Source organism: Gossypium hirsutum, chromosome A04, assembly GCF_007990345.1.
Source record: "Gossypium hirsutum isolate 1008001.06 chromosome A04, Gossypium_hirsutum_v2.1, whole genome shotgun sequence".
Classification (NCBI taxonomy): domain Eukaryota; kingdom Viridiplantae; phylum Streptophyta; class Magnoliopsida; order Malvales; family Malvaceae; genus Gossypium; species Gossypium hirsutum.
Genome location: NC_053427.1, coordinates 22,269,416 through 22,341,504, shown reverse-complemented (window position 1 = coordinate 22,341,504; position 72,089 = coordinate 22,269,416). Strand labels below are relative to the sequence as shown.

The following is a 72,089-nucleotide window of genomic DNA, read 5'->3' as shown; positions in this document are numbered from 1 at the left end:
AATTATCCGCTCGGATTGACCATCGGTTTGGGGATGAAAAGCGGTGCTAAAATGCAACTTGGTACCCAAAGCTTCTTGCAATTTCTTCCAAAATCGCGAGGTGAATCTCGGATCTCTATCCGACACAATAGAAATGGGTACCCCGTGTAATCTCACAATCTGAGAAACATACAATTCAGCTAGTTTATCCAGTGAATAATCCGTACATACGGGAATAAAATGAGCCGACTTAGTCAGTCTATCAACAACAACCCAAATCGCATCTTTCTTACTTGTCGACAATGGCAACCCAGACACAAAATCCATCGTGACTCGATCCCATTTTCATTCAGGTATCATGATCGGCTGGAGTAAACCTGTAGGCACTTGATGTTCCGCTTTCACTTGTTGGTATATTAAACACTTCGAAACAAAATCAGAAATGTCTCGTCTCATACCATGCCACCAAAACTGACGTCTCAGATCATTGTACATTTTCATGCTCCCTGGGTGAATTGACATTCGGCTACTATAAGCTTCGTTCAGAATCATCGAAATAAGTTCTGAATTTCTTGGAACACACAAATGACTTCTGAACCTCAAACAATCATCGTCATCAATTTGAAACTTTGACTCCCTATCCGAAACACATTCAGCCCGTTTTGCAACCAATTCATCATCGACTTTCTGAGCTTCACGAATTCGATGAATCAACAATGGTCTAGCCTTTAATTCTACTACTAACACATTGTCGGATAGAACAGACAAGTGTACATTCATCGCTCGTAAAGCAAACAGTGATTTACGACTCAAAGCATCCGCAACCACATTAGCCTTTCCCGGGTGATAGTCAATGACAAGCTCATAATCTTTTAACAACTCAAGCCAACGTCTTTGTCGCAAATTCAAGTCTCTTTGAGTCATCAAATATTTGAGACTTTTGTGATCCGAATATACATGGCACTTCTCACCAAATAAGTAATGTCGCCATATTTTCAAAGCGAATACGATGGCAGCCAGTTCGAGATCATGGGTTGGATAATTTTTCTCATGTGGCTTCAGTTGCCTCGACGCATAAGCTACAACTCGACCTTCTTGCATCAATAACAACCCAACCCAAGTAAGGATGCATCACTGTAAATGACGAACTCCATGCCTAATTCGGGCTGCACTAGTACTGGAGCTTCTGTCAAATGAGTTTTCAATTGATCGAAACTTTTCTGACACTTTTCTGTCCATTCAAACTTAACATCTTTCTGAAGTAGTTTCATCATTGGTGTGGCTACCATCGAGAAACCTTTTACAAACCGTCGGTAGTAACCGGCAAGTCCCAAAAAGCTCTGAACCTCAGTAATATTTCTCGGAGGCTTCCAGTTAAGTATGGCTAAAATTTTGCTCGGATCAACTCGAATACCCGATGCAGATACCACATGACCCAAGAAGCTCACCTCTCTTAACCAGAACTCACACTTACTGAACTTAGCATATAACTGCTTATCTCGTAAAATCTGCAACACTAATCTCAGGTGCTCAGCATGCTTGGTTTCATCTCTTGAGTAGACCAAGATGTCATCAATAAACACAACTACAATCCGGTCCAGATACTGTCTGAAGACCCGATTCATCAGATCCATAAATACTGCAAGGACATTAGTGAGCCCAAACGGCATCACTAAGAACTCGTAGTGATCGTATCTCGTTCTGAAAGCTGTTTTGGGTATATCCGAATCTCGAATTCGCAACTGATAATAACCCAATCTCAAATCTATCTTTGAAAACACTGAGGCTCCCTTTAGCTAATCAAACAAATCGTCAATGCACGGTATCGGATATTTATTCTTTATTGTCACCTTATTCAGCTGACGATAGTCGATGCACAACCTCATGGTTCCGTCCTTCTTTTTCACAAACAATACTGGTGCACCCCAAGGTGAGAAACTTGGTCGAGCGAAACCTCTATCCGTCAACTCTTGCAACTGAGCTTTCAATTCCTTTAATTCTTTTGGTGCCATACGATACGGAGCTATCGAAATAGGTGTAGTCCCAAGTACAAGCTCAATACCAAACTCTACCTCCCGAACGGGTGGTAAACCTGGTAAATCTTCGGGGAAAACATCCGGGTATTCACAAACCACTGGCACAGATTCAGACTTCTTTTCTAACTCTTTGTCATCAAGTACATACGCAAGGTATGCTTCACACCCCTTTCTTACATATTTCTGAGCCAACATCGATGATATTACAGCTGGCAACCTATTCAAGTCAGTAGACTCAACTCGAATTACCTCGTTATTTACACACCTTAAATCGATGGTTTTTCTTTTGCAATTTACAATTGCATCATCTACGGTCAACCAATCCATACCGAGGATAACATCAAATTCGCCAAACGGTAAAAGCATCAAATCGGCCGGAAAACAGGAACCTCGAATTACTAGGGGACATTTCTTGCACATTTTGTCGACAAGCACGTAACGACCCAAAGGATTTGACACCCGAATTGCAAACTTAGTAGACTCAACGGTAGAGTCTTACTGGATGCTAAGGTTTCACATATATAAGAATGAGTAGAACCAGGGTCAATCAAAGCAATCACATTAGTATCAAAGAGAGTAAAAGTACCGGTAATAACATCTGGCAAGGAAGCATCCTCGCGTGTGCGTATAGCGTAACCTCTAGCAGGAGCACGAGCCTCAGATCTGGTTGTAGCATCTCTAGATCCTCTCTGACTGCCACTAGTATTGCCCGTATTTCTAGATGGTCTACCCCGAGCAGTAGTAGCACCAGGTTTCCCACTCTGATTTACGTTCTGTTCAGACAATCTCGGGCAATCTTTAATAAAGTGGTCAGCTGGTCCGCACTTGTAACAGGAGTGATCATGGAATCTACAACTCCCCGAATGCCATTTACCACAATATTGACACTCTGTTCTGTCTCGACGATCATTTCCAACACTGGCGACCGAAGTGACTCGTGCACTCACAAGGGGGTCGATCGCGATCTCGTCTAGAAAAACCCGAAGTGTCTCTAGACCGACCTAAGTCATCTCTAAATTTCTTCGATGACTATTAGAAGGGCTTCCCCGAAGACCTCTTATGAAACTCCTTTGCTCCCACCTCAGCTTTTCTTTTCTCCATACTGAGCTCCTCGGCTTTGCAAGCTCGCTCGACAAGTACCACAAATTCTCAGATTTCCAAAATGCCAACATACAGCTTTATATCATCATTCAGCCCATCCTCGAAACGTTTACACATCACGGCTTCTGAAGAAATACATTCTCGAGCGTACCGGCTAAGCCTTACAAACTTTCGTTCATAGTCGGTAACCGATATGGAACCTTGTTTAAGTTCAAGAAATTCCTTCCGTTTTTGATCCATGAATCTCTGACTGATATACTTTTTCCGAAACTCGGTTTGGAAAAACTCCCAAGTTACTTGCTCTCTAGGCACAACAGAAGTCAACGTATTCCACCAATAGTAGGCAGAATCACTAGCAAGGAGATAGTACACTTTAGGCACTCATCGGGTATGCAAGATAGCTCATCGAGTACCCGAATAGTGTTGTCCAACCAAAATTCAGCTTGCTCGGCATCATCGCTGTCCGTAGCTTTAAATTCAGTAGCCTCGTGTTTTCAGATTCTGTCAACTGGGGGCTTATTTGACCTTATTTGGTCAGTTGCCAGAGGTATTGTAGGTGCGGCGGTGGTATTAGTCGGGAATGGAGGTTGTGGAACAGCCGTATTAGTTCGAATGTATTGGTTGAACCAATCATTCATCATGCTATAAAAAGCTTGTCTAGCTTCATCGTTCAGATTACTAGCAATAGGTTGAGAGTCCGTCGGCGCTGTCCCTTGCGCGAGAGCAGGTGCTACACTCTCAAGATCATCAGATACCGCTCGGTTGGGATCGGGATCCATTACTATAAATAAACACATTTTCAATTGTCAGAAATCACCACACAATCAAATAATCGCATACTAGCATGTATAGCTAGACCCAAACGTATTACGGTAGTCCTAGAATCGACTAAACCGTAGCTCTGATACCAATAAAATTGTAACACCCAGTACCCGAGACCGTTGTCGGAGTCGAACACGAGGTATTTACGGACTTATTTCATTTATTTTCACAGTCCATTTTAAAAATTCCCAGACAAGCTGGCTAACAGCGTCACTGTTACCTTAAAAATCATATCTTGAGTTCCAAAACTTGAAAACTAGTTTCCTAAATTTTACCTGAAACAAGACTCATATATCCATCTACAATTTTTTTTCTAGAATTTTTGGTCGAGCCAATTAGTACAGTTTATTAGTTAAAGTCTCCCCTGTTTCAGGGTTTGATTGCTCTGACCTTCATGCATTACGACTTATATCTTCCTGTGCAGGGCTTCATTACTTATGCCGTTTGTTTCTAACGAAACTAGACTCAAAAAGGAATCTATAAATATATGGCATGACCTCTAATTATCTCTGGTTAATTTATAGTGAATTTCCAAAGTCAGATCAGGGGGTCCAGAAATCGCTCTGGCCCTCTTCCACAAAAACTTAAATATCTCCTAAACTATGACTCATACGATTGTTTTGTTTCTTCCATATGAAAGTAGATTCATCAAGGTTCGATTACATAATTTATTCACTATTTAATTCCATTCCTACTATTTTTAGTGATTTTTCAAATCCACACCACTGCTGCTGTCAGCATCTGCTTTGAAGGTAAACTTTACCTATTTCATGGTTTTCCATGAATCAACTAGAATTTGTCATACAAAGCACCAAAATGATCATGATTAACCATTCCAATGGCTAATCGTTACCAAACATTTCCACACCTCTCAACGAACAACATACAAAACGATTATAATGCTATGCCAAAGTATATATAAGCCATTTTCGCATGGCTATCCAAGTTTATACAAAACCAAAGGGTACATGACCAACAACAAAAAGGGTAGTCCTATACATGCCATTTTCAGAGTTCAACCAAAAGTGTACTAAAAGGGCTTTGATAGTGTGGACGACTTCGACTTCGACAATCCCGAGTCCGATAGCTGACGAACCAAAATCTATAAAACAGATAATTAAAGAAACGGAGTAAGCATTTAATGCTTAGTAAGTTTGAGCAATGAAATTAGGCACAATTGAAGTATAGCATTCATATGACTAAACGGATAATTTCATATACACACATTCTCAAAATCATACCTACTTCACATTACCAACCCTTATACTCATACATAAGAGATCAACTTAACCAGAAGCCGGAAGCTCATTAATCGACTGAGCGAATACTATTTAAAAGGAATCAACTAATCCAATGCATATACGAAACATACCTCATCGTTGGGATTTTAGGAGCATATTAATTGAAATTATTACAGCAAGATCGCTCATTCCCAAACCAAGTACCTTCGAGATTTAACCGGATATAGCTACTCGCTCAAATGCCTTCGGGACTTAGCCCGGATATAGTAGTTCGCACAAATGCCTTCGGGACTTAGCCCGGATATAGTAACTCGCACAAATGCCTTCGGTACTTAGCCCGGATATAGTAACTCGCACAAATGCCTTCGGGAATTAGCCCCGTTATCATCTGAATATTCATGCACATATCAGTAAATCATGACACATCTTTATTTCATTTTCATAACTAGAAGTCAAACACAAGTCAATTATTAAGCATTCCCATTTTCGGCTCAATAGCCACATACAAACAGCATGATTTGGTTTGCTTTGTGACATGATCTCTATGCACATACGGCTACCCATCATACGTATAGACTAATTAACTCAACATATAATTCAAGTAGAATCATTATATCACTGTATATTTGTTATGATTATACGTCATGACTTAATCAAATCGTAAACTAATTTTCATTACTCGAAAACTTACCTTGGATGTTGTCGAACGATTTCGACGGCTATTCGATCACTTTTTCCTTCCCTTTTTCGGATTTAGTTCCCCTTTGCTCTTGAGCTTAATTTAACAAATAAATTGATTTAATCATTTCAACATCAAAAAGAGAAACTCAAGGTACTTAACCCATATATACATTAGACATTAGAGTCACATATATATGAAACCATGAATCAACTCAACATATTAGCCCACACTCTCTTTTAGCCGATTATCTAAGCCAAGATAAAAGCATCAATATGCTTGCCTTTAACCGAATACATGCAACACCAATCTACCTCATGTGGCCGAATATGCATGTCTATGTTGAGGCCGATTATATGCTTAATACTTCCTACAAATATGGTTACTTGTATTGACTACATACCATTTTGTTTCAAGTTCAAAACTCGGCTAATACACATATATACACTAGTAATCAAATACTAACATTTGCACTTCACCTTACTACCAATTCTCATCTACTTCCTACCATGGCCGAATGCATCAAGACACCATACCATTTCAATTTTGGTCATGGGTTAAACAAAGAACTTAATGTCTAACTCAAACATGCTAAAAAGAAAATCCAAGAGTCATCAATCACCATCACATGTATCATTACAAAGCTTCACACTTAGCATGCAAATAACATCAACACAAGTCCACCTTAGCCGAAACTTAGCTCATCTTCATGCCTCATCACCACAACATCAAACACCAACCAAGAAGGCAACACCCATGGCCGAATATCATCTCCATCTCATAGCAAAGATTTAAACCATGGGCTAGGTAGAACTCAAGCTAACAACTAAAAATATGCATGAATCTCATGGAACAACATCAACATACCTTAGTCTAGTGAACCACCATAGCCGATTTTCTCCAAGCTCTTTCCCTTCTTTTTCTTTCTTCTATTCGGCCAAGTTCAACAACATGAGAACTTTTTTCTTTTTTTTTCTTCATCATTTTCCTTTTCATTATTTTATTACCATGCTCCTTATTTTATCATTTCTAACATAAAGCATTAACACAACATGTTTATGACATGTTTTACCCATCACATTTTGTCCACCCACATTGTCATGGCCGGCCACTACTAATTAAGTGGGGAAATTGACATGCAAGTCCACCCTTTTGATTACATGCACTAATAGATCCTTATACATTAACCTATCACATTTCAAAAGTGTCACACATAAGTCCTATTAACTAATTTCACATGCAATTAACTAAATCGAAGCTTAAAACTTTCACACATTCATATTCAAATATTTTAGACAATAATTATCATATTCAAATAATTTGGTAACTCGGTTTAGCGGTCCCGAAACCGCTTTCCGACTAGGGTCACTTTAGGGCTGTCACAGGAAATGTGAGTGGTAGTCAAAGAGGGACAAAAGACACTACTGCTAGATTCGAGGCTCGTGTACCTGCCAGAGCCTATGCCATTTGACCTCGTGAGGAGGCTTCGTCTCCAGATGTGATTACGGGTACTTTTACTCTTTACGATACTTCTATGATTGCTTTGATAGATCCTGGATCAATACATTCTTATATATGCATGAATTTAGTGAATAGTACAACTTTGATGTTTGCTGGAAAATATATCAAACTCATCAAAGGGTAATAACATCAAATCGGCTGGAAAATAAATGTCTCGAAACATTAACGGACAATTCTTGCAAACTTTGAGTTTGTTGCGATTGTGTTCGCTTTGAAAATTTGGCACCATTATTTGTTCAGTGAGAAATGTCACGTATATTTTGATCATAATAGTTTGAAATATCGGATGACTCAGAAAGATTTGAATCTGCGACAAAAAAGGTCGTTAGAATTGCTAAAAGACTATGCGCTTGTGATTGATTATCATCTGGGAAAGAAAATGTTTTTCCTGATGCTTTTAGTCGAGAATCACTATTTGCTCTGTGTGCGATGAATGCTCATTTGGTTGTCTCTGATAACGGTTAGGTTTTTGCCGAATTAAAATCAAGTCCTTTATTCATTCAACAAATTATTGATGCTCAGAAACTTGATAATGAGTTAATAGCAAAACAAGCTTTGTGTGATTTAGATTTTGATTCAGAATTCAGAGTTAATAAAAATGATTGTCTAAGATTCCGAGATCGAATTTGTGTTCCTAGAAATCTAGAGTTAATTTAGATGATTTTGAATGAACCTCACAATAGTCGTTTATCTGTTCATCTCGGTGGTACGAAAATGTATAATGATCTGAAACAGCTTTATTGGTGGCTTGGCATGTAGCATGATATTCCTGAGTTTGTTGCGAAATGCTTAATTTGTCAGCAAGTTAAAGTAAACATCAAGTACCTTCGGTTTGTTACAACCAATTATGATTCCAGAATGGAAATGGGATAGAGTGACGATGGACTTTGTTTCGGGTTTGCCCCTGCCTTCTAGAAAGAAAGATGTTATCTGGGTCATGGTAGACTGATTGATGAAATCAACTCATTTTATTCTGGTATGATCCGATTACTCACTTGATAAGTTAGCTGTGTTATACATTTCTGATATTGTGAGATTCCATGGTGTGTCATCACCTATTGTGTCAGACAGAGATCCGAGGTTCACATTGCGATTTTGGAAGAAATTGCAAGGTGTTTTGGGTACAAAATTGCACTCCAGTATAGCTTTTCATCAGCAAACGGATGGTCAATCTGAGCGGATTATTCAGATATCGAGGATATGTTGAGATGTTGCATTCTTGAGTTTGAAGGTACATGAGAGAAGTTTTTGCCTCTGATTGAATTCGTTTATAATAATAATTTTCAATTGAGCATTAAAATGGCACCATACGAAGCCTTATATGGTCGTAAATGCCGTACACCTCTGCATTGGACTGAGCTCAGCGAGAATAAGATTCACGGGGTCCATTTGATAAAAGAGACTGAACAAAAAGTAAAAGTGATTCGAGATAGTTTGAAAGTAGCATCTGATTGTCAGAAATCTTATGTAAAATGAAAACCAAAAGACATTGAATTTGAGATCGGAGACAAAGTGTTTCTGAAAGTATCCCCGCGGAAGACAGTACTCCTATTTGGCAAAAAAGGCAAATTGAGTCCAAGATTCATCGGGCTGTATGAGATTACCGAGCGTATCGGGCCGGTTGTATATAGATTATTGTTGCCTTCTGAGCTAGAAAAGATTCATAATGTGTTTTACGTATCGATGATTCGATAGTACAGATCTAATCCCTCGCATGTAATTCCTCTATTTGAGATTGAGATTCAGTCTGATATGACCTATGAATAAGAACCGATCCGTATCTTAGCTCGTGAGATTAAAGAATTGAGAAATAAGTAAATTTTGTTAGTAAAAGTAATGTGGCATCGACACGGTGCTGAAGAGGCTACGTGGGAGCCTGAAGATATTATGAGACAGCAATATCCAAATCTATTTAACGGTAAGATTTTCGGGGACGAAAATCCCTAAGAGGGAAAATTGTAATAGTTCGGTTTAGACCCTAGTCAGAATAGTAGTTTCAAGACCACAAATCCAAGTCAAAAAATATTTTAATATTATTTTCTGTGCTTATGATATGTGAATTAGCATGTGTGGTAGTTTCGTATGAAAATTTAATCGTTTGTGTGCTTAATTTGATAAAAGGACCTAATCAAGTAAAATGTAAAAGTGGCTTGCTAATTGTTAAGTGTGCCTATTTGTTATGTCTTTGTAAATGAGATGTCCTTATGTTGTGAATAGACCATTTGAATAATTGATGGACAGAAATGCCTATAGTAAATGGAATTTTAAACTTATTTCATTAAGGGCAAAATGGTAAAAGGTGAATTAATGTTAATTAAATGAAACAAACATGAAAATAAAGCCATTTTATGCTTAGCTTTGCCGAAAATACAAAGGAAAAGAAAAGAAAAATTCAAGCTAGGGTTCGGCTAAGAGAATTTGTGATTATTAGTTGATAGAAAATGAAAGATATATGTTTGGTTATCATGTTTTGTCTTTGATTTTTTTATGAATTTTAGTAATTTGGACTAAATTGAGAAATTTGTAAATTTAGGGATTAAAATGTGAAATAAATGAAACATATGGACTTGTATGAGCTATATGAAAATTTGGCTAGACATGTGTATAAATAAATTATGTGTATTTTGTGATTTTGCGAAATAGGGACTAAAGTGTCAAAATGTGAAAATGTGAGGGCTAGTTTGTAAAGTGTCCTAAAAATGTGTTTTTGGATTGATTTTAATGAATGTGAAAGTGAATAAGTTAAATTTGAATTGATATAGATCAAGAACCAAAGAAAACAAAATTAGATCGGGGAAAGTCGAAAGTCATCAAGTAGCCGATTCTGTTTAAACGAATCCGTACGAGGTAAGTCGATATACAAATAAATGTGTTTGAATTGATTTATTCATGTATATATATCATTGTATTGTGATGAATGATAATATGAGAGCTGAATATGAGAGTATCGACAAAGTTCTGACGTCGGAGAAGCCCCGTACGAACCTTAGGCATAGTTAGGATACATATGTCATGACATAGGATCCGATATGTGTTATCGTGTAAGACCACATCTGGGACGTTGGAATCAACTTATGATTTATGTGTAAGACAATGTCTGGGACATTGGCATCGTATTTGATTTTGTGTATGACCTTGCCTAGGACAGTGGCATCGATATTTGATTACATGTAAGACCTCGTCTAGGACGTTGGCATTGTACGAGCTTTCTGAGTTATCCACATATCCTTATGATTCTGAACGGTTCAACGGGCATTCCAAGAAATGAATGAATACATGAAATGTGTATCCGATTCAGGTATGTTTGAAATATATATCATATTTGATGTTGAAAGCTAAGTATATGTACCTTACTGAACAAGTGATGATATGTGAAAAATGTATGAGGAAATATGCTATATGTTCTAAAGAATTTCGAATATATGAAATGTATATGAACATTGAGGTTTGTGATAGTATTTGGCTATGAATTATATGCAAATTGATGATGAATATATAATTTAAATGATAAGTTTATTTGTATATGGCTTATTAAGCTTTTGAAAGCTTACTTTGTGTGTATTTGCATTGTTTTATAGATATCGTAGCTTTGGGAGCTCGGGGATCATCGAGGATTGTCACCACACTATCAAACTTTAATTTGGTACCTTTTGAAATTGTATATATTAAAGTACGACATGTATAGGCTAGAAGTACTTTGAGGTATGTTTTGAGATGTATATATTTAGCCATGTGATATGGCTTGGTTTAGTTGATCTTATGTTTGATTTTGGTATATGATATGTGATTTGCTTATGAATGACCAAATGAAATGGTCAAAATTGGTAAGTTTTGATATATATTTATTTGATAAAATGGTAAGTTTGATTATGAGATTGTATGATGTAAATTTGAAGTATTGAAACACATGCTTTGGTATGATATTGGTTTAGATTTGGTATGATTTGTTTGATGAATTAAGAATGAAATTTTTTGATAATGTATTGGTTTAAATGGTATATGTTTTGGTTATGAAATGGTTGGAATTTGATGTGCAATTTGAGCCTATTTGATGATTGTAGGAAGGACCCTTAATGGGTGGCAAGTTAGCCTTGTAAATGGCCTCAATTAATGGGTGGCAAGTTAGCCTTGTAAATGGCCTATTTTTGGCCACACGGGTAGGGACACGGGCATGTGTCTCAGCTGTGTTACTCGAGGGCCATTTCGAAATGAGCCTAGGCAGTCCACAAGGTCACACACACGGATGTGTGCTATGCTGTGTGGCCAAGTCAGTTTCAACCACGGGCTAGACACACGGGCGTGTGATTAGCCATGTGACGCAAGTCAGTGGCCTCCTTAATTTTCACACACCCTGGGACAAGGGTGTGCCTTGTTGCCATGTGGACAAGTTAGTATGTATGCCCTATTTTGACACGGCCTAGACACACGGGTGTGTAACACCCCGAACCCGAGGCCGTCGCCGGAGTCGAACACGAGGTGTTAACAGACTTCAAACCACTTAAAAAAAATTTCCCAGACAAGCTGCCAATCTGCATACTAGTCGCTTTAAAAATCATATTTTGAGTTCTGAAACTCGAAATCCAGTTCTGTAAATTTTCCCTGAAACTAGACTCATATGCCCATCTACATATTTTTTTCTAGAATTTTTGGTTGGGCCAATTAGTACAGTTTATTAGTCAAAGTCTCCCATGCTACAGGGATCGACTACACTGACCTTTGCGCATTACGACTTAGATATCTCCCTGTACAGGGCTTCATTACTGATGTCGTTTGTTTCTATAGAAACTAGACTCGAAGGGGAATCTATGAACATATGGCATGACTTCTAATTATCTCTGGTTAATTTATAATGAATTTCCAAAGTCGGAACAGGGAATCCAGAAATCGCTCTGCCCCTGTTTCACAAGAGTTTAATTATCTCCTAACATAAAGCTCATATGGTCATTTCGTTTCTTCTATATGAAAATAGACTCGTCGAGCTTCAATTACATAATTTATTCATTAATTAATTCCACTCCTACTATTTTTAGTGATTTTTCAATATCACGTCACTGCTGCTGCCAGCATCTGTTAGTAAAGCAACTATGCCTATTTCGTGATTTCTCCTTGATCTAACTAGTAATTCATCATACATATCACAAATTATGATCATGACTAGCCATGCCAAGGGCTAATCATTGTCAAACATCTCCCTACTACACTATTTCCATATCATGAATTTTGACACCAAAAATAATCAACCATGACATATGGCATAAAAATCGAATTTCCATGACTTACGACCTAACATTATAGAACCAAATCCAACCGAACATTTATGCCTTTTTCGCATGGCTAAAAGTTTACATACCAAATTTCAACAAAACATATTAGCCTATACATGCCGAAATGTTCTCCTAGACCGACTAAAAAGAAGATACCAAAAGTTGCTAGCCGGTGTGATGACTTCGATGACGGCCCGATCACGCAAAAAGAGACGAGTCCAAGAAACCTAAAATAGGTGACAAGGAAACACCGAGTGAGTATATAACTCAGTAAGTCATAAGCAATGCACTACCATCCATTAATAACATTATCACAAGAGGAAATAAAATGGAACGAGGCTAGTTACTCCATCCATACCGAACCATACCATAGTTCCTTAGACCTATCGGTTCAATCTCATACCAAGTCATGCATTCACATTCCATATACTAATCAATAGGATATTTGAGGCATTTTCATACATCATTGTATTTTCGTTACAATCATACAACTAAACGGCCTTTCACCTATTCCATGATAAATCTTATGTACGTGACTTCAATTATAATTGTCACATAGGTTCAAACTTACCAAGCTCAACTCCAAATATAAACATAGCGCCTATTAGCCATGAACTCAAGGTACTTACCCGATCCGCTGTCCGTGATCAACTCAATAATGTCGCACACTTAGTGTCCATAGTGATTCAAAAGTATATATTAAGTCCGCACACTCAGTGCTATATAATCAACTCGCACACTTAGTGCTATATAATCAAACTCGCACACTTAGTGCTGTACAATTTAAACCCGCACACTTAGTGCCAATCTCATGATCATAAATGTTTATACCCGCACACTTAGTGCCGAGATCAACAACTCAATACATCTCACCTATTTTCTTTTCATTCAACACTTTCATCACCACATGCATACATGTATATATATATATATTTATCCTTCCATTCAGCATCATTACATAGACGTTATGACCATTTAAATTAATACAAACTATATGCTTAATGACTTACTTTGTGTTGGGTAAGACGGTTCCAACTCGGCTACTCGATGATCTTTTCTTTGCCTTTGCTTGATTCTCCTCCTTTAACTCCTTGAGCTTAATCAATAAATCAACTAGTTTAACCATCATGCTAAACATTCATAATTCAATTACACATGCATATGTATGTCTGTATATTCGGCAACCATCCTCACTAATTACCCATTTAGTCGATTATACACATAATTAAAGGTAACATCACGAATGGGCATACTTATGTATATATATATGTATATATATACTTCGGAATGGGCATCACAATTAGATTTAACACCACCTTCATACTCAATTAGATGGCCGAATGCATGTATATATGCACAATGTCAACTATAACATCATTTAAACACCTAATTTCATCTCATGAACACTCGACCCATTTTTACCCCATATGGCCGAATGTGTAAGATTACATTCAACACCACCGATGTACTTAATTAGGTGGCCAAATATACCAAGTTAGACTTGACATTATACGTCACAAGAACTCTAATTTAATTTGTCAATTGCTTGGCCAAGAACTCACAAGTGCCTTATCTACAACCTATTCGGCCTTACTACTTAAACTTAGCCTTTCATACACTTATCTCTATTGTTTTAGAAGGCCGAATCCTTATGTGTTCCAACATCTAGCTTACTCAATTCAACACATCAAAACGACATTTAGGCCGATTTTGCTAGCACACAAGCCTTTGACCGAATGTCCTTGACCTCTAGTCACCTAAATTTTTATTCTTTAAAACTCATCCAACTCATATTTTTCATTGACAACCTCCTTAACTTCAATTTATTCACATCTTTAATCATGCTACATTCGACCATTATTTAACAATAATTCATGTATCCTTTTTATTAAACACTCAAAATCAACCATCTTCATACCTCATCGCCAAAGACATCAAAATACCAACCAAGAATGTAACATTCATGGCCGAATATCATTTCCATCAATTAACAAAATTTGAACCATGGCTAGGTAGATTTCAAACTTACAACTTAAAATATACATGAATCTCAAAGAATAATATCAAACATACCTCAATCTAGTTACATGCATGGCCAAACTTCTTAGAAACTTTTCCCCTAGGCACCGAATATTCAAGAGCTTCTTAATCAGCTTAAAGGTGACCAAATGCCTTAACTTCAATTTCTTCTTTTTCTTTCTTTAGGTACGGCAATTGTAATAAGGAAAAGGATGAACACTCCTTCTTCCTCCCTTATTTTATTCATCTTTTTCCTTTTTAATTCCTTTCTTTTATTTATTCTAATTTACTTACCAATATTAAATAATAAACAACATAAACTTGGAGGAATGGAACCATGCTTGGCCGGCCACTTATCAAGAATTGGGCACTTTGACATGCAAACCCAAACTTTCCTATTTTAATACTATTTGGTCCTTACTTATTTACCTATCATAATTTTCTAAGTCTCTCAACTAGATCCTTTCAAGCAAAATTCACATTCCTAATATAAAATTAAAACATCAAATTTTTATACAAGTACTATCACACATATAAGATATGCAAATAAAATTTTAACTAAATTTTATGACTCGGTTTTGTGGTCCCGAAACCACATTCCGACTAGGGTCGAATTAGGGCTGTCACAACTCTCCCCCACATAAGGAATTTTCGTCCCCGAAAATCTTACCAGTGAAAAATTTAGGATATCGATCTTTCATAGAGTCCTCAAGTTCCCAAGTGGCTTCTTCGATTCCGTGTTTATGCCACAACACCTTCACTAATGGGATTTTCTTATTTCGCAACTCTTTTACTTCACGCATCAAAATGCGAACTGGCTCTTCTTCATAACTCAAGTTAGGCTGAATCTCGATCTCAGATGGAGTGATTACGTGCGACGGGTCGGACCTATATCGTCGAAGCATCGAGACATGGAAAACGTTGTGAATCTTTTCAAGCTCAGGGGGTAAAATTAATCGGTATGCAACTGGTCCAACTCGTTCGGATACCTCATACGGACCGATGAACCTCGGACTGAGTTTGCCCTTACGACCAAATCTAAGCACCTTCTTCCAGGGTGAAACTTTGAGAAATACTTTGTCTCCAACCTGATATTCAATGTCTTTTCTTTTCAAATCCGCATACGACTTTTGACGATCCGAAGCGGCTTTCAAACTTTCGCGAATTACTCAGACTTTCTGCTCGGCATCCTTAATCAAATCAACCCCAAAGATCTTACTTTCACTAAGTTCAGTCCAAAATAATGGGGTACGACATTTACGACCGTATAAAGCCTCGTAAGGTGCCATCCTAATGCTTGACTGAAAACTATTGTTGTAAGCGAATTCGATCAAAGGCATATATCTTTCCCATGAACCACAAAACTCTAAAACACAACATCTCAACATATCCTCGAGTATTTGAATTATCCGCTTAGATTGGCCATCGGTCTGAGGATGGAATGCGGTGCTAAAGTGCATCTTGGTACCCAATGCTTCTTGTAATTTCTTCCAAAATCGCGAGGTAAATCTTGGGTCTCTATCCGACACGATGGAAATAGGTACCCCATGCAACCGAACTATTTGGGAGACATATAATTCTGCCAATTTATCGAGCGAAAAATCCGTACGGACGGGGATAAAATGAGCAGACTTGGTCAATCTATCAACAATGACCCAGATTGCATCTTTCTTGCTTGATGACAATGGCAATCCAGATACAAAATCCATCGTTACCCGATCCCACTTCCATTCCGGTATCATGATCGGCTGAAGTAATCCCGACGGCACTTGATGTTCCGCTTTTACTTGTTGACATATCAGACACCTTGAAACAAATTCAGAAATGTCTCGTTTCATACCGGGCCATCAAAATTGGTGTTTCAGGTCATTGTACATTTTAGTACTACCCGGGTGCACTGACATTCCATATACTAATCAATAGGATATTTGAGGCATTTTCATACATCATTGTATTTTCGTTACAATCATACAACTAAACGACCTTTCACCTATTCCATGATAAATCTTATGTACGTGACTTCAATTATAATTGTCACATAGGTTCAAACTTACCAAGCTCAACTCCAAATATAAACATAGCGCCTATTAGCCATGAACTCAAGGTACTTACCCGATCCGCTGTCCGTGATCAACTCAATAATGTCGAACACTTAGTGTCCATAGTGATTCAAAAGTATATATTAAGTCCGCACACTCAGTGCCATATAATCAACTCGCACACTTAGTGCTATATAATCAAACTCGCACACTTAGTGCTGTACAATTTAAACCCGCACACTTAGTGCCAATCTCATGATCATAAATGTTTATACCCGCACACTTAGTGCCGAGATCAACAACTCAATACATCTCACCTCTTTTCTTTTCATTCAACACTTTCATCACCACATGCATACATGTATATATATATATTTATCCTTCCATTCAGCATCATTACATAGACGTTATGACCATTTAAATTAATACAAACTATATGCTTAATGACTTACTTTGTGTTGGGTAAGACGATTCCAACTCGGCTACTCGATGATCTTTTCTTTGCCTTTGCTTGATTCTCCTCCTTTAACTCCTTGAGCTTAATCAATAAATCAACTAGTTTAACCATCATGCTAAACATTCATAATTCAATTACACATGCATATGTATGTCTGTATATTCGGCAACCATCCTCACTAATTACCCATTTAGTCGATTATACACATAATTAAAGGTAACATCACGAATGGGCATACTTATGTATATATATATGTATATATATATATACTTCGGAATGGGCATCACAATTAGATTTAACACCACCTTCATACTCAATTAGATGGCCGAATGCATGTATATATGCACAATGTCAACTATAACATCATTTAAACACCTAATTTCATCTCATGAACACTCGACCCATTTTTACCCCATATGGCCGAATGTGTAAGATTACATTCAACACCACCGATGTACTTAATTAGGTGGCCAAATATACCAAGTTAGACTTGACATTATACGTCACAAGAACTCTAATTTAATTTGTCAAATGCTTGGCCAAGAACTCACAAGTGCCTTATCTACAACCTATTCGGCCTTACTACTTAAACTTAGCCTTTCATACACTTATCTCTATTGTTTTAGAAGGCCGAATCCTTATGTGTTCCAACATCTAGCTTACTCAATTCAACACATCAAAACGACATTTAGGCCGATTTTGCTAGCACACAAGCCTTTGACCGAATGTCCTTGACCTCTAGTCACCTAAATTTTTATTCTTTAAAACTCATCCAACTCATATTTTTCATTGACAACCTCCTTAACTTCAATTTATTCACATCTTTAATCATGCTACATTCGATCATTATTTAACAATAATTCATGTATCCTTTTTATTAAACACTCAAAATCAACCATCTTCATACCTCATCGCCAAAGACATCAAAATACCAACCAAGAATGTAACATTCATGGCCGAATATCATCTCCATCAATTAACAAAATTTGAACCATGGCTAGGTAGATTTCAAACTTACAACTTAAAATATACATGAATCTCAAAGAATAATATCAAACATACCTCAATCTAGTTACATGCATGGCCAAACTTCTTAGAAACTTTTCCCCTAGGCACCGAATATTCAAGAGCTTCTTAATCAGCTTAAAGGTGACCAAATGCCTTAACTTCAATTTCTTCTTTTTCTTTCTTTAGGTACGGCAATTGTAATAAGGAAAAGGATGAACACTCCTTCTTCCTCCCTTATTTTATTCATCTTTTTCCTTTTTAATTCCTTTCTTTTATTTATTCTAATTTACTTACCAATATTAAATAATAAACAACATAAACTTGGAGGAATGGAACCATGCTTGGCCGGCCACTTATCAAGAATTGGGCACTTTGACATGCAAACCCAAACTTTCCTATTTTAATACTATTTGGTCCTTACTTATTTACCTATCATAATTTTCTAAGTCTCTCAACTAGATCCTTTCAAGCAAAATTCACATTCCTAATATAAAATTAAAACATCAAATTTTTATACAAGTACTATCACACATATAAGATATGCAAATAAAATTTTAACTAAATTTTATGACTCGGTTTTGTGGTCCCGAAACCACATTCCGACTAGGGTCGAATTAGGGCTGTCACAACCCTCCCCCACATAAGGAATTTTCGTCCCCGAAAATCTTACCAGTGAAAAATTTAGGATATCGATCTTTCATAGAGTCCTCAAGTTCCCAAGTGGATTCTTCGATTCCGTGTTTATGCCACAACACCTTCACTAATGGGATTTTCTTATTTCGCAACTCTTTTACTTCACGCATCAAAATGTGAACTGGCTCTTCTTCATAACTCAAGTTTAGGCTGAATCTCGATCTCAGATGGAGTGATTACGTGCGACGGGTCGGACCTATATCGTCGAAGCATCGGGACATGGAAAACGTTGTGAATCTTTTCAAGCTCAGGGGGTAAAATTAATCGGTATGCAACTGGTCCAACTCGTTCGGATACCTCATACGGACCGATGAACCTCGGACTTAGTTTGCCCTTACGACCAAATCTAAGCACCTTCTTCCAGGGTGAAACTTTGAGAAATACTTTGTCTCCGACCTGATATTCAATGTCTTTTCTTTTCAAATCCGCATACGACTTTTGACGATCCGAAGGGGCTTTCAAACTTTCGCGAATTACTCAGACTTTCTGCTCGGCATCCTTAATCAAATCAACCCCAAAGATCTTACTTTCACTAAGTTCAGTCCAAAATAATGGGGTACGACATTTACGACCGTATAAAGCCTCGTAAGGTGCCATCCTAATGCTTGACTGAAAACTATTATTGTAAGCGAATTCGATCAAAGGCAGATATCTTTCCCATGAACCACAAAACTCTAAAACACAACATCTCAACATATCCTCGAGTATTTGAATTATCCGCTTAGATTGGCCATCGGTCTGAGGATGGAATGCGGTGCTAAAGTGCATCTTGGTACCCAATGCTTCTTGTAATTTCTTCCAAAATCGCGAGGTAAATCTTGGGTCTCTATCCGACACGATGGAAATAGGTACCCCATGCAACCGAACTATTTGGGAGACATATAATTCTGCCAATTTATCGAGCGAAAAATCCGTACGGACGGGGATAAAATGAGCAGACTTGGTCAATCTATCAACAATGACCCAGATTGCATCTTTCTTGCTTGATGACAATGGCAATCCAGATACAAAATCCATCGTTACCCGATCCCACTTCCATTCGGGTATCATGATCGGCTGAAGTAATCCCGACGGCACTTGATGTTCCGCTTTTACTTGTTGACATATCAGACACCTTGAAACAAATTCAGAAATGTCTCGTTTCATACCGGGCCACCAAAATTGGTGTTTCAGGTCATTGTACATTTTAGTACTACCCGGGTGGACTGACATTCGACTACTATGAGCCTCGTTCAAAATCATCGAAATAAGTTCTGAATTTCTTGGAACACATAATTGACCTCTGAACATCAAGCAATCATTGTCGTCAATCCGGAACTCCGATTCCTTATTCGAAGCACATTCAGTTCGTTTGGTGACCAATTCAGCATCGACTTTCTGGGATTCAAGTATTTGACGAATCAATAATGGTTTGGCCTCTAATTCAGCAACTAACACCCCATCGGGTGGGATGGATAAGTGAGCATTCACCGCTCTCAAAGCAAACAGTGCTTTCCGACTTAAAGCATCGGCAACCACGTTAGCCTTTCCCGGGTGATAATCAATAGCAAGTTCATAGTCTTTCAACAACTCAAGCCAACATCTTTGTCGCAGATTTAGATCTCTTTGAGTCATCAAATATTTAAGACTTTTGTGGTCCGAATAAATATGACACCTTTCCCCAAACAAGTAATGCCGCCATATTTTCAGGGCGAACACTATGGCAGCCAATTCAAGATCATGGGTCGGATAGTTTCTCTCATTCGGCTTTAATTGTCTCGACGCGTAAGCCACAACTAGACCTTCTTGCATCAACACACAACCTAGCCCAAGTAAGGATGCATCACTATAAATGACAAACTCTTTGCCGGACTCCGGTTGTACTAGCACTGGAGCTTCGGTTAAACAGGTCTTTAGTCGATCGACTCTTCTGACAGTTCTCTGTCCACTCAAACTCAACATCTTTTTGGAGTTGTTTCGTCAACGGTGCAGCTATCATCGAGAAACCTTTTACAAATCGTCGGTAATAACCGGCGAGCCCCAGGAAGCTCCGAACTTCGGTAATATTTCTTGGAGGCTTCCAGTTAAGTATGGCTGAAATTTTGCTCGGGTCAACTCGAATACCCGATGCGGATACCACATGACCCAAGAAGGTAACCTCTCTTAACCAGAACTCACACTTACTGAACTTAGCATATAACTTCTTATCCCACAAAATTTGCAACACTAATATCAGGTGCTCAGCATGTTCGGTCTCATCTCCTGAATAGACTAAGATGTCATCAATGAACACAACTACGAACCGGTCCAAATACTGTCTGAAGATCCGATTCATCAAATCCATAAATACCGCAGGGGCATTAGTGAGCCCGAACGGCATCACTAAGAACTCGTAGTGACCGTACCTCGTTCTGAAAGCAGTTTTGGGTACGTCTGAATCTCGAATCCGCAACTGATAATAACCCGATCTCAAATCTATCTTTGAAAACACTGAGGCTCCCTTTAGTTGATCAAACAAATCATCAATACGCGGTAATGGATATTTATTCTTTATCGTCACTTTATTCAGTTGACGATAGTCAATGCACAACCTCATGGTTCCGTCCTTCTTTTTCACGAACAATACTGGTGCACCCCAAGGTGAGAAACTTGGTCGAGCGAAACCTCTATCCGTCAACTCTTGCAATTGAGCTTTCAATTCCTTTAACTCGGTTGGTGCCATACGATACGGAGCTATCGAAATTGGCGTAGTTCCAGGTACAAGCTCAATACCAAACTCTACCTCCCGAACAGATGGTAAACCCGGTAATTCTTCAGGAAAAACATCCGGGTATTCACAAACCACCGGTACAGATTCGGGTTTCTTTTCTAATTCTTTGTCATCAAGTACATACGAAAGGTATGCTTCGCACCCTTTTCTTACATATTTCTGGGCCAACATTGCTGATATTACAGCTGGCAACCCCCTTAAATCCGTAGACTCAACTCGGATTATCTCGTTATTTGCGCACCTCAAATCGATGGTTTTTCTTTTGCAGTTCACCACTGCATCATGTACGGTCAACCAATCCATACCAAGAATAACATCAAATTCGTCAAACGGCAAAAGCATCAAATCGGTCGGAAAACAAGATTCTCGAATTATTAGAGGGCATCTCTTACACACTTTATCAATAAGTACGTATTGACCCAAAGGGTTTGACACTCGAATTACGAACTCAGTAGACTCAACAGGTAGAGTCTTACTGGATGCTAAGGTTTCACATACATATGAATGAGTAGAGCCAGGGTCAATCAATGCAATCACATTAGTATCAAAGAGAGTGAAGGTACCAGTGATGACGTCAGGGGAGGATGCCTCCTCTCATGCGCGAATGGCATATGCTCTAGCAGGAGTACGGTTCTCGGCTCGAACAGCCGTATCAGAGGCCCCTCTCTGACTACCACCCCTACCTCCTAAAATTCTCGGTGGTCTACCTCTAGTTGTCACTCCACTAGGTCTTGCACCTTGAATCTTATTCTTCTCATCAAGCTCCGTGCAATCTCTAATGAAGTGGTCCTTCGAACCGCATCCGTAACAGGCCCTGTTAGTAGACGTACCCCAACATTCACCCAGGTGTCGTCTTCCGCATTGGGGACATTCAGGTTTCTCTTGACGATTATTGCCCACACTAGCTACCGAAGTAGCTCGGGAGTCCGTCGGTGGTCGTGCTCTGATGGAAATTCCCGCAGTCGTCCTCGACTTATTAGTGTCCTCCCTGAACTTCTTTACAGCTGAGAATGGAGCTTTACCTGTCGATCTTTTACGATAGTCTCTAGCTTCAAATTCAGCCTTCTTCTTCTCCTTTCCAAGTTCTTCCGCCTTGCAGGCTCGTTCGACTAGTGTCACGAATTCTTTTATCTCCAAAATACCCACTAGTAGCTTTAAATCTTCATTCAACCCTTCTTCGAATCTTTTGCACATAGCAACCTCATCAGCTACACACTCCCAGGCATACCTACTGAGTCTTACGAATTCATGTTCGTATTCAGATACTGTTATACGGCCTTGCTTGAGTTCCAAGAATTCCTTACGCTTTTGGTCAATGAACTGTTGACTAATATATTTCTTTCGAAATTCCGTTTGAAAGAAGTCCCAAGTAACTCGTTCGTTTGGGACTATGGAAATCAGGGTCCTCCACCAATAGTAGGCTGAGTCCTGCAACAAGGATATAGCACACTTTAGACATTCATCGGGCGTGCATGACAGTTCATCAAACACCCGAATGGTGTTATCAAGCCAGAACTCGGCCCTTTCAGCATCATCAGTAACTATGGCCCTGAACTCCTCAGCCCCGCGCTTCCTAATCAAGTCTACAGGTGGCTTACTCAGCCTCACAGGATCAGTAACTGATGGCATTACGGGCTCTTGGGGTGGATTATTCAAATTAGGGAATTGTTGGACAGCCGGATTGGTTCGGGCATATTGCGTGACCCACTCATTCATCATGGTAAAGAAGGCTTGTTTAGCCCCCTCACCTTGATTATTCGCAGATGACTGAGGTTCAACAGGCGGCGTCCCTTGTGCAGGAGCAGCCGCTACACTTTCAACGTCATCCGCCAAGGTTCTCTCTACACCGGGATCCATTTACTAATCAAAACAAAAATTTTAACCGTCAGAAGTCATCACACATTTAAACATTAACATTAAGGCATGTACAGCTAGGCTCATACGTGCTATGGTAGTCCTAGAACCGAATAAACCATAGCTCTGATACCAATCAAATGTAACACCGCGAACCCGAGGCCGTCGCCGGAGTCGAACACGAGGTGTTAACAGACTTCAAACCACTTAAAAAAATTTCCCAGACAAGCTGCCAATCTGCGTACTAGTCGCTTTAAAAATCATATCTTGAGTTCTGAAACTCGAAATCCAGTTCCGTAAATTTTCCCTGAAACTAGACTCATATGCCCATCTACATATTTCTTTCTAGAATTTTTGGTTGGGCCAATTAGTACAGTTTATTAGTCAAAGTCTCCCATGTTACAGGGATCGACTACACTGACCTTTGCGCATTACGACTTGGATATCTCCCTGTACAGGGCTTCATTACTAATGTCGTTTGTTTCTATAGAAACTAGACTCGAAGGGGAATCTATGCACATATGGCATGACTTCTAATTATCTCTGGTTAATTTATAATGAATTTCCAAAGTCGGAACAGGGAATCCCGAAATCGCTCTGGTCCGGTTTCACAAGAGTTTAATCATCTCCTAACATACAGCTCATATAGTCATTTCGTTTCTTCTATATGAAAATAGAATCGTCGAGCTTCGATTACATAATTTATTCATTAATTAATTCCACTCCTACTATTTTTAGTGATTTTTCAATATCACGTCACTGCTGCTGCCAGCATCTGTTACTAAAGCAACTATGCCTATTTCGTGATTTCTCCTTGATCTAACTAGTAATTCATCATACATATCACAAATTATGATCAGGACTAGCCATGCCAAGGGCTAATCATTGTCAAACATCTCCCTACTACACTATTGCCATATCATGAATTTTGACACCAAAAATAATCAACCATGACATATGGCATAAAAATCGAATTTCCAAGACTTACGACCTAACATTATAGAACCAAATCCAACCGAACATTTATGCCTTTTTCGCATGGCTAAAAGTTTACATACCAAATTTCAACAAAACATATTAGCCTATACATGCCGAAATGTTCTCCTAGACCGAGTAAAAAGAAGATACCAAAAGTTGCTAGCCGATGTGATGACTTCGATGACGGCCCGATCACGCAAAAAGAGACGAGTCCAAGAAACCTAAAATAGGTGACAAGGAAACACCGAGTGAGTATATAACTCAGTAAGTCATAAGCAATGCACTACCATCCATTAATAACATTATCACAAGAGGAAATAAAATGGAACGAGGCTAGTTACTCCATCCATACCGAACCATACCATAGTTCCTTAGACCTATCGGTTCAATCTCATACCAAGTCATGCATTCACATTCCATATACTAATCAATAGGATATTTGAGGCATTTTCATACATCATTGTATTTTCGTTACAATCATACAACTAAACGACCTTTCACCTATTCCATGATAAATCTTATGTACGTGACTTCAATTATAATTGTCACATAGGTTCAAACTTACCAAGCTCAACTCCAAATATAAACATAGCGCCTATTAGCCATGAACTCAAGGTACTTACCCGATCCGCTGTCCGTGATCAACTTAATAATGTCGCACACTTAGTGTCCATAGTGATTCAAAAGTATATATTAAGTCCGCACACTCAGTGCCATATAATCAACTCGCACACTTAGTGCTATATAATCAAACTCGCACACTTAGTGCTGTACAATTTAAACCCGCACACTTAGTGCCAATCTCATGATCATAAATGTTTATACCCGCACACTTAGTGCCGAGATCAACAACTCAATACATCTCACCTCTTTTCTTTTCATTCAACACTTTCATCACCACATGCATACATGTATATATATATATTTATCCTTCCATTCAGCATCATTACATAGACGTTATGACCATTTAAATTAATACAAACTATATGCTTAATGACTTACTTTGTGTTGGGTAAGACGGTTCCAACTCGGCTACTCGATGATCTTTTCTTTGCCTTTGCTTGATTCTCCTCCTTTAACTCCTTGAGCTTAATCAATAAATCAACTAGTTTAACCATCATGCTAAACATTCATAATTCAATTACACATGCATATGTATGTCTGTATATTCGGCAACCATCCTCACTAATTACCCATTTAGTCGATTATACACATAATTAAAGGTAACATCACGAATGGGCATACTTATGTATATATATATGTATATATATATACTTCGGAATGGGCATCACAATTAGATTTAACACCACCTTCATACTCAATTAGATGGCCGAATGCATGTATATATGCACAATGTCAACTATAACATCATTTAAACACCTAATTTCATCTCATGAACACTCGACCCATTTTTACCCCATATGGCCGAATGTGTAAGATTACATTCAACACCACCGATGTACTTAATTAGGTGGCCAAATATACCAAGTTAGACTTGACATTATACGTCACAAGAACTCTAATTTAATTTGTCAATTGCTTGGCCAAGAACTCACAAGTGCCTTATCTACAACCTATTCGGCCTTACTACTTAAACTTAGCCTTTCATACACTTATCTCTATTGTTTTAGAAGGCCGAATCCTTATGTGTTCCAACATCTAGCTTACTCAATTCAACACATCAAAACGACATTTAGGCCGATTTTGCTAGCACACAAGCCTTTGACCGAATGTCCTTGACCTCTAGTCACCTAAATTTTTATTCTTTAAAACTCATCCAACTCATATTTTTCATTGACAACCTCCTTAACTTCAATTTATTCACATCTTTAATCATGCTACATTCGACCATTATTTAACAATAATTCATGTATCCTTTTTATTAAACACTCAAAATCAACCATCTTCATACCTCATCGCCAAAGACATCAAAATACCAACCAAGAATGTAACATTCATGGCCGAATATCATCTCCATCAATTAACAAAATTTGAACCATGGCTAGGTAGATTTCAAACTTACAACTTAAAATATACATGAATCTCAAAGAATAATATCAAACATACCTCAATCTAGTTACATGCATGGCCAAACTTCTTAGAAACTTTTCCCCTAGGCACCGAATATTCAAGAGCTTCTTAATCAGCTTAAAGGTGACCAAATGCCTTAACTTCAATTTCTTCTTTTTCTTTCTTTAGGTACGGCAATTGTAATAAGGAAAAGGATGAACACTCCTTCTTCCTCCCTTATTTTATTCATCTTTTTCCTTTTTAATTCCTTTCTTTTATTTATTCTAATTTACTTACCAATATTAAATAATAAACAACATAAACTTGGAGGAATGGAACCATGCTTGGCCGGCCACTTATCAAGAATTGGGCACTTTGACATGCAAACCCAAACTTTCCTATTTTAATACTATTTGGTCCTTACTTATTTACCTATCATAATTTTCTAAGTCTCTCAACTAGATCCTTTCAAGCAAAATTCACATTCCTAATATAAAATTAAAACATCAAATTTTTATACAAGTACTATCACACATATAAGATATGCAAATAAAATTTTAACTAAATTTTATGACTCGGTTTTGTGATCCCGAAACCACATTCCGACTAGGGTCGAATTAGGGCTGTCACAGGGTGTGTCTAAAGCCGTGTGAGGCACATGGCTTGTTCACACGGGCATGTGGATTGTACAACTTTGAAAAATGTTTTAGTTTCGACAAATTTTGTATGTGCTCGGTTTAGTCCCGACCCCTTTTCTAATACATGTTTAAGGTCTCAATGACCTATATAAGGGACATTATGATCATGTTTGGTTATGATGGTGGATAATATATGTGAATTGTTTGTAAATTGTTTCCGATTGTCCGGTAATGCCTCTAACCCTAGTCCAGCGATGGATACGGGTTATGGGTGTTACAATCAAACTTTCACATGGGAATGCATTCATATCATAGACCTCATATGAATCATATAATTATTATTTCTATCTCGGATTTGTGGTCTCGAAACCATTGTTCCGACTAGGCCCTAATTAAGGATGTTACAACTCTCCCCCCTTTCGGGATTTTCGTTCCCGAAAATCTTACCGTTAAAAAGGTTTGGGTATTGTTTCCTCATAGCCTCCTCGGGCTCCCATGTAGCTTCTTCAACCCCATGTATTTGCCATAAAACTTTCAAAAGAGCAACATTTTTGTTTCTCAATTGCTTGACTTCCCAAGCCAAGATCTTAATAGGTTCCTCACCATAAGTCATATCTGGTCTGATTTCAACCTGTGTCGGTACAATCACATGTGAGAGATTCAATCTATATCATCGCGACATGGACATATGAAACACATCGTGAATCTTTTCTAACTTAGTTGGCAAATCCAGTCGATAAGCAACAGGCCCTATCTTTTCAGTAATCTCATACGGTCTTATAAAACGAGGACTCAACTTGTCTTTTCTACCGAATCTCAAAACCTTCTTCCATGGAGATACTTTCAAGAATACTTTATCACCGATTTGATACTCAATCTCTTTCCTTTTTAAATCTGTATACGACTTTTGTCTATCCGATGTCACTTTCAAACAATCACGAATTACTTTCACATTTTCTTCGTTCCTTAACTAAATCGATTCCATGAATCTTATTCTCCTTAAGCTCAGTCCAATACAACGGTGTACTACATTTACGTCCATACAATGCCTTATAAGAGACCATTTTCAAGCTCGACTGATAACTATTGTTGTAGGCAAATTCAACCAAAGGTAAGTACTTTTCCCAACTACCTTGGAATTCAAGAACACAGCATCTGAGCATATCTTCAAGTGCCTGTATTACTCTCTCGAATTGTCCATCAGTCTGTGGATGAAAAGCGGTACTAAAATTCAGCTTTGTACCCAAAGCTTCTTGTAATTTCTTCCAAAGCTGCGAAGTGAACCTCGGATCTCTATCTAAAATAATCGATAAAGGTACTCTATAAAGTCTCACAATCTCGAAAATATACAATTCGGCTAACTTATCAAGTGAATAATCAACGCGTACTAATATAAAATGAGCCAATTTAGTCAATCTATCAATCACAACCCATATGGCATCTTTTTTTCTTGGTGTCAACGGCAAGCCTGTCACAAAGTCCACAGTAATTCTGTCCTATTTCCATTCGAGAACTAAAATAGGCTGAAGTAAACTTGAAGGTACTTGGTGTTCGTCCTTTACTTGCTGACAAATCAAGCACCTCGATGCAATCTCAAACATATCTCTTTTCGTGCCATTCCACCAATACATTTTCTATAAATCATTGTACATTTTTGTGCTACCTGGGTGAATTGACATACCTCCGTTATGAGCCTCATGCAAAATATTCCGAATCAACTCAGCATTTTTTGGGACACAAATCCTTCCACGGAACCTCAGACAACCATCAGAATCTATATGGAAATCCGATTCACTACCCAACTCACACTGAGCTTTCTTAGCTTGTAACTCTTTATCAGCTTCCTGAGCATCACAAATCTGTTGAAGAAAAGTCAGTCTAGCTCTTAACTCTACTGGAATTGCACCATCATGAGATAGGGTTAGCTGTGCCTTCATAGCCCTCAAAGCAAATAAAGACTTTCTGTTCAAGGCATCGACAACCACGTTTGCCTTACCGGGGTGATAATCAATCACAAGTTCATAGTCTATTAACAATTCCAACCATCTTTGTTTCCTCAAATTCAAGTCTTTTTGGGTCATCAGATATTTAAGACTTTTATGGTCTGAATAGATACGACATTTCTCCCCGAATAGTTAACGTCGCAAAATATTCAAAGCAAATACAATGGCGGCAAATTCTAGATCGTGTGTAGGATAGTTTTTCTCATGGGGCTTTAGTTGCCTCGAAGCATAAGCTACTACCTTTCCTTCTTGCATAAGCACACAACCTAGTCCACTCAAGGACGCATCACTGTATATCACAAACTCTTTCCCTCATTTCGGTTGCACTAACACTGGTGCCTCGGTCAATAACATTTTCAACTTCTCAAACCTCTGCTGACATTTTTCTGACCATTCAAACTTGACATATTTTTTAAGTAATCTCGTCATAGGAGTGGCTATCATGGAGGATCCTTTCACAAACCATCTGTAGTATCCTAACAAACCCAAAAAGCTCCTAACTTCAGTTACATTCCTTGTCGGCTTCCACTCAACAATAGTAGAAATCTTACAGGGATCAACTCATATACCATCCCCTAAAATAATGTGGCCTAAAAATCTGACCTCTCAAAACCAAAACTCACTTTTACTAAACTTGGCATATAACTGTTTATCCTTCAAAGTCTGTAACACTGTTCTCAAGTGCTCGACATGTTCTGCCTCATCTTTAGAATAAATCAGAATGTCATCGATGAACACCACAATGAACTTATCCAAATATGGTCGAAAGATTCGGTTCATTAAATCCATAAACACGGAAGGAGCATTCATTAACCTAAATGGCATAACAAGAAACTCGTAGTGGTCATACCTTGTTCTAAAGGCAGTCTTAGGCACATCTAACTCCTTAACTCTTAATTGGTAATATCCGGATCTCAAATCTATCTTAGAGAACCATGTCGCTCCTTTTAGCTAATCAAACAAGTCATCAATCCTTGGTAGAGGATACTTATTTTTTATTGTCACCATATTAAGTTGCCAGTAGTTAATGCATAATCTCATGGAACCATCCTTCTTTTTCACGAATAATACGGGAGCAACCCATGGCGAAAAGCTTGGTCTAGCAAAACCTTTGTCAGTCAACTCTTCTAACTGTGACTTCAATTCTTTTAGCTCAGTTATGGCCATCCTATACGGAGCAATTAAGATAGGTGTTGTCCCTGGCATTAGCTCAATACCGAATTCAACTTCTCTAATTGGAGGCAAACCTAGCAATTCCTCCTAAAATACATCTGCATACTCGTATACAACTGGCACTGATTCAATTTTCAATTTGGATATCAGTTACTTATGCACAACTTTTAAGTTGTTTCCTCCATGCAGACCACTCTTTAATCTCTCTCTCTTCCAACCAAACCAGTGAAGAAGATGGAGAAAGAACAAAAAAAAAGAACCACATTAGAGAATAACGTCTCTCCATTAAATAATACTCCTGCACTTCCTTCATCGATCTCAATTAAACAGCCAAGTGTAGATGTCCCTAATCATCATGTCTCCAACTAAGATATTTCTAGTTCAAATGTAATAGAACTAGGGGTGAGTATTTGATCGAATCGAGTCGAATCGAGTCAAAATATTTTGAGTTAGTCGAATTGACGAATCTTATTTTAGCAATCGAACTCAATTTGAATTTTTTTAGTCGAATTGAGTCAAAAAATTTTGAGTCGAGTTGAGTTAAAAAATCCTATTTTTCATACTTAATGTTTCTTTTACATGGACCGATTATTTAACTAGTAGATGAAGTACAAAATTATTTAACTACAAAAAAATATAATGGTTTTGCCTTTTAACTTAATGGGTAAACATTTATCAAAACGAGTAGTTTTGCCATTTAACTTAATGGTTTTGACTTTTAACTTTAGAAAAGGTCAACATGTCCCAAAACGACATAGTTTTGCCTTTTCTTATTCGGATTTTTGGATAACTTGAATTGTGTAATTCATAGTCAAGTTAAACCGAAAATTTTGATTTTTATTCGAGTTGATCCGAATAACTCGATTAACTCAAATAACTTAAACTATTTAATTCAAAATTTGAATTTTTTTATCGAATTTTTTAAATTGAATCAGATTTCACTCACCCCTAAACAAAACCAAGGTGGAAATCCAATCTTTTCACAAGCAATCCACAACTCCCTCATTTTTGTGTTAGAGTTCGTTCAATTTGTACCCAAAGTCACTATTCCAACTTAAACTTAACCTTTTGAAGTGTGACAATTTTAATCATTAGTAAAACAATTAATAGATATGGAATGACTCTTTTTTAGAAGCTAAAAGCTTTGGTTTGGAAGTTTGAAGATCAAATTAATAGAATTTGTAAATGTGAATGGTTAAATTTATTGAATTATTTAAAATTAGGATCAAATTGATAGAATAAGTATTGAGGACTAAATGTGTTATTATACCAATTAGAAAAAAGGCTTTCTGTTATCAATTTAACAGTAGGTGACCAAAATAGGAACGAATTCAAATGTTAGTGCCTAAATTAAAAGTTTTTAAAGTTGGGTGACCGTTTGTATGGTTTACCCTTATTTTTATCCTACTAATAATTTTTATAGTAATTAATATTTTTTAAATATAAATTATTTAATTATGTAATTACAATTTGTACTGCCAAACATGACATAAGAGATTACAATGTAATTACACTCTATCAACCAAACTTGTATAAGAAATTACAATTCTTTGTAATTACAAGAGAGTGTAACTACTACCCTAGTAATTACACTTTCATTCAATCACTTTATATTGTCCAAAGAAACCTTAAATGAATATAATTGTTTACCATGGTGCTGTCATCAATCCTGAGTTGGTGTCTAATTTATGACATTAACTGAATCAACAACATTATTAATACTAGATTTTATCGTGGGTGAACGAAAATATTTTATATTAAACAACTATATATATTAAAATATGTTAACAAATTACTATTAGTGCAATAGTAAGGGTGTTTAATATGAATTTGTTGGTCTTGTGTTTGATTCCCAAATAATATTTTTCAATTGTCTTATTTGAAGATTATATAAAAGTGTGACAAGATGAAAATACATTATAATGATATCAATTAACATTTAAAGTAAGAGTATTTTAGTAATTTTACAGTTGAGTTGGTATCTAGTTGACTCGTGACACCATCTCAGTCAACCACTTTATATAGATATACAAATATATAACAAATATGCTTATTAAAGTTTCATATAAAAATGTAGGGGTGTGCAGTCGGTTAACCGACCCGAAATAACATTAACCAAATTAACCGACCCTTCAAAATTTTTAATGATTAACCGAACCGAAATTTTTTCAAAAAATTAACCAAACTGAATTTTTTTAAGAAAATTAACCAAACCGAATTTTTTCGATTAATTCTTTCGGTTAACCAAATTAACTGAAAATTATATATTTTTTATTTTTTGGTTAAAATAAGTATAAAATTAACCGAATTACCTGAATTACCCGAATTAATCAAATTAACCGAATTAACTGGATTAACCGAATTATTTGTATAAAATTATATGTTTTTTATTTTTATTTTTAGTATTAGATTTTTATTTTTATTTATTAAATTATTTGTAATTTTTATGATTGGGTTGGGTTGGGTACTTGGGTTAATATATATTAGATTGGGTATTTGGGTTTCTGTTGGATTAGGTTTAAGTGAATAGTAGGCTGTTTATATATTATAATTTTATTTGTTAATTTTTTTGGTTAAACCGAAAAATTCGGTTAACTGACCGGTTTCGAACCAAATTAACCATTAACTTAAAACTCAAAAAATTATTAACCGACCCCAATGGAATTAATTCGGTTAATCGACCAATTAACCGAATTCGGTCGGTCAACAAAATTTTTTCGGTTTTACCCGAATTTTGCACTCCCCTATAAATATGCCGATTGAGTATTAGCTTGATTGGTATGGGCATTATTGTCAATGCAGGAGGACATGTGTTCGAGTGCGCTGAAGCGTATTATCCTCCTATTTATATGTTGGGGAAGGGCTATAGGTAATTCTAGATATTGGATCATAAAAGTAGATATGGCCAAAACTTATAATAAGATATTTTCATAATTTTTATAATTGAATTAGTGTCATGAGTCAATCAGGCTATTTTGGTAATTTTTCTAATTGAATTAGTGTCACAAGCTAATCGAGCATAAACTCGATTTAAAAAATTACAAAAATGTTATTCAATTAGAAAAATGTCCTTCTCTAATTAAAATAATTATATTTTTCAAGTATATTTTAATTTTTATTTTAAAAACTAATAAAATATTTATATACTAAATTGATATTTAATTAACTCGTAATACTAACTTAATTATGAGACTTAAATAATAATATACATGCTTAAATTAGTACGTAAAAAAAAGGTAATAGCAGCTATATATGTAGGCAGAGGAGATGATTAGAATTATGTTATCCATAAATCTGGTTAACGTTTTATTATTGTATGTAGAGGACCCTTTGTCTTTATTAACTTTCGCAGCTATAAAGGAATCAATTAACACCAACTAATAGCATGGATGGTCAACCCTGCAGCTTTGGTCCTAGAGAGATATTGTGCTTTGTAAAAGCCCATGCCTCAGTGCCCCTTCCTCCCCCGCTTTCTCTCTCTATTTACCATCACAAAGCCAAGCAAATGAACCACAAAACCAGAAAGGGAAAAAATTAAATCAAGAAAAGAGGGAAAGAATGTGGTGTTTACATATTTTTCATTACTTATTTTATTTTTACGAATTTAACATTATTTTTAAAGAGTTTGCATAAAAAAATTACTTTTAAAGGGGTCCTTTTTGAGATGATTATATAATATTTACTTTTCAAAAAATTATTATTGGATTTTTTTATACAAATTAAAAAGAATTTAAACTATTTAAATGAAAGTATTGCTAATATTCAACCAATGTTCAAATTTTAATCTTTAATTGTTGAGGGGAATCGGCTCTCTTATTGGGAGAAGTCTTTGAAATGCCATTCTCTAAGCAATCGATTTAGAACTCAAATAGTTGGGTATTGTTCTTAAGGTGTCTATGTTCGATTTTTAGCCTCAAGTTTATCTCCCAACTCCAAGAGTCCAAAGGGTTTCATAGTATTTAACGAGAGTGCTTATGTCCACCAAGAAAATGTTTTATCATTTTGGCCTCGGTGGGGTTCAAACCCAAGACCTTAAAGGTCTTAAAGGGTAAAAACTATACCAGTTGGCTCTCACCAGGTACGCTAAGGTAAGCATATAAGGCCTTGGTTGATGGTTCGATTCCCCGCAAGCGCACTTTTCATAATTAATTTCTAACAATACTGGCATCTCTTCTGTAAGATTGTAGGCCATACCTACATCAATCGAGGTACTCCTTAAGGGACACAAAGCCTCCGAGTGGAACAATACCTTCCGTTGAAGGTTCAAGACCCAATTCCCCTGAACACTGATAAATAATATAGTTTATCTTATTTATATTGTTATTTAAATCATTAATGTAGTATTACAAGTCAACTCAACATCAATTATGCAGAACAATTATTAAAAATTATATTTTAAAATAATTAATAAATATTATTATAAGGATATTATTATAGATGTTTTTGTCTTGCTATACTTTTATAAACGGGTAAACTACAAAAATGGTCACTAAACTTTGGTGAAATTTATTTTTTTATCACTTAACTATGAAAGTTATATTTTGGTCACTAAAGTTACCGACTTATAACATTTTGGTCACTCGTCCATTAATGGTTGTTACAATCTTAACGGAAAAGGTGGCACATAATTCAAGGATTAATATCTAATTTGATTCCTAAACTATAGCTAAAACATTCAAAATTTGGTACTTTACAACATTTTTAACAATACTTTTTAAAAATTATTAAAATTTTCTAAAAATATAAAAAATTTTGAAAGTTCGGTATTTATTTTTTGAAATTATAAAATTATTTTTTTAAAATTTTAATTATGTGAAAATTTAAAATATTGAGAAAAATTATAAAAAATATATATAATAAACTAACAGCTTTGAAGTATGATTTATTTTCAAACATGTATATATTTTTTTAAAAATCTTCTGGTTTCTACTTCTCAATTGTTGAAAGAGAAGAAAGTTGTTGGCATGGAGACATCAATTATAAACTCATTCGACTATTGTTAAGTTTTGTTTGCTTCAAAACATTCTTGCAAAATGAAAATTTTCTTAGACTTTTCCTAGAGTTTCCCAGTTCTTAGTGTGTTATCCACCACAGTCCATCTCTTTATTTGTTTATTTGTGAATTGTTGGGAATTTCGATCTCTTTAGTGTTTTTTTTCTTTTCTTTTCTTTTTTTCCTTTTTTTGATAACAACTGGTTAGTATATAGTTTTACATAAATTATTGAGTTCTTTTTTATTTCTGTAACAGGGCACAGGTGGTAAGACGACCACCAATCAGATCATTCAGGAAGAACGGCATGGCATTTAATTTGGAATGGTGATTAATAGATAGATTATGATTTAAAATCCACACATGTTTGCAATGGTGATTATAAAATAAATAATCGTTTGAAATGTTTATATGTTCGTCCTACTAGATTTGTTGCATTCCCCGAAGTGAATGTAAACATGAAGAAAATAAAGATATACTCATGGACCTCTAAAAGTGGGAACATAGTAATAAATAAGATAACAATAAGAGTTCTCAAGATAACTCTTCAAAAGGGTAAAGATAACTTATGTTATCAATGTGATATGAAATATTGTTGGCCACATATGATATTTTGTTTTTGTTAATATTCTTTGAGTAAGGATATGAGAATGTAGTAATAAATTCTATCATTATAGATAGAAAGTATTTATCTTATTTGGTACTAAAACAAATAAATATTATTTCAATATTTGATAGTACAAAATTAGTCGAAAGCTCTATAAGAGCTAATATATTAATATCTTGTGATGGTTAATCCATTGGTTTTTAATAAACCATAATTTATACATATTTTTACCCCATGCGTAGTACATTTTTGGATGATTTATCCTTAGATTTGGTGAATTCGATGCTCCTAATCCTTTAATTTCATGTTTTATACTTAGATGAGCATAGGAGAATAAAAAGAGCGAGAAACGGGCCGAAAATGGAGAAAATGGGCCAACGTGGGAAATCAACACGGCCTGGACTTCCTCACACGGGTAGGCCACACGCCCGAGTCTATTTAACAACCGTGAACACGGATTGGAGAAATCGCTCACGGGCGTGTCACACGGGCGTGTCCCTGTCGAGCCCAAGTTTAGTCCCATTCAGAAATGGCCACTCTTGAAGGCTTTTAGGCATTCTAAAGCCTATTTAAACACACTAGAGGAGGCTGAAAGGACACACACGGAGTATGAGGCAAGGAATTACTCGAGGAAAGCCGATTGATCCATCTCAGAAGCCGGATTCACCTTCAAAACTGAAGATCTCCCTTCAATTCCCTTCAAGAGTTCTTGGGTTTTCTTTATGTTTTGTTATCATTATTTTTTTAGAGATGTTTTCTTTCATAAATATGAACTAAACCCCCTAAATACCTAAGGGGAATGAAACCTAAGACGGATCTTGTTATTATTATCTGAATTATATGATAAATATTTGACTTGTTCTTAATTATAAGTTCTTAATTCTGGCTTTAATATTCCAGGGTATTGATTCAAGTGTTGATGTGCTTATTCAGAGGAGCAAAAGTCACTGTCTAAGAGTAGATCTAACATAATTAAGCGGAGTTGATTGCACGCCTAGAGATAGGGTGACATAATTTTGCCGGGGTTGTAACTCTGGGGGTTTTTATTAGAAAGAGATTTAAATTATTCAACCTAGGGTTAGATGTAACACTGGGGGTTTTAATTAGAAAGAGATTTCAATTATTCAACCTAGGGTTAGATGTTGTTAGTCTCGAGAGAGATAATAACATAACTTAGGGATTTCTACGGATCAAGTCAAGTAAATAAATCGTCTGATTCAGAGTCAATAACAAGTGAAGTCTAGGTGGATTTTTCCCTTAGGTAGTGTCCAAATCATTTAGTTTTCCTAAAATTTATTTCCCCAATTTACTTCCTGTGCATTCTTAGTTTAGTAATTAGTTTAGATAAAACAAACCCCTTTTATTTTTAGGCTAGATAATAAAAAGAAAGTTAATACTAGTACTTTTAGTTCCTTTGGGTTCGACATCCCGGCCTTGCCATAAGCTATACTACTGTTCGATAAGGTGCGCTTGCCTTTTTCGTGATAATAGTTAGTTTTTGAGAACCGACATTCATAAATTATAAAGCTTATCGCGATTCATATCACATCAAGTTTTTGGCACCGTTGCCGGGGAACTAAGATATTAGGAACACTCGATTTTTATTACTTTAGCCATTTTACTTTTATTCCAATTTAAATTTTTATTTTCTTTTCTAATTTTTCGTTTATTCGCATCTGCTAGGTTTTTATAGTGTATGACTAGAAGAAACCTGTCAGGACCACTACTTTTTGGCAGTGAGATCGATTGCACAGCTCGCAAAAACCGAACAGAAATAAGGCGAAGCCTAAGATACACAGAGGAAGAACAAGAGGACGATATTTCCACCACAACTGAGGAGATGGCTGAAAATCAGGAAAACCCGCTACCTCCTGCGATAGCTGCTAATCCAGTAAATCAGAATCCTGCTCCATGCACTATGTATGATTATGCTAAACTTACTTTAATAGGAACTGAGTCAAGTATAGTTAGGCCTGCTGTTGCTGCAAATAATTTTGAACTGAAACCTAACACAATTCAAATGATACAACAGTTTGTTCATTTTGATGGTTTCCAGGACGAGGACCCAAACGCTCATTTGGTGAATTTCCTAGAGTTTTGTGACACTTTTAAAATCAATGGTGTTTCTGATGATGCCATTCGCCTTCGGTTGTTTCCCTTTTCATTGAGGAATAAAGCTAAACAGTGGTTGAACTCGTTACCACGAGGGTCAATCACTACTTGGGAATAAATGACCGAAAATTTTTTACTTAAATATTTTCTGCCGGCTAAAACGGCTAAATTGAGGAATGATATCTCTTCTTTTGTACAGATGGATCTAGAGACACTCTGTGATGCATGGGAGAGATACAATGACCTATTGAAAAGGTGCCCACACCATGGGTTACCTTTACGGTTGCAGGAAACGTTTTACAACGGCGTGAACCCCTCAACAAGTGTAACACCCCAAACCCAACCCAGACGTTATGGCCAGATCTGACGTGTCACATGAACTTACGACTTAGTATGCATTCGCTGGTTTTAGTGATTGGGATGGTCTTTGTAAAAACAACGGTTGAATGAAAAGTCGGTTTATCAATCTTTAGGCTATCCATTTGTTGTGCTTGTTCAGTCTTGAAAACGTTCATTAATTTTGAAAACCCGCGCAGCCTAACACTAGCAGTTTCGTCATAGTATAAATATAATTAGAAAATAAAACCATTGCGGAAAGAAGAAATTTAAATAGCGGCCTTATTACAACTTAAAACCCAAAATTAAATCAGAATATAAAAATAATAAAAATAAACTAACTTAGAAAAACCAACTTTGCAGATGATGTGGCCACTCCGAATCCCTCACAGCTCCAAGCACTATGTTTGGGGATTTCCTGCAGAGGTGAAAATAAAGGGTGAGTTCGGTAAACTCACTGTGTAACATAACCCAACTATAGCCCAAAACAGATCAAACCTTAGAGTAAGACTTATCTGGGCCATGGCCCAGTACAGAAATCAGAATGAAACCCATAGGCCCATAGAAGATACAGAACAAATAAATCATGAATGCAGAAATCCCAACCCAGAGCCATCCATAACACCCCCGTACCAGCCTTACACCATGTGGGGAGACTACTCGACCCACTCAACCGCTACACACCACAGAAATTGCAACGAAGCTACCAGATATTGTGAAGAAGTCACCAGATATAGATATTGTGGCTAGGCCACCAGAACAGATATATATATGTGGCGAAGCCACCAGATTGCAGCGAGGCTGCCAGATATTGTGACGAAGTCACCAGAACAGATATATATGGCGAGGCCACCAGATTGTAGCGAGGTTGCCAGAACGCTTCCTTCATCAATATAAACCCATGTCCCATGCAACAGAAATAAGATGTCATGGCATACGTATACAGAAACAGAACATCATGCATTTCAGAAAAAAAAATAACCGTAGGGGTAAAATCATAATTTTGCATGCATAAGGGTATTTCAGTAATTAATACCTATTGCCAAGGTTTCATGCTTATTCTAACGTTTACCAAGTAATTAGAAGTACTTACCTCGTCTTTTTACCAAAGTGGGCCCGTTGGCCCATTGGCCCGTTTTCGGCCCATTAAGCCCAAAAATACCGTTGTGCACGAAAATGCACACTCTAAACTCTAATCATCCAAATGCACCATATTCATTAACAACTATCTCACTAGTGCTCGCACGCTCGCGAGTTCACAAAATACCAACGTTTCGGTATTTCGGCTTTTACCGATTCAGTCTAAGGGAGGGTGTCGTTTACATACCTGGTTGATGATGATTGATGACGATATCTCCCACGCGATAATCCTACAATCGATCACTAACACATTAGACTTACGAATTAACGATAACTAACATAAATCCACGTTAACTAACCCAATCATCACATAAGTTAGTCATTTACGCACGAGTAACTAACCCAATCATCACATAAGTTAGTCATTTACGCACGAGGGGCAAAATAGTCATTTTACCCTCTAGTGGTAAATCGGTAGTCCTACCCTATTAGGGTATTTCGGTAATTCTACCTTACAAGGGTATTTCAGTAATTTTGTAAATCGAGGGTACTTTGGTAATTTTACAAGTCGAGGGTATTTCAGTAATTTTACAAACCAGGGGTATTTTGGTAATTTTATAAACCAAGGGTATTTTAGTAATTCTACAACTTATCCACTTGGGCCTACAGACCCATTGGGACCACATGGCCCATTTCAGCCTATCACGGCCCGAAATAGCCATCCTACTGCTAGAGTAATGAGAAATACACACCTGCTAGGAGACTGCAGTTAATCCGCGCTCCAAACACTCTTAGCTGACGCCCAACCCAAACGAGCACGTCAAAAAGGGAAAGGGATTAGCCAAGAAGGGTATGCCTACTCTCCTCATAGTTTGCTCTATTTAATTGCTCTATTTAAAACCAGCTCTCCATCTACTATTATGTTAGCTTCCCGATGTGGGATCCCTCCATCACCATAGTTTAAAACCAGCACCAACTCTTGCCATCCCAACATAGCAAAATAATCAACCTTTGCATGCCAAGGGAATAGAACCAAAGTCCTCTCACATGCCAACTCACGCCACCACCACTAGGCCATCAACTTATTTGTGTCATAAATCCAACACATTAAACTTTAAAGCGCACCTGCTTGCTTCCAGATTTATTGAAAAGAAAAACCAAAATATATTGCAGGAGCCAAGACTTGAACCTTGGACCCCTTGCTTCCTCTATGGCGTCACTTCCTTATCCCCTAAGTGGCGCTACCTTGCCACTACACCACACTCCTTTTTGTGTCATCTTTTACCCTTTTACTCTTAAAAGCCCAAACGCCAATTGCATTACCTGTTCATAAAATTAAAATTTCGAAGACTTCCACGGATTTAACTTAAGTTTAGGCCTTCCAAAGGCCAACTAACCTACTAAAATATATATTTTAACCAACCAGAACACACACAAATTTTAAAAATCACAGAAACACAGAAAACCTGAAAATTGGGGCGTTACAACTCTAACCTCCTTAAAGAAATTTTGTCCTTGAAATTTTACCTGAATCAAACAGATGAGGATATTGTTGGCGCATCGCCACTTTTGGCTCCCAAGTAGCTTCCTTTCTGCCATGATTAGGCCACAGCACCTTTACTAGCGGAACTGATTTCCTCCTCAAAATCTTAACATCTCGATCCAAAATCTGCATAGGCTCTTCCTCAAAAGTCAAGTCTGTTTGGACCTCGATCTCTGCAATCGGCACAACATGAGTAGGGTCAAAACGATACCGCCTTAACATGGAGACGTGAAAGACATCATGAATCCTATCCAACTCTGAGGTAGCTCCAACTGATAAGCCACTGGACCCGCTCGCTTAAGAATCCGATAAGGCCCAATGAATCGCGGACTTAACTTGCCTTTCCTCCCAAACCTTAATATTTTCTTCCAAGGCGAAACCTTCAAGAAGACCATATCACCCACAGAGTACTCTATTTCCTTGCACTTCAAATCTGCATATGACTTCTTTCTATTAGATGCTTCCTTCAACCGGTCTCTAATCAACTTGACTTTATCCTCAGTATCTGCCCCCAACTCAGGTCCAAGAACCTATCGTTCACCTAACTCGGTCCAACAACTAGGTGTACGACATCTTCGCCCATACAGTGCCTCATAAGGAGCCATTCGAATACTTTCCGGATAACTGTTGTTATATGCAAACTCTGCCAACGGTAAGTAATCCTCCTAACTGCCTCAAAAGTCGATAACGTATCCCCTCAACATGTCTTCCAGAATCTGAATAACCCTTTCCGACTAACCATCAGTCTGAGGATGAAAGGCTGTCCTAAAGTGCAACCGCGTACCCAACACCTCATGCAACTTTTTCCAAAACTGAGATGTGAATCGAGGATCTCGATCAGAAATAATCGACACTGGCACTCCGTGAAGTTGCACTATTTCCGCCACATACAATTTGTCTAACTTCTAAAGTGAATAATCAGTGCAGACAGGTATGAAATGAGTAGATTTGGTCAACATATCCATAATTACCCAAATTGAGTCCTTCTTCGACGGTGTCAAGGGTAACCCACTCACAAAATCCATGGTTACTCTCTCTCACTTCCAAAGTGGTACTTTCACTGGCTGTAAAAGTCCGGAAGGCAATTGATGTTCAGCTTTCACTTGCTGACAAGTCAGACATTTTCCCACAACTTCCATTACCTCTCGCTTCAATCCAGGCCACCAATACAACTCCTTTAAGTCGCGATACATTTTACTCCCTCCAGGATGCATAGCACACAGACCTCCATGAGCTTCTTTCAGAATTGCTTGCCTCAAGTCAGAGTCCTTCGGAATACAAACTCTTCCTCAGTAACACAGAACTCCCTCACTGTTCAGTCCGAACTCAGAAGTATCCCCATTCTTAACCTGCCAGAATTGAGAAACCAGGGACTCATCCCTCAACTGTTTTTCCTTAATTTCATCCACCCAGGTCGGCCTAACTTGCAGTTCTGCTAACAGACTATCGTCGTCATACAGACTCAAACGAGCAAAAATGGCTCTCAAATCAGATACAGTTCTACGACTTAGGGCATCAGCCACTACATTAGCTTTGCCTGGGTGATACTCAATCGCGCAGTCATAATCCTTAAGCAACTCTATTCATCTCCGCTGCCTAAGGTTCAGCTCCTTCTGAGTCAGTAAGTACTTAAGACTCTTATGATCTGTGTATATAATACACCTTTCTCTGTACAGGTAATGTCTCCAAATCTTAAGTGCAACAATTACTACTGCCAACTCCAGATCATGAGTAGGATAGTTAACTTCATGTGGTTTAAGCTGTCGCGATGCATAAGCAACCACTTTACCCTCTTGTATCAGCACACAGCCCAACCCTACATGTGATGCATCACTGCATACGGTAAAATCTTTTCCAGACTCCGGTTGAACCAGTACAGGTGCCTCAGTCAAAACTTTCTTCATCTTCTCAAAAGATCCATGTTGTTTCTCAATCCAAAAAAACGGTACTCCCTTCATTATAAGCTTTGTCAAAGGCGTAGCCATCACAGAAAATCCTTCCACAAACTTTTTATAGTATCTAGCTAAACCTAGAAAACTTCGAATTTTCGATACTGACCTCAGTGGCTTCCAGTCCAGAATCACTTTAATCTTTCGAGGGTCCACGTTGATCCCTTCAGCAGAGACAACATGCCCCAAGAAAGTTACCTCTCTCAACCAAAACTCACACTTACTGAATTTCGCATAAAGCTCCTTCTCCCTCAACACTTATAGCACAATACGAAGATGCTCATCATGCTTCTCCTCAGTTTCAGAATAAACCAAAATATCGTCGATAAAAACGACCACTCAATTCATCAGATCCATAAATGCCGTGGGTGCGTTCGTCAACCCAAATGGCATAACCATGAACTCATAGTGACTATACCGAGTTCTGAATGCCATCTTGTGAATATCCACCTCCTTAACCCTCAACTGATAATACCCAAATTGAAGGTCAATCTTGGAAAATACTGAAGCTCCTCTAAGTTGGTCTAATAAATCATCGATTCTCTTCAGTAGGTACTTGTTCTTAATCGTCAGTTTGTTCAACTATCGATAACCGATGCATATCCGCATTGACCTATCTTTCTTCTTTACGAACAACACTGGTGCTCCTCACGGAGACACACTTGGTCTAATAAAGCCTCTATCCAATAACTCTTGAATTTGGGCTTTCAGTTCCACCAAATCCTTCGGTGCCATCCTATAAGGTGCAATGGACACCGGTGCCGTTCCACGCAACAAGTCAATTCCAAACTCAACCTCTCAGTTCGGGGGAAAACCTGAAAGCTCCTCTGGAAAAACATCTTGAAAATCCTTAACGGTTCTAACTTTATCCACTGTCAAGTCCTCAGTTTCTGATTGGCTGACAAATGACAAATAAGCCTCACATCCCTTTCGAATCCACTTTTTGGCTTTCAATGCTGACACCATATTAAACAGATAATCCCTACGCTCGCCTATCACCAAAACCTCCTCATCCTTTGTGGTCTTTAACATCATTTGTTTAGCAGCACAATCTAGAGTAGCCCTATGCTTAACAAGCCAATCCATTCCCAAAATGAGATCGAATTCTCCGAAAGGTAGCTCCATCAGATCTCCAGAGAAAACTTTTCCTTGAGTTTCTATAGGCACATCTCTATACAGTTTATCTACCCTAACCAAGTGACCCAAAGGACTTAGTATAGATACCCCACTCACGATCTCCTCAGAGCACACACCCAGCGACCCAGATATAGCACATGCAACATATGAATGGGTAGATCCAACATCTATCAACGCAATGTATGGCATACTGGAAATAAAAAATGTACCAGTTATGACGTCAGGTGCATCACCCTCCCCTCAGCGACGAGCTGCATACACCAACGTCGGCTGATGAGCCTCAGTAAACCTAGCACCCCTGCCAGGTGCTACTCTTCCTCGACCGTTTCCATTACCACCTCTGCCTTGCCCACGTCCTCTCAGAAACTGTGGTCCACCCCTCACTAGTTGAACGACCCTCTGCTTTAAAACTTGAACCTAATCTGGTTCTTGGGGACAATCCTTAACCCTATGCTCCATAGATCTGCATCAGAAACAAGCACCAGAACGTTTCCGACACTCGCCCATATGCATCTTCCCACAATTCCTACAACCCTGTGGTCTAACAGCATTCATCGGTATTGCTCGAACTGGCTACCCTTGCTCTCTTAACATTCCTGTACATACCACCTGAAAGTCCTGAATCTCTCCTAAAACGGTTCCGATCTTTCTCACGATTTTGTCTTTCTGTATTCTTCACTTCCTCAGTTATCTTAGCTTTCTCTACTAAAGCAGCGAAGTTACGCTCCCTCTGCGGAGCAATCAGCGCCCTAAGTTCATCTCTCAGACCATCATCAAAGCGTACACTATGCTCATACTCTGTAGCGACAATCCCAGAAGCATATCGGCTTAGTCTTAGCAACTCAGACTCATACTAAGCCACTGACTTATTCCCTTAGACCAGGTTCAGAAATTCTTTCCGGTAAGCGTCCACGTAACTAGCCCCAACATACATTCCTTTGAAGGCTATCTTAAATAGCTCACAAGTCACACTGTCAGTAGGAGTTCCATCTCTCACCGTGAGCCACCACTGATAAGCCTCATCCCTGAGTAACGATATGGCTCCCTTCAACTTCTGCTCCACAGAGCAGTCCAGATCATCCATAATCCGCTCTGTGGCTTCTAACCAATACTCAGCCACATTCGGAGCTGCACCAGATACGCCCCTAAATATCTCTACTCCATTGGCCCGGAGCCGCTCAGAAATAGACCCCCAAATTTCGTTTCCCGTACTTGCCCCAGCAACCCTTTCCAAAACTCGGAGCATTGCCTGGGACAGAGCATCGTCCCCGGCACCTCGAACATGAGACTCTACCTCTGTTGCCGATGGTACCGGTGCATCTGCTACTGGCACATGTCCTGAAGACAAAGATTCAGCCTGAGCATTACCTCGGCCACTTCCACGGTCTCTTCTACGAGCTGCTCGTGTACTCATTTCGTATTATCTAATTAAGAATTTTATGAATCAGTTTAATATTTCAGTGTTTATTACTAATGTCTTATGAATAACAGTAATTCAGAGTTTGAGTTTGTTTCCTTTTGCGGTATCCTAGCTACAGTCTCAGTCTACTTATCATAGTTTCTATAGTTCCAGTGTTACCCTAACTAAAGTACCATGATAAGGTTTTGTACAAGCATATAACAGGTATTTCAGAAACAATCAGAAAGGCTCTGAAAACTTACAGACTTGGGCCAGAGTTTCGGTGTGCCACCTTCTAAAAAAACCTAATTTTAGAAAACTAATTTTAATCTTTAAAATCATCTATTTGTAAAGATAAAATAATGGAAACATTCTCGAAAACAATTTATAATCAAGTTCCAAAAAAAATGATTTTCGAAAACCTTTATTCAGTGTTTCTTTACAAACTCCCATTTTTAGACCCGTTCCACAGCCAAGTTGTTGCAACTTGACTCTGATACCACTAAATATAACACCCCAAACCCGACCCAGACATTATGGCCAGATCTGATGTGTCACATGGACTTACGACTTAGTATACATTCGCTGGTTTAAGTGATTGGGGTGGTCTTTGTAAAAATAGCAGTTGAATGAAAAGTCGGTTTATCAATCTTTAGGCTATCCATTTGTTATGCTTGTTGAGTCTTTGAAAACGTTCATTAATTTTGAAAACCCACACAGCCTAACACTAGCAGTTTCGTCATAGTATAAAAATAATCAGAAAATAAAACCATAGTGGAAAAAAGAAATTTAAATAGTGGCCTTATTACAACTTAAAACCCAAAATTAAATCAGAATATAAAAATAATAAAAATAAACTAAATAGAAAAACCAACTTTACAGATGATGTGGCCACTTCGAATCCCTCACAGCTCCAAGCCCACTATGGTTGGGGATTTCCTGCAGAGGTAAAAATAAAGGGTGAGTTCGGTAAACTCAGTGTGTAATATAACCCAACCATAGCCCAAAACAAATCAAACCTCAGAGTCAGACTTATCTGGGCCTTAGCCCAGTACAGAAATTAGAATAAAACCCATAGGCCCATAGCAGATACAGAACAAATATATCATGAATGCAGAAATCCCAACCCAGAGCCACCCATAACACCCCCATACCAGCCTTACACCATGTGGGGAGACTACTCGACCCACCAAACCGCTACACACCACAGAAATTGCAGCGAAGCTGCCAGATATTGTGAAGAAGTCACCAGATACAGATATTGTGGCTAGGCCACCAGAACAGATATATATGTGGCGAAGCCACCAGATTGCAGCGAGGCTGCCAGATATTGTGACGAAGTCACCAGAACAGATATATGTGGCGAGGCCACCAGATTGCAGCGAGGCTGCCAGAACGCTTCCTCCATCAATATAAACCCATGTCCCATGCAACAGAAACAATATGTCATGGCATACGTATACAGAAACAGAACATCATGCATTTCAGAAAAAAAATAACCTTAGGGGTAAAATCATAATTTTGCATGCATAAGGGTATTTCAGTAATTAATACCTATTGCTAAGGTTTCATGCTTATTCTAACGTTTACCAAGTAATTAGAAGTACTTACCTCGTCTTTTTACCAAAGTGGGCCCATTGGCCTATTGGCCCGTTTTCGGCCCATTAAGCCCAAAAATACCGTTGTGCACGAAAATTGCACACTCTAAACTCTAATCATTCAAATGCACCATATTCATTAACAACTGTCTCACGAGCGCTCGCAAGTTCACAAAATACCAATGTTTCGGTATTTCAGCTTTTACCGATTCAGTCTAAGGGAGGGTGTCGTTTACACACCTGGTTGATGACGATTGATGATGATATCTCCCACGCAATAATCCTACAATCGATCACTAACACATTAGACTTACGAATTAACGATAACTAACATAAATCCACGTCAACTAACCCAATCATCACACAAGTTAGTCATTTACGCACGAGGGGAAAAATAGTCATTTTACCCTCTAGGGGTAAATCGATAGTCCTACCCTACAAGGGTATTTCGGTAATTCTACCTTACAAGGGTATTTCTGTAATTTTATAAATCGATGGTAAAATGGTAATTCTATAAATCGAGGGTACTTTGGTAATTTTACAAGTCGAGGGTATTTCAGTAATTTTACAAACCAGGGGTATTTTGGTAATTTTATAAACTAAGGGTATTTTAGAAATTCTACAACTTATCCACTTGGGCCTACGGACCCATTGGGAACACATGGCCCATTTCAGCCCATCGCGGCCCGAAATAGCCGTCATACTGCTAGAGTAATGAGAAATACACACCTGTTAGGACACTGTAGTTAATCCGTGCTCCAAACACTCTTAGCTGACGCCCAACCCAAACGAGCACGTCACAAAGCGACAGGGATCAACCAAGAAGGGTATGCCTACTCTCCTCATGGTTTGCTCTATTTAAAGCCAGCTCTCCATCTTCTCTTATGTTAGCTTCCCAATGTGGGATCCTTCCATCACAAGAGTTTAAAACCAACACCAACTCTTGCCATCCCAACATAGCAAAATAATCAACCTTTGCATGCCAAGGGATTTGAACCAAAGTCCTCTCACATGCCAACTCACGCCACCACCACTAGGCCATCAACTCATTTGTGTCGTAAATCCAACACATTAAACTTTATAGCGCACCTACTTGCTTCCAGATTTATTGAAAAGAAAAACCAAAATATATTGCAAGAGCCAAGACTTGAACCTTGGACCCCTTGCTTCCTCTATGGCGTCACTTCCTTGTCCCCTAAGTGGCGCCACCTTGCCACTACACCACACTCTTTTTGTGTCATCTTTTACCCCTTTACTCTTAAAAGCCCAAATGCCAATTGCATCACCTGTTCATAAAATTAAAATTCCGAAGACTACCACAGATTTAACTTAAGTTTGGGCCTTCCAAAGGCCCACTAACCTACTAAAATATATATTTTAACCAACCAGAACACACACAAATTTTAAAAATCACAGAAGCACAAAAAACCCGAAAATTGGGGCGTTACAACAAGGCAACTTATCGACGTAGCTGCTGGTGGGACTATCAATAACAAAACACCTGAAGTGGTTTACGAATTTATTGAAGAGATGTCACTGAATAAGTATCAGTGGCAAGTCATGAGAACAAAGCCGACGAAAGCAGCCAATGTTTTCAACCTCGATGCAGTTACTATGCTATCTAACCAGTTAGAACTTTTAAATAAAAAGATTGACGGTTTGTGTGGTTCTACTCAGGTACATCCAGTGATGAGGTGCGATTCAAATGAAGGAGGAGCATATATAGAATATCAACCCTTCAACCCTAGCACCGAGGAGGAACAAGTTCAATATATAAGTAATAATAATTCTAGATCTCAAAATAACCTATATAGTAACACATATAATGCAGGTTGGAGGAACCATCCCAACTTCTCGTGGGGTGGTCAAGGGAATCAAAGGCCACAACATCCTTCGGGTTTTCAACAACCACCTTACCAACAGGAAAAGAAGCCGAGCTTTGAGAAGATGCTAACAAAGTTTATCTCGGTGTCAGAAACTTGCTTTTAGAATATCGAAACAGAACTTAAAAATCAACAAGCGTCGATCCAAGGGCTCGAAACTCAAATAGGCCAACTCGCCAAATTGATTTCTGAATGACCACAGGGTAGCTTGCCGAGTAACACTGAATCTAACCCAAGGGAACAGCTCAATGCAATTACCATTCAAGATAAGGAAGGGTTAGTCGAACTTGAACCAAAACCGAGGGAAGGAATTGTGGTAAGTAAAAGCAAAGGTGAGGTAGACCATAGTGAACAAACACCGGTAAGTAAAGAGTACAAACCTCGTGTGCCATACCCCAATGCGACAAGGAAAGATCGTACAGACGAACAATTCGGTAAATTCTTTAAATTATTAAAAAATTATATATTAACTTACCATTTATTAAAGCTCTTTCGCAGATGCCAAACGCAGTCAAATTCTTAAAGGAGCTTTTAACAAACAAGCAGAAGTTGGATGAGGCGTCGCATGTGGAGTTAAATGCAGTTTGCTCAGCCATACTACAGAATAAGCTAGCTAACAAATTAAAAGATCCAGGGAGTTTTATGATTCCTTGTTTAATTGGTAGCTTAGATGTTAATAATGCTTTGGCTGATTTAGGGCTAGTATCAATATCATGCCTTATAAAATGTTTAAACAAGTAGGTCGTGGGAAACCCAAACAAACTAGGATGAGCATTTAGTTAGTAGACAAAACAATCAGATTTCCTTGGGGTATTATTGAAGATGTACTCGTTAAAATTGATAAATTCATATTCCCAATTGATTTTGTTGTTCTGTACCAACTTCGTGTGGGTGGGGAGACAATCACTCGTCAGGCTCGTAATTCAAGTAACACATCAAATATCGAGGGTGATTGTATAAATCTTACTACTTATATTGATCATGTGGTGAATCCTTCTTTGCAGGAAACACGTTCAAAGAACACACCTGAGCCATGTTTGAGTAACGACAAAGGACCCATCTATGAAGAGCAAAGGCTACAGGTCAAGGAAATAGATGAGTAGCGGACAAAAAAACCGAGATCACACGATAAACTGAAACCACACCATGATGAGTTCAATATTTCACCAAATCAACTTAAGGTTGGAGACAAAGTACTATTAGATGCAGCAGACCCTCGGATTGCCACCTCTGAACCTAATGGAGAAATCCCTCTTACGGTACTTAGCATTTTCCCATACGGCACAGTCGAGGTAATTCATCCCAAATTCTGTACGTTCAAGGTAAATAGTACTCGTCTAAAACCTTATTTTGATAAAATTCATAGCAGGGATGAGGAGTGTAAACTCCTTGCACCACCATGACCATGCAACAGAGAGGTAAGTCGAGCTTAGACTATAAATAAGCGCTTCTCAAGAGGCAACCCGAGCACTAACAGTGTTAACTTCTTTAAATTTTAGTTTTTAACATTTAAATCCACTAACTGAGACACTGAACATAGGTTTTCCAGAACCACACGCCAGGCCCAAGGGCGTGCCTTAGGTCGTGCCCATACCACGGAAGGCAACACGGCCGTGCGATACAGCCGTGTGAAAATAGGGCAAAATTTTTCCCCAACGCGGGAGTCGATAAGTTGCCACAGTCGTGCGATAGGGCTGCGGGTGAATCTGTGAAAACAACACGGGCATGCAACACCAACTTAGCCTAGACATTAGACCCAAACTTAGGAGACTACATCAGCCACCAAAATGGCCTAGTATGATCAGAGTTCTTAAAATGGTCAAATTAAAACATTCATTTATTTTAAAAAAAACACCTAGTCTATTTTCAAAAAAACAAAACAAACCCAATAATTAACAAAAACTAATTAATTTTAACATTTTTCTTGTAACGGTGACTATTTATGAACACTTAGTTAATTTATTTATTCTTCAAAATTTTATTTATAAGCTAGTAGCGGAAAAGTGATAATAGTTTATATTTTTAATAAAAACTAAAGTTATTGCATGATTAATTAATATTTATATTAATATCTTAAAATCAATTTAAAAAGCATGCATGCTAATTAAAATCCAAAACCTAAGTTCTATGCCACATTTAAAAATAAAATAATATAGTTTCTGAATAATAGAAATATCAAATAGCAATTTTAAAATATTTTATGGTAAAACGGTCAATCCGAGCCAAGACCCTCCGAATGTCATGTATGCGTCCTAACTTTGTAGGTTATTTGTAAAGATGGAAATAAAATAGGAGTGAGCTATGAAGCTCAGTGTGAGTTCAGTCACAAGAAAACAGTAACAAAAGAACAAAAAAACAAACAAAACATACGATTTTTCACATAAAACACTTCACTTTACTATCTTGGTATTCACAGTTTTATATACATGTGCATATGAATGCAATACAGTTTTAGATTAATAGAAAAGTCCTACCTAACTCCGCTACACACTTCACTTATGAGTTCCCCAAAACTTATCTACCATATCACTCCAGATTGTGAATGTGCCACCACTAATTTGCAATTAAACTACCATTTTGTAAAGAAAAATATGGGTAAACCACTAATATTTTAAATAAAAACATTTGTAGTTACTGTCCTTGTTGTGAGTGCACAACATATTCGCTGATTAAACAAACTACCACTAGGTTTCATGGATGAGCCACCAACTTTTTTGTAGATTTAATAAACTGTCACTCTTCCTTTGTACAATGTCCCGCCCTATGCAATGCACTATGTCAGGTTTTGTATTGTAACAAACCAACACTAGTAGTAGATATGCAACATGTAGTCAATTCATCACTAACACTTAACATGCTTATCATGTTCTTTGTAGTACGGCAACAATATTATCACTTTCAATTTAATAGTTTCACTTTATTAGAAAACACATAAGGTTCACATATCATGAGATATAATAAGAGAATATCAGGGACCTAATTGAGCAAGGAAAAACTCTAAAAATAATTCAAGGAATGTACAGGGATTAAATTGAACATATCATACTTTTACATAATATAAATAATTCAGTTAATTGCATTATGGATTCTAACATTATTCATTTTTTCATGGACTTAATTAAATAAAATAAAGCACTAAAAATAATTCGAGAATCAATTAGGGATTAAAATGGTCAAAACATAAAATTCTAAGTCAAAACTGTAAAATTTGTAAAGTAAGAGAAAAAACTATAAAATTTGAAAAATAGGGGAAAACTATAAAATATGAGAAATTGGGGCAAAACTATAAATTTTAAAAAAATAGGGGACACACGACTGTGTGACCGGACTATGTGGAAAGCCTTAGATTGTGTGGAGGGGGTATACGACCATGCGACTAGGCCGTGTAACAGGCTAAGGTTGTGTGAAAATAAAAATACCTAGGGTTATTGGGGAATATGGTCATGTGAGGGGTCATGTATTCTGAGGCATGATTTTCCTCGATTCGGTTGTAAAAGAACACACATTTGTTATTGGGAGACTAAGCGGCATCCCTCTCGTTCAAATCTGATCCAGGGTACCTAAATTGGATCCTTCAAACAAGATTTACACATGAGTCAATAACAGATTTCAAGATTAACCAAGAGTTTTTAAGAATTTTAGCACAATTCGCAAAAGATTCGTAATCGAATTGAGAGATTGTGAGATTCAACACTCTTTTAGAATTTACGAGTTCTTACAAATCAAAACGAGAGTACTTACCTAACATTTGATGAAAATACAGGATGCGATTGTCAGAAATTACAAAACCAGTGAAGAAAACGAATTAATGGAAACCGATTTTCATTCGGGATAGCAAAATAATTCTTAGAAAAAAGATGTAAATTTTGATAAAAGGAAAGAGAAAAAGAATAATATAAAGAGAAGAGAGTAAAATTCCTATTTGGGGTTGGAAAGAAATTCAAATTCATGTCCAATTAGGAGAAATTGGAGTAAATACTTAAAGTTTGGAAATCCTAGGGGGTTGCATGGTAATTTCCCCTTTTCTGCCAAAATTAAAAGAATATGGAGGGAGGGTGGCATGACTTGGTTATTTTCTACTCTATTTAATATATATTCAAGTATGGTTTTGATCATAAGTTGTTAAAAAATAAAGAAGAGAATTGGAAGAAATGTGGCTTGAACCGAAGACCTCTAGGGAATATACTAAAACACTACAAATCAAGGCTAATCATTTACTTGGTCATTCTTTCCATTTACCCCTTATATTTTAGGGTGTTATAGTTCTCCCCTCCTAAAAAAAACTCATCCTTGAAATTTCTCTTATTGGTACATTGTTCACCATCATGCTTTCACTGTACTGCTCTGATTTCTTACAATTCTATACTATATTTTTCCTTAAACTTCCTATGGCCTTACTACGATAATATCATGTAACAGCCATAACCAATCTCTGTTGTTAGGGTTATTGAGTATTATTATGCAAATCAGACACATAAACTTCATTTATACATACATTTCTTAAATTTCAAATCAAAATCCAAAACAACCATTATTCATATCATACATGCATTTATGAGCTTTATATGAAATATACGAGACAAAAATGACTTCAAAAGCAACCAGTGATCAATATGAATCAAAACAGAAAACTTAGAAAATTTTGAAAATAGGGCCCGAACGTATGCAAATCGAAGTATGGATCACACGGCCGTGTCTCAGCCCATGTCTAGCCGTGTGTGACACTGGCTTGGAACACACAACCATGTAAAGAGACCGTGTGTAGGACACAACTATGTGACAGCCCGTGTTCTAGGTCGTGTGCCCTTAAATGAACCTTCAAATGCAAGGTTACTAAAACGAACTTACTTAAACTACAAGCAACTTACTTATCAACAATTAAACCTACTTAAAACACACTTAAACGACCTTAAAACATGTTAAAAACATCCAACCTAAGTGCCTAACCAATGTGCCCTCAGTGATACCACAATTTTTTACGCAAACAAAAAACAACTCACCTAAGACAACTCTTTCAAAAAAAAATATGTTATTCAAACAACAACAATATCTCTAAATACAAAATACCAAACCCCATATAAAGCAATTAATATATATCCATCATCATTAACTATCTACCAAGTTGGCCATACCATATTTAAATATTCTCAAGAGTTACCGAACCAAACAATGCATAAATAACAAGAGCACAAAACATTACCAAAAAAATGACATCAACAAGATACATATTTTGTCACTACGTAAACACATAAGCTTAATTAAAAATTCAACTAACATGGTAACTTTAACAACTTCAAATCCTATATACATGCCACAAACCGAAATAGCTAAAAACAAAAGCTACTGAAAAAGGGTTGGATAGTGTAAGCTTTGAAGTTGATCTATTCGACCAGTTCTGCAAAATGATAGCTATAGAAAACAAGAAAAGAGATGGAGTAAGCTTATAAAGCTTAGTAAGTTTATAGGTATTTAAACAAAACTCTTACCTTGGTTTACAATTAAGTAAATGAATATACTAAATTTAATATGATTTCTTGACAAAGCATTTAAAACAATTAGGTGAGTGTTTCAAACATCAATCGTATAGTCTTTTATTCATTTAATATGACATAATTATGTATCATTCAATAAGAAAGATTCAACATGTAAAACGTATCATCCATTTGACCATGTCAATTCACATACATATTCTATTTCTTTTAAACACATAACTCTGACACTAATATCACATTTACAAAACGTGTGTTTCATACTTATACCTATAAACTTTCATGTTGTTTCAATATTATTACAAACAACTTTTAAATACATTATCATTAAATATTCAATTTCATCACTTAACACATCCATATGATTCATGAATTCAATACCATATTACCTTAATTTATAAATTAATATTAAAAGAGCTTTCATAACTATACCCTGACAATTGTTACAAATGTCACATAACGTTAATATCAAAGCATTCAATAGAATAATTCTTGTACCACAAAGTTCCAAACCAGCAATTCATGCTTATATATATACATAAATGACACCTTACAAAAGGGTTTAACCAATTCCATCAACCACAGTTTCTTAATATAACCAACAACATTTGTAGACAAGAATTTCGTTGTAACATTTATCACTTCATAGCACCATAAACATACAATAAAATTAAGCAAGTAATTAAGTAGTAGATTAATTAACACATAGCCCGATAAACTATAGTAACTTGACTTGGATACTCGGGTAACTACACCACACCAAAGGCATCATAGATGAATAACAGAGGAACCATAGTACAGACAGAGGCAAAAATGTGCAATCAGAGGCACCAAAGTGCAAAAAGAGGAACCGAAGTGCAACCCCATACAAGCCCACATACTAACCATATTGGTATGTCAATCATATCCTAATTGTTTACTACGTCCAAATGGGCATTTTTAACAAAACTCATGCCACTTATAAATAAAAACATTCCCATTTTATCCGTACACATATTGTCATGAACTCATGTCCATTCATATCCTAATTGTTTACTACGTCCAAACGGGCATTTTTAACAAAACTCATGCCACTTATAAATAAAAACATTCCCATTTTATCCGTACACATATTGTCACCAACTCATGTCCATTCAGAAATGCGTATGCATCACATTTCACTAGTATTTAACATTTCTTAATTTGGTCCTTTTCTCACATTAGCAATCATTTATAGTATATCAATGTCAATCCATAAAATCACCAACATATGTATATATAAACATAATCTAACAGCAACTAATATATAAATTCATTGCAATATACTATGAACTTACCTAGAATATGCTAACGGCTGACTCGTAGGGACTAATCCGTAATTTTTCCTTTTTCCTCGATTATCCTCCGTACGAATCAAATCTTGATCTATAATGATTAAATTCAATTTAGCAAATTCAAATACATATTTTAACTTATTTTTATACGAATGACCCTTAATTTTTCATTATTTACACATATTCTCTAAACTTTTATATTTCTCTCAATTTAGTCCCTAAACTCAAAACTCCAAATTTAACAAAATTTATCAAATACCCATGCTACCCAAATTTATTCCCATATAGTACAACCCAAAATTATTCAAAATTCACAAGAATTTCATATCAATTTTAATATTTTATCAAATTAATCCTTTAACCAAAACTAACTAAAATCACTTTACAAAATAGTCCTAAACATCAAATAGTAATTTTAAAATATTCTTATGGTAAAATGGTCAATATGGGTTGAGACCCTCCAAATGTCATGTCTACGTCTGAACCTTATTGGTTATCTATAAAAATAGAAATAAAAGGGGAGTTAGCTATGAAGCTCAATGTGAGTTCAATCACAATAAAATTGGAACAAAACAAAAAATAAACAAAGCACATGGATTAGCGATTCTAAGATTAAACACAACCATAAACCACATTAGATTAACGGTTTTTCACATAAAGCACTTCACTTTACTATCTCGGTATTCATAGTTTTATATGCACGTGCTTATGAATGCAATGCAGTTTTAGATTAAAAGAAAAATTCTACCCAAATCCACAACACACATTACTTATGAGTTCCCCGAAACTCATCTGCGATATCATTCTAGAATGTAAACAAGCCATTGCTGATTTGTAGTTAAACTGCCACTTGTTGTGAGTGCACAACATGGTTGCAAATTAAACAAACTACACTGGGTTTTTGGACAAGCCACATATTTACAGTTACTGCCACTTATTGTGAGTGCACAATATATTCATAGATTAAACAAACTACCACTGGGTTTGGTGGATAAGCCACCACTTGTTTGTAGATTTATTAAACTATCACTCTTCATCCGTACAATGTTTCACCCCATGCAATGCACTATGTCATGCTTTGTAAAATGTAACATGTACTCAATTCATCACTAACACTTAACAGGCTTATCATGTTCTTCGTAGAGTAGTAACAATATTATCACTTTCAATTTAACAGTTTCACTTTATTAGAAAACACATAATGTTCACGTATCATGCAATGTAATAAGAGCACTTAAGGTATTGAACACAAATTTCAAGATTCACACAATATTAGAGACTTAATTGACAAGGGAAAAACTCTAAAAATAATTCAATGAATGTATAAGGATTAAAATGATCATATCATACTTTCACATTATATAAATAATTTAATCAATCAGATTATGGTTTCTAACATTATTCATTTTGTCAAGGATGTAATTGAATAAAATAAAACACTAAAAAGTATTCAGGAATCAATTAGAGACTAAACTGGTTAAAACATAAAATATGGGTCAAAACTGTAAAATTTTAAAAATAGAGGTAAAACTGTAAAATTTGAGAAATAGAAAAAAACTATAAAATTTGAGAAACAAGAGCAAAACTGTAAAATCTGAAAAACATGTGTAAAACTGTAAAATCTGAAAAAAAAATAGGGGACACACGGTCGTGTGACTTGTTACACCCTTAGTTTGGCGGATCAAAAGTTAAGGCATGTAGTAGTGAAATAATCTATTTGGTGAAGTGTAATCTACCCAATTGCTTCTTTTGGCTAATATGTGTGGTCATATAGTAATCATCATGTAAGTAAGTGAAGATTCGATTTCAAATTATTTTGTTGTTTAAATAGAAAGATTTTATTAAGTGCAATGGTAATTGTGGTATGAATTATAGCCAAATGCATAGTACGCTCTGTTTGTCTTAGTATTGTGCTGGTCGGATTATGAAGTGACCTAGTTAGGAACCAACTAGATTGGCTGGTCTAATACCTATTATGCAGGATTTTCATTTATATTTCTCTCGGAATCTGTAGGTCATTAAGAAAGAAAAATTTTGAATTAAGTGACACTTGTTGAGTTCCACTAGGTGGGGATGGGTTATATATATGAGTGAGAAGGGTTTTGAAGAATGGTTTTCCTTTTTCTCCAAAATGTTACTCTCTGATTTTTTTTCTTAAATCTAGTTGTATCTTTTCCTCACTAAGCTGGAAGCAAAGGTTCCTGGTTTAATCAATGGTCATTCCATCTCTGAGTAAGTATTATAGCTCTACATGCTAAGTTTTGCAAGAGTAAGTCTATAAGAGGTATATAAACAATAAGTTGTAAGTACAAGGCTTTGCATGTAACAGCCCAATTTAGACCCTATTCAGAATGGGGGTTTTGGGACCACTAATCCGAGTCAAAAAAATATTTAAAAAATCATTTTCTATGTTTATTTTGTGTGCATTTATATCTGTGAAATTTTCGTGCTTTAATTTTATCGTTTGAGTATCCCTCACGTGAAATGAAAATTTAGTGGTTATTTTTAAAAGGGGCTAAATTGCATTTGGCTTTATAAGTGGAAGCCTTTATGTTGCAATTAGCCCATTGAAAGAAAAGGTGGACAGTAATAGGAATATATTAAATGGTTTTGTTATAATTTTATTAAGGTTAAAAATGTACTTAGGTAAAAATGTTAATATATCTTATAATAACATAAATTAAGTCATGCTTTATTCATTCTCTCTTGACCGAAACTAAACAAAAAGAAAAATAAATAACAAAAGCTAGGGTTCGACCATCTTTAAAGCTCAATCAAGGTATGTGTTTTGCTCGGTTTTTGATAATTTTTACGTTTTTGAGATCGTTGCTAAGTTATCTTCAAGACCCAAGCTTGAATTTTTTATTTTGATGAATATTTTGAGTTATGCCATTGTTGAGAGTTTTTTATTTTTGTTATTTGATGATGAAATATGAAGATATGTTTTAGATTAACATGTTTTGTATTGGAGTTTTTGATGATTTTGAGTAATTAGGACTAAATTGCAAAAATAATAATTTGGGAGACTAAAATGTGAAATAAATAAAATATATGGACTTGTATAGATATGGGCAAGTTTTGGCCAAACATGAGTGTAGGGAAATTTTGCATATTTTTTGTTTTGTGCAATAGGGACTAAATTGTTAAAAGTGTAAATATTAGGGGTAAAATGGTAATATTCCCATTTATGTGTTTTTGGACTAAATTGAATGAAAATATGTTTGAATGAGCCTAATTTGAATATGTTTAGATCAAGAACCAAAGAAATCAGATTTGGATAGGGGGAAAAGCGAAAGTTGTCGACTAGCTGTTCCATTCCGTTTTACATAGTCCGAGGTAAGTTTATAAGCAAATAGACATACCTAATGATAATTATATGCAAATTATACTTGCTGAAATGAAATATGTGATTTTATATATGCACTAGACGAATGTGAATAAGCTTGATTACTATGTTTCCGAATTAGTTTCGACCAAGTTATGACGTCCGAAAGCCCCGTATGAACTTTAAGAATAGTTAAGATACATATGTGATGATATAGGATTTTAATATATGTGTGCAAGTAAGACCATGGCATTGATATGTGACTCCGATATATGTGTGCGAGTAAGACCCTGTCTGGGACAGTGGCATCGATATGTGATTACATGTAAGACCACGTCTGGGACGTTGGCATTGTACAATATATGTGTGATTATCCGAGTGTCCTAGCCAATTCCGAATGGTTCATCAGGCAAAGGTAAATTGTGATCGGATTTGTAAAACAAGTTAAAAGGCCAGGTATGAGTTAGCTTGTCAACTACCAATAATAAGGTAAGTATGTGACTTGAAAGTTGTTACAAGTTATATGTGATGATGCAAAGGATAAATATACATGAATTTAATAAGTGTATTCGGTTGTTGAACAAATGGTATGAATATTATGGAATTGATTCTTGGATATGCGTATATATGTGACCATGTATATTCGGTCATATTGTTAGTATATGTACATGATACTATAATCGGATTCTTGAGCTTATATAAATATGTATATGTGTGTTTGATTATATAATGACAATTTAGGTTAGAAAGTTTATTGATATTTGGTTTATATGATTATGTGAGCATTCGGCCAAGGTAGAATTGTGCATGAAAATGTATTATTTATCTCACTTGTAGGTTTGAGATTAAGCTTGGTAATGATAATGTAATTCAATTTAGCTTAAAATGAGTTGATTATATCATGGGGTTGTTTATTTGCTTATGAATTACTAAGCTATAATAGCTTACTATGTGTGTTCATGTTTACTCTGTTTTATAAATTTTGGATTCAAGTTACAAGCTCGGGGATCGTCAGCAAAGTCTATCACACTATCGATCGCCTTCGATATTTTATAAGTTGCATTTGGAACTATGGCATGTATAGGCTGGATTACATTTTGAAATAATGAACTTTGGTTATATATAAAGGCCATGAGAAAATGGCTTAATTTATATGTTGAATTCGATTACGCTTGGTTGTGGTTTGAATTCATTTTGGTTATAATGTTAAGCGTTATGATGAAATGGTATTTGTGATAAGTGTACTATGATTTGGAAATGGTTATTGATTATGGATGAATATATAGCTAAATCGGTTGAAGTATACATAAAGTAAGGTATATGTGATTGGGGTGGTTGTATTAGGATAATGAATTATTTGTGATTCGACATTACAGGTTAGTTAATTATGTCTGAACATGTTATAACCTTTTCTTGATATGTTCGTTATCTGGTATGGGTAAATTCATGTTACACACACACACACACACATATTGGTTAAATGACCATGATTGAAATAATGACATTCGGTCATGAGATGGGAGATATGAATATTATTTTTTGAGCTACCTATGGTTAGGCATTTGTGAATATACATGTAAAAAAATGGTTTGATGTATTATTTGAATTATATGTTTATAAGACAAAATAATTTAGAATATGGGAATTGGGAATTTGGTTATGATTTATGTTCATTGAAAGCATGAAATATATATAGTTATATGTGTTCGGTCACCATGACAAAACATTCATTAAAGTCATAAAGATTAGTTTCATAAATGAACTATTACATGATAATAGCATGCATAAATGTTCGGCATAATTATGTGACTCATGTGGTTGTTTATCAATTAGACATTTGGTACTAATGGGGTTAGTCACTATGTAAAAATTTATGAAGATATTTGTTTGTATAATCTATTGACATGTGATTTCAAGTATAAATTTAATTGATATTAGATATTTAAATGATGCTTAAGTTTTGAATTGATTAATGATATCATTAGTTAATATGGAAAGTCAGTGTATACATATGCTCATGTATTATAATAGCTGAATAATCATTTATGTTTATATATTATCTTTGTTAAAGTTCGTAAATGCTTTAATAATTGAATGTTATAATTCATATTATTGCCTGTGAATGATATGACTGTATGTATATGTATGATATGAAATGCTTTAAATTTAAGTGTTGTATTAGTTCATGAAATAAATTTTGACTGATTTTCGAGACTCGTGCATGTGTATATATTAATGATTAGAATTGTGTTTTTGATCGGTAATGCCTCATAACCTTCATCTAGCGACGAATACGGGCTAGGGGTGTTACATTGCATGTGGGTTGTCAGTGATTGGGATGATAGTAATTTGCATGTGAATGAGTTTTAATGGTAATCCTATGTTCTTGAAGTAGTTGTTGTTGTTGGTTTAAGAATGATGTCTAAGTCTGGAGCTTCGATCTATTGTGGGTGAGTATCAAGTGAGTCTCCATCCTAACTCTTGCATGAGTATTGTTCAAGAAAAGTAAATATATATAAATGATAATGCCATATCTAATTATTGATAAATATAGGAAGAATAGTAAATATGATAGTGTTGTGATTATATGTATAAAGTTCTGTTGAAAAGAACGTTGATTGGAAAGTATGCAAGTAAAGTTTGATATAAGGAAAAATTATGAATCGATCAAATGTGTGAACAATTTGGTAAGTGAATTCTAAGTAATGTCCCTTTTATGAAGCCTCTAATAGGCCAGTTATAAGGCTAACCAGACTGGTAGATCACGATACAAAAATAAGTGTAAGACTGTTTGGTTTAGACCCATGGAAATTTATTATATGAAAACACTCATGGTGTGGTCTCCAATAAAATGAAGATTGGACTGACAGATCACGATACATGAAAATGTGTAAATTCATGTGGTTAAAACCCATGGCAAGATATGACTGTATGAATGTTCATGGTATAGCTTTTGATAATGTGTAGATCAAACTAGAAGATCATGATACATGAAATTTATGTATAAGTCCACGAGGGAGAAACCCAAGGCACCTTCTGAAAAAGTTCATCGGGACAGTAAACACGTGATTTTGTATGTTGCCCTTGTGGTGTATTCTGTTTGGCCTTTGTAGCGTACTCTGCTAAGTCTATATGAAGTAGGCTTTGAAGGTATATGGTTTTGAAAAGTACTTTGGTGGTCTCAAGAGAAAGAGAGATTAATGAAATGTCTAAAGGGATCTTAAGTTAATCAGGTAGTTAAGAGAGAACTGGTACGCTAAGAGTATGATAGCTAGCGTATAAGTGTAAGCTTGTAATTGTGAAAGCATTAACCAAAATAGAAGTAAGATGTTGAGAATGGTAGCTGCCACACAAATATTAATTCGATACTATAAAAGTATCCACCAAGATATTTTGTATTAACTCTCACTAAGTTCTCCTAAACTTACAAATGTTATGCTTATGTTTCAGGTAGTTTAGTACAAGAACGCCCAAGAGGGACAACGCTAGGATTACGCCAAGGAAGCAGCGAACAAGGTTATTATACATATGGTGGAAAGTGGCATATTGTAAGATTTCACCCTAAAAGTCTGTCTTTAATAACCTTTTGTGTTGTAATGAGTTATGCCAAGTCTGATGTAATATTTTTTTTTCTAAATACTTTTTTTGTGTATTTGAAATTTTGTATTTAATTAAATAATAAGAAAAATGTTTTAAGTAAGAAGGATCTGTCAATTGTTTTGAAATTTTTTTATGTATTGTGGGTAGTAACACTCAAGATTCGGACCTAGTAATTCTGGTTAGGCTGAAGGGGTTACATGATCAGACTGTGTGGAAAGCCCTGAACCATGTGTAGAGGGTGCATAGTCATGTGGTTGGGCCGTGTAATAGACTGAGGTCAAGTGAAAATTGAAAAACCTGGGGTTTCAAGGGAACATAGTCATGCGAGCGGTTGTGTGGTCCACACGTGTGGCTTTATTCCAGTAACGCCCCTAACCTGTATCCGTCGCCAGAGTAGGGTTACGAGGTATTACAGATCAATACACAACATATAGCATACATTTATCAACGATAAAGCATTCAATCTCATAATCCATTCAACACAATCACATTGTCCCTTATAGGGTTTACAAGGCCTTAAACATGCTTTAGAGGTGGTTCGGGACTAAACCGGTATCATACAAAAATTTTGAAACTTAGAAAAATTTCAAACGTACAAGGGTTACACACCCGTATGAACAGGCCGTGTGCCTCACACGGCTCCAGACACGCCCGTGTCTCAGGCCATATGGAAACAGGGCATACATACTGACTTGGGTCACACGGCCAACCACACGCCTGCGTGTCCAGCCTGTGTGTCTTTCGAAGAGGCCACACACGCCCATGTGCTAGGCCGTGCACTAGTCCGTGCCAAAATAGTAGGGTATACTGACTTATGCAACACGGCTAAGTCACATGCCCATGTGCTAGGTCGTGTGCCAATTAAGGGGTATACTGACTTGTACCACACGGCTAGTCACACGCCCGTGTGTGAGACCGTGTGGAGCATACTGACTTCATTTTAATAACCACACCAGGGGACACATGGCTGTGTAACATGACCGTGTGTCACACATGCCTGAGACACACTTCCATGTCTCTACCCGTGTGGACAAAAATAGGCCATTTGTAAACCCAATTTTCCACCCTTATTCATGCACACCTAAACAATCAAAATAGTACCATTTCATCATTCAATTAGGCAGCTAAAATCATCAACCAAATGCACAATTCATACCATATCCATTTCCACCAAATTCAATATTTAAATCAATACCAATCACCTACTCAAATACTTATCAACCCAACTTACAAAATCATATTTCATCAAAGCATTTCTCAAGCATTATACACCATAAATCAACTTACCATTTGCAACTATAAAACCATAACCATATTCATACCAAACATGCCAAAATAAGCCATCACTCATGGCTATATATACAAACCAAAACATATACATTTACAAGCCATTTCTAATGTCCAAACACACATCAACATTAACATCATTTACAAGCCAACTCTCATGGCTATAATCATAACCAAAATACCATAAGTAGCCTATACATTCCATATACTATATTTATACAACTCAAAAGTACCAATTAGATGTCTGATAGTGCGATGATGTTCCCGACGACTCTCGGATCCAAGCTAACCTTGATTCACTATAAAAAATAGAAAAATAACACGAAGTAAGCTTCATAGCTTAGTAAGCTCGTATGTAATTAACTTAATTCATCAAATAAATACAAATCAACCAATTATACACATTAACTACAAACCTTTCTCTTGTCTCAAAACATGATCAAATACCATCTCATCGAACTTTCTCTATTTAATACTCGAATAGATTCTATACATACTTGTATTTCCTCGTACTAACTTCTTTCTCAACCATATCATTCGTTTTCCCGTTGAGCCATTCGAAATAGAAATTAGATACTCATAAGTCTCGTACGATTAGTACCTATACCATGGCCCGTAGTCACATCAAGGTATCTTATCCGAAGAACTATTTTTATGGCCCGAAGCCAAAACATCCGATATGCATGGCCCGAAGCCAAATTGGTATATCATCTTATAACATTTCACACATATCCAAATCTATTCCTAAGGTTCAACCGGAATTTCTAACTCGACAATTCCATCTTTGAAATAATTCCGTAGAGTCGTATTTACAATTTATACATTAATGAAAATCTCATAATCATAGTTTAAGCAATATCAAAGCATTTAACATACATTTATAATGAAATCGTCAGATACGAACTTATCTCGAGTATGAAAATGACGAAATGAGTTAATTACTCGATAATCTTGCCTTTCCCCGATCTAATTTCGAATTCCTCTTTTCTTAATCTAAATATATTCAAAATTATCTTCTTTAATCAACCACTAATTCAATTTAGCCCAAAACATACATTTAGGTCTATTTTCACTTTAGCCGCTAAAATTTTACACTTTAACAATTTAGTCCTTATTTCACAAATACACAAACTTCACACAATTCAACAAAACTCATGCTTGGATAAATTACATATAAGTCCCTCGTAGCTCAAAGCTTTCATTTATTTCACATTTTAACCAAACATTTTTTACATTTCACAATTTAGCCCTTAATTTGCATTTTCACCAAAAAAATCACTTAACAAAACGTGTAAAACTATCATCAAGCTTTCATATTTCATCCTCAAACACTAAAGAACACATAGATTCAACAATGGAAACTCTTAAAATCTTTAACATTTTCAAAATTAAAGGTAGGGCTAGCTAGATTAAGTTGCAAGAATTACAAAAACATAGAAATCATCAAACACCGAGCTAAAATGACTTACCAATTTAGCTATCAAATGGCCAAACCTTAGATGAAATAATATGGCTTCTTTTCTTCTTCTAAATTTGGCTAAGAAGATGAGTATGAAGCTTTAATTTGTTTTTATTTATTTAACATATGATAATTATACTAATTACCATAATAACCTTAATGAAAAACCATTTAAAACATCCATTAAATGTCCATATATGTCCACTCATATTATTAATGGTTTGATTACAACATAAGGACCTCTAATTTACTAAATCATAGCAATTAAGCACTTTAAACAAATAGTATGCAACTTTTATATTTTACACGATTAAGTCCTTTTTCTCAAATTAACTATTCAAACGATAAAATTTCTTCACAAAACTTTCACACATACATAATTTCATGATGTAAACACATAAAATAATATTAAAATGATTTTCCAACATCGAATTTGTGGTTTCGAAACCACTATTCCAATTTAGCTAAAACCGGGCTGTTACAATTCTGAGGCATGGTTTGTCTCGATTTGCTTTTAAATAACACACAGTTGTTATCGAAAGATTGAGCGACGTCCCTTTCGTTCAAATCTAATCCGAGGTACCTAAATTGGGTTCGTCAAACGAGATTTACATATGAGTCAATAATCAATTTCAAGATTAACCAAGATTTTTCAAGAATTTTGGCACAATTCGTAAAAGATTCATAACCGAATTAAGATATTAGCGAGATCCGACACTCTTTCAGAATTTCAAGTTCTTACAAATCAAAACAAGAGTACTTACCTAACTTTTGATAAAAATATGATATGCGATTGTCGGAAATTACGAAATCAGTAAGGAAAATGAGTTAATGGAAATCGATTTTGAGTTAGATAGCAAAATAATTCTCAGTGAAATGATGTAAAATTTGATAAAAGGAAAGAGAAAAAGAAGAATATAAAGAGATGAGAGGAAAATTCCTATTTAGGGTTGGAAAGAAATTAAAATCCATATCTAATTAGGACTTTTCTGCCGAAATTAAAAAAATATGGAATGAAGGTGGTAAGACTTGAACTTAAGATTCAGAGGAGAAAAGAATAATGTTTAACCATTAAACTACTACCCACACAATTACTTTCTACTTCATTTAGTATATATTCAAGTATGATTTTGATCTTAAGTTGCTGAAAAATAAAGAAAAGAATTTAGAGAAGTGCAACTTGAACTAAAGACCTCTAAGATCTAGTTCACTAAACACTTAACCGTCAAACCTAATCATTTACTTAATCATTCTTTACAATTAACTCATATATTTTGGAGTGTTACATAAAATCATACAAATTAATTATGTTTATAGTAGAAAAATATGTAAATCATAATGTTAAATATGTAACTTAATGTGAGTAGTTATAAAGAGAGAGAGGGAGGGCTGACAAGCACCAATCTAACAAGAAAAGAAACATCTCAAAACCTAAACAATCCACAAAAGAAAGAGCAACATTCCACACAATATACATATATTCCTCTCCAATAGTTAAGCTGTCCCTTTAGAATTGATAACTAAGCTCTCATGTTAACATCAGTATAGGTAATGAAGGGAACATGTGTTCATATGAGATCCATGGATATTAAAGATTGAAAAATACCCACTTTTATTATATGAAAGCAATCTTTGAGAGCAATCTGATTGATATTTTTTGGACATCATTATGTTGTGTTTCAAATATGATAAATATATAGTCTCGATTAGTATACTAATGGATTTCTTTTTTCTTTTTTCTTTTTTCTGTGAGATTGGGGGATATAAAGATTTAATCGCATAAAATCTTTTTTAGTTGAGTAAACTAAATAAGGATCAAGGGTTAAAAACTCAACATATCAATTAAATTATATTTAATCTTTTATAATTTAGTATAAATAAAGTTTTAATTAAATGTCAGATTTACAAATTTTAAGAACAAATTATTTGAAGTATAAAACTGCATAAATTTAATACAAAATATATTTACTTTAATAATTTTTAAAATTATTTTTATGTTGTTTTAATTTAAAATAGTATTGGAAATTTTATTTTTATTGAAATTATAAATGTAAATAGTTTTAAAACTTTTGAAAATGTTGTACTTCAATTTTAATTGTTAATAATTTCTAATTTCTAAACATTTTAACTAACACGTTGTAATATGATTTTAATATATTTTAAATATTTATTTAAAATATTAAACAATTTTAAAAAACCAAAGATTATCTAAACAATTTGTCTTAAAACATGTTTTTTAAAAAGTTTTAATTTTTTCAATTTAATTATAATTTAAGATATAATTATTGTAAAACAATTTTTACAAATCTTAATGTAAAACCTTTTTCAATTTAATTTAATTTAAATTTTTTAAACAAATTCAATTAAAAATATTGAAAAATTAAAACAACTTTAAAGCAATTTTAATTTTTAGCATTATTTTTAAAACTTATGCAACTTTTTTTACATGAAAATATAATGGGAAATACCTTAAACCAATCCCTCTAATTTTTTTAAATAATAAGAATAGTTAAATTCAAATTTGATCCTTATAGTTCTCTTAAATTTTATTGAATATACTTTAATTTTGACATATTTTGGCACCTTAACTTTTATAATGCTATAAGTTAGTCTAAATACTTCATTTTAATTAAAATGATGATGTGAACTTTGAAGAATTGTTAGCACGGTTAAAACTCTTTATTAAATTCAAGTTTGTTATAATGTTATTTTTTGTTACATGGTTACCAAATGATTTTTTCTTCAAAATGCCACACTAGATAATTTAACAAAAAAAAATTTAACTATGTTAACAAATAAACATAAATTTTTAAATTTGAAAAGTAGAGAAATAAATTCTTAAAAATGAAAGTATGAAGATTAAACTCCAAATATACGAAGAGTATAAAAACTTTGAGAAAATTATAATATTTAAATTTAAACATTATAATTTTGTCAAGAACTAAATAATTAACACAATGCAAAGCATGGAGAAACCATACTAATTTTATTAATTTTTGTACATTTTTAATTGACAAATAATTGCTTTAAAAATTTTAAACCATTTTTTAAAAAATATATATAATTTTTAAGCATTTTTAATTTATAAAATTATTTATAAAAAAATATATTTAAAACTTTAAACAATTTTAATTTAAAAGACATTTAAATTTGTTTACAACGTTTTTAAAATGTTTCTTAAAAGTTTACTTTAAATGATGGTTATTGGGATAAATACTAAAATTATACATGAACTTTGATACAATATATTTTTAATATTACACATTAACATTAATTTAGTGTATTTGTATACATCAAACTTTAATTTTAGTTCAATTTTCTTATTTCACTAACCTCATTATCTATGTGACCCATTTTTTGTTAAGTCATATAAATTGCTGACATGGCATTTTATTAGGTTAAAAAAAATTAAATTATTTTCACTTAAATTTAACAAGAATAAATTTCTTGAGGAAATAAGAGGCCATTTTTCCAAGTGTGTTTATTTTTTTTAATTTAGGTGTAAATAATTTAAATTTATTAGTTGGTTTCTCAACATAATAAAATGTCATGCCAACAATTTACACATTATTTAATGAAAAATTGTGTCACATAGATAACGGGTTAGTGAAATGTGACAATTGAACCAAAATTAAAATTTGATATATAACATTGCAAATTGTATTAAAGATCAAGAATACTTTTAGTATTTATCCCTATGGTTATATAGATATTTAATAAATATTATATATGATTAGTTTTTTACCCGTGCTATGTAAGATTTATAGTATTTTAATTGGTAAAAAAAATAATATAACTTATTATTATTTTATATATACATGTTACTATAAGAAACTAAAAAATTTTGCTTGATATTTAAATTAAGTAATTTTCAGAATATAAATTTATGATGATATATGTAGTTTGTTTCTTCGATAACAACCAACTAAAAATAAATTAAAAATGAATTTTTAAATGAATAACATTTTTCTCCATATCATTCGTACAATCATATATGTATATATCTGAAAGTTTAAGTTTGAAAATTTTTTTCAACTGATAAAGAATATCTTTTATTTTCTAATATATTACTAAATTCATATTTAAAAATAAAATAAAATAAAATAAAATAAAATTTGTGATAATTATACTTTTAAAAATAATTATAATTTATTAGAACTTGAAATTGTGAGTTTTACACATTTAAAAATGTAATTTACAATTATTAGTTAAAAATTGTTTGCTAATTTTATTGATCTAAAATAGAGTTATTACCTAATAAAATTCTAAGCATCTCAATTATCACTTAATTAATATAAGAGATAATTATATTAATTAGTTATTATTTTGAATAAGTTAAAAATGCTTTAATTATGATTTGAAAATTTTCTACCACAATATTTAAATTTATAGGTTAATGCATTTTAAGTATATTTAATAATTCAAACAAAAATATTATTTTATGTTAATTACTATAATTAAAAATAAAATATTTTAAAAAATGATTAAATATTAAAAATGTAAAATCACAAAACTGTTGTTAAAGACCTAATGTGAAAACATACCAATCGAAAATATTATTAATTGCAACATTCATTAAAATTTATTAAACAATTATATAACCAAATATTATGTTGTAATTTAATTTGAAATACCTTAAACCGATGCATTTTTATTTAAATAATTAAAAATATTGAAGTAATATTTAAAAATGATCTACTTCAATAAAATAGCACAGAAAAATACTTGTATGCCAAACTGATTAATAGTAAAAAATCTATAAAAAAATAATTATAAATTAAAAGTCACAAATTAATTAATTATTGGACTGCCCTTAAACAATCTTAAGTTTATAGCTACTGAACCATCTCCACAGATAAAATCAGCAGGGAAGAAATAAATACTGAAATGAATATAAGAAGCAATATTTCCTATTTAACCTTTTTGACCATAAAAGAGCTCCATTAAGTCTAGGTTTCTTAATTCTTCCTACTGATTTCAATATAACATTCTATGAAACCAAAAATTCTCAAAACACAATACTAAGATGGAAAATTGAAGGAATTGATAAATAAACATAAACTTGGTAGAATGATAGAAAAACTAAAAAGGAATCCCTTGCTTGGTTTACTTGAAAAATGAAATTTTAAACTAGCATATGTTTATTTCTCAATTTCTCTCTTCTCGTCATTCTAATTTGATTTTTATGTATTAAGATTGAAAATTATTATCTCTTCTATTTTCTTTACTTCCACTTTTCTTCCATAGTCTCAAAATTTATTTATTTTTTTTACTTTTTCACTCACTTGTCTCGTCCTTTCACTTTTCCATCCAACCAAATACACTCTTAATCTCAACCACCTAAAAGTGTTATATAAATTCGAAACCTTTCTGAAACATCTCTATATTTCATGATATATCTCTTTTAAGCACAAATAAAATAATGATATATTGATAAAAACTTTGATATTATTTGGGTTACATCTATATTACTCTCGGTATTGTAAATAAACTGGAAATTGAATAATATTTAAAAGAAATAATAGGGGAATTTATAATTTTAATAATTTTATAATTTTCTATAAATTATAAATAGGAACATTAAAACAAATCTTGAGATGGATTAGCGGATGTTTTAGTTTAGGTTGAATCATTGATTTTATATAAACAAATTTCCTTCATAATTTAAAAAAAAAAAAAGAAAAAGAAAAAAAGAAGATAAATTCATAAGTGTGGTAAATAATGAAGATGTTAGGAGGGTGTGGCAGATTTTTCCAAAACACTGTAAACATTTAAGTGAAAGGAGGCCAAGGTAGTCCTTTTGACAAACCCACTCTCATCCATCGGATCACAACTTCTCAGATCATGTGCCATGGCTTGCCTCCAACCCTTTTGTCCGTGCTTCCCTCTTCCATAACCATAACCATTCCCTCTCTATAGCCCCATTAGCCAACCCCCCCCCCCTTTCTTTCCTCCTCCTTTTCCCAAACACTTCAACCCACCCTCTTTTCTCTTGTTTAATCATGGAGAAGAACGAAAGGGAGACTCACGACTTCATGAACGTAGAATCCTTCTCTCAGCTTCCCTTTATCCGCCCTGCCCCCAACAAAGAAAAGGGCATCCGTTTGTTCGGCAAGGAATTCGGTGGTGTTGACCCAGCTACGCCCAGCAACGAGTCCGACTCAGCCGAGAACAACGAAGATACCACCAAGGAGAACGAGAACAATGGTGATAATAGCAGAAGGTTTGAGTGCCATTATTGTTGCAGAAACTTCCCCACCTCCCAAGCTTTAGGTGGTCACCAAAACGCTCACAAAAGGGAACGCCAACATGCGAAACGAGCTCATCTTCAGTCAGCAATGGTGCACACCTCTTTATCTGATGCTCATATTTATGGACTTGTTAACTACAGGCTAGGCTCAGCTCCAACACCACCAATCACTTACCCTTCATGGAACTCTAGCTTTACCGGTAGTACCAGTAGGTTTTATGGGAACCATACCTCCTTTTCTCATCACCCACCCATCAATGGCAGCCCACTGGGGTTATGGAGAATTCCTTCTACCCTTCAAAATAACTCTTCTAATTTCAATCCTGACCGTTCCTCATCATCCTCATCCTCGCATCCCTTGCCTTTGTTTACCGGCGATGAGTTGAAGCCGCCCTCTCAGGTTGTTGCTGGCGGTGGTGGTTCAAGCTCCCAGAGTCGGTACGTTTATGAATCCAAGCCAAGATTGCA

At 35.6% G+C, this 72,089-nt stretch overlaps 1 protein-coding gene and 1 non-coding gene across 2 annotated transcripts in view; one reads left to right on the top strand and one right to left on the bottom strand.

Annotated features, from left to right (window-relative positions):
- Positions 1-38,139: 38,139 nt before the first annotated feature.
- LOC121228357 (small nucleolar RNA R71) lies at positions 38,140-38,246 on the bottom strand. The gene has a single exon (XR_005925933.1). It is a non-coding gene; the product is annotated as a small nucleolar RNA R71 (small nucleolar RNA).
- A 32,752-nt stretch (positions 38,247-70,998) lies between these two features.
- LOC121203634 (zinc finger protein 8) overlaps positions 70,999-72,089 on the top strand; it is a 1,178-nt gene continuing 87 nt past the window's right edge. Inside the window, exon 1 of the mRNA XM_041111365.1 lies at positions 70,999-72,089. This exon is cut by the window's right edge and continues 87 nt beyond it. Within this exon, the coding sequence (XP_040967299.1) occupies positions 71,374-72,089 (716 nt within the window). The 5' untranslated portion in view covers positions 70,999-71,373.